This window comes from Bombus flavifrons, unplaced genomic scaffold, assembly GCF_040668555.2.
Source record: "Bombus flavifrons isolate JBK064 unplaced genomic scaffold, iyBomFlav1_principal scaffold0053, whole genome shotgun sequence".
Lineage (NCBI taxonomy): Eukaryota > Metazoa > Arthropoda > Insecta > Hymenoptera > Apidae > Bombus > Bombus flavifrons.
This window is the reverse complement of record NW_027184798.1, coordinates 143,787-215,875: the sequence shown is the minus strand read 5'-3', so window position 1 is coordinate 215,875 and position 72,089 is coordinate 143,787. Positions and strand designations below refer to the sequence as shown.

The following is a 72,089-nucleotide window of genomic DNA, read 5'->3' as shown; positions in this document are numbered from 1 at the left end:
TTATCCACAGTCCTTCTTGACACGCTTCACCCAGTGCAATGTATTCTGCCTCAGTTGATGATAATGCAACACATGATTGTTTGCGGCACGTCCAGCTTATACATCCTCCATATAGTAGGTAAACGTAGCCGCTGTGAGATTTTCTTTCAACGCTGTATCCAGCCCAATCAGCATCAGCGTATCCTTCGATTGATTCGTTGTTGAAATCTCCACCGAGCTTTAATTTGAGATCCTTAGTACCCATCAAGTATCGCACGATCCTCTTAGCTTCTGTCCAGTCGGATTGTGTCGGATTCTTATTAAACTGACTAAGTATCGTGACACTAGCCGATATATCGGGTCGTGTAATAGTTGCTATGTACAGCAAAGCTCCGATAAGTTGCTGATACTGCTCCATTTTTTCCATTGGTTCGTCGCCACATCTAGCTTTCATATAACCCGGGTCCAGTGGTATTTTAGAAAACCGCGCGTCATAAAGTCCTACATTAAATGCAATCTTTTCTATGTAGCTTGACTGATAAATATAGTAAATACCTTCATTTCTCTCTACTTGGACCCCTAAGTAATGGTGTAAAGCCCCTAGATCTGTTATCGGGAAACGATTCTTGAGACTCTTGGCTATTTCTTCTATCTTCTCATTTGTTTTCGCCGCAATGAGGATGTCGTCTACGTACACAATGAGGTAAATTGAGTCTTCGCCTACCATTAAAGTGTACAGACACGGATCCACCTCGCTTTGATTAAAATCACGTTCGACTAATGTCTCGTGTAGCTGCTCATTCCACACTCGAGCAGCTTGTTTGAGGCCATATATACTTTTATTCAGTTTACATGCATACCTGCGGTCTTCGATCTCGTATCCTTCAGGTTGACCCATGTAAACTGTTTCCTTCAGATGACCGTTTAAAAAAGCTGTCTTCGCGTCATAATGCTTAACCATGAGGTGTTTCTTACCTGCTATTGTCAGTAGGATTCTGAATGTAGTGTGCCTTACCACTGGCGCGAACACCTCGTCGTAATCTTTACCGAATTTTTGTGAAAAACCCTTTGCGACGAGTCTTGCCTTATATTTCACAATTTTGCCCTCGGTGTTTCTCTTTATCTTGTAGACCCATTTACATCCGATAACCTTTCGCTCTTTAGGCGGAATCACAAGGTCCCAAGTCTTGTTATTTTTAAGTGAATCCATTTCCTCGTCCATTGCCTTTATCCACAGTTCTGCATCTGGTCTTGATAATGCATCCTTTCGATCCTTTGGCTCTTCTAGGCTAACTGCCATGTTTAGTGCTCCCATGTACCTGTCGGGAGGAATTCCTTTATTTAATCCTTTTGATCGCCTTGGCTCTGAACCTTGAATATCTTCACTCGCTGTTTTATTTTCCTTGTCTTTGCCTTCGGATTCATCTTTGGGTCCTTTTTCTTCAACAATTTCCTTATTGTTACTTCCTGTTTTATCCACTGTACCTTCAGTAACAGTTTGTTCTTCAATGATAATTTCTTCAGTCCCGGGTTCCTTATGAGTCTCAAGAAAGATCACATTACGACTTATCTTCACTTTATCCGTAGCTGTATCAAGTAGCCTATATGCCTTTGACTCTTCCGAATATCCGACAAACCTTAACTTTTCTGCTTTTTCGTCTAATTTTCTTCGACACTCTTGAGGTATATGTGCATATGCCATAGTACAAAAAGAACGAAGATTTTTGACGTCAGGTAGTTTAGAATACCATAATTCGTACGGCGTCTTACCTGTGTGTTTTGTGGGTAGGACATTTTGCAGGTAGTTGGCTGTGTGTATTGCTTCACCCCAATACTTCTTGTCCATGTCGGCGTCGATAAGCATACATTTAGCCATTTCTATTAGTGAGCGATTCTTTCTTTCAGCGACTCCATTTTGCTGCGGTGAGTATCCTGCTGTATATTGAATCCTTATACCTTCACTTTGCAAATAATTCCTCAGGTCGTTGTTGACGTATTCCCTTCCTCGATCCGATCTTATTGCTTTAGGTGTCTTATTTAATTGATTTTTCATCGATTGCACAAATTCTTTAATATATCTCGTGGTTTCGTGTTTTGTTTCCATCAGATATATTTTTGTGAATCTACTGAAATCATCGATTACAGTTAAAGCATATCTTTTCTTACCTGGAGTTGCAGTCTGCATTGGGCCACAAACATCTGTATGTATGAGATCCAGTATACTACTCGTCCTTGTCGTTGATTCTTTAGGGAAAGGTTTTTTCGTCATTTTTCCTTTTATACAGCACTCGCAAATTTCTCTTATTCCGCAGTCCTTTATCTTTATCCCGGTTGCAAGTCCGTTTTCTAATTGCTTTATCGCATCTATGTTTCTATGCCCAAAACGCTTATGCCAGGTATGTTGACAATTTGCATTGTGTTCCTTTTCTTTAATTGCACATGCGCTTTCGATGGTCGGCAGTAGGTATAAGTTGCTTGAGGCTTTGGCGAATACTTCTACTACTCCATCTTTTACAATACGACAACCGTCATTCTCGAAACTTACTTTATAGCCGTCACTCGTTAGTTTTTTTACCGAGAGTAAGTTCGAGCTTAGTCCAGGTATGTACAACACATTGTCAACATGCATGTCTATTACCTTACCGTTACTTGGGTGCCTTATGATACCTGATCCTTTGCCTTTTATTTGAACTGCCTTATCTTCGTCTGCTAGAAGTACAAGACCCTTTTCATCTGGATTGAAACTGCTGAAAAAATTTCTGTCTGCCGTCATGTGGCTCGTAGCCCCTGAGTCAATAATCCATACATCTGTACGCTTTCTATCTTTATTACTCATTCCAAGGCAAAGTTCCTGGGAAATTTTCTCAGATGCCTTATGTTCTGTACTCACGAAAGCTTGCTGGTCTTCATCAGATGTATATTCCATCACCTTATTCGCTTTATTTTTCTTTGCTTTCCATGCGGCGTATTTACGACAATCCTTCTTCATGTGCCCGGGTTTCTCGCAATAGAAACATTTCGTCTTACTGTTACTACCATCACTTACTTTCATTACCGTTTCGTTTCGGTCTGTTGTCCATCCTGAACCTCTGCGCCGTTTATATTCGTCGATGAGCTTTCCTTTGACGAATTCCATGGTGAGATCTGATTCCGGTCTACTTTCCAGACTGCTAATTAGAGGATTGTATGACTCTGGTAGACTACGTAGAATCATTGCTACCGATATCTCGTCACCCAAAGGTTTTCCTAATGCTGTTAGCCGATCGAACATGTTCAACATTTCCGTTAAGTGTTCTTCCAAATTTCCGCCTTCAGCTAAGTTCATTCGACATATATCCTTGAGCAGAAATACTTTATTTGATAATGATGCTTTCTGATGATAGTTCTTTAGGGCCTCCCATGCTTGCTTCGCCGATTTTGCTCCCCGAATGTGAATAAGCTGACTATCCTCGACAAGTAACCCTATTGTCGCGCGAGCCTGATCGTCCTTCTCTAGCCAATTTTGATCCATCTTTTCGGGCGCTGGAGTTGGATCTCTGATCACTGTCCAAACTTTATCTTTAATTAATAACAATTCGAGTTTATCTCTCCACGTCTCGTAATTGCTGCCGTTAAGTCTTTGTATTTCGAAACGTGCACTACCCGTCATTGTTAATTTGCTATAGCCCGCTCTTATACGCTTATACTTTACACTTATACTTTACTTTAAGACTGTATGTTAATTGTTTAATATTTACTTTAATCAGGAACTTATTTCAACACTAGCACATTGGGTCTGGGCCCATAACCTGTTAGAATTTAATCTTGAAATTAAGATTAATAAACTGTGTGGAAGACACAATGTGTGTATTGAAACAATACTTTATGATTTTTATTAAACAAAGTTACAAGTAAAATACAAGTAAGCGTTATGAATGTTGACAGTTGGCTAGTTGTTCACAGACTGGCTTGCTTAGTGACCCATGGCCCTTAAAAAGGTTTAGAACTCCACTCTGTATGCAGTAATGAGTGTGACCTGTGTGAGTGTCTGTGTGGCGTCACATGTGCTACAGAACCTTCTAGTAGCTTCTCGACGTGCCCATCGAGAATGTTCCATCCGTATCCTTAAGCTTCTTCCGCCAAATTCTCGAAAGAGCATGCACGTGCTAGCCGCCATGGTGCATCTCACGAACGCGCACTAGTGGGGATAGCGTTGGACAACGAAAGGAAGAATCCATACGATCAACCACCTTATCTGCATGCGATTGATATCGTTGTATTCCAACATATTCTTTACTCATTTATTATTTTAAATTACTTATTTGTTTGTTTATTTATCTATTTATTTAGTTATTATTATTATTATTATTTATTATTTTTTTTATATTTATGCCTTATTTATTAATTCTTTGTTGGGTACTTATTTATTTATTTATTCTTTTGAGTACGCGACAATTTTATTCTTTGATTTATTTATTTATTACTGCTCATTATTTATTATATATTTTTTGTTATTTATCTATATTGTGGCGTCTTGGGCGCGCATCGTCGGGTCTTTAGCAGAATGCAGGCGTTAGACAGGTGAATTTTAGATTGCACAATATTCCTGTATTATATTATCATTTCATTGGCTTATTGTTGACGACTTGGCGATGTACATGGACTTTCGATTATTATGTTTATCGCAGATGAAAGGACATCGGAGCCTTCCCTATGGATCTTCGGGAAAATCCCTTAACACCGTAATCGAGAATCTATCATAGGCGTAATTAAACAATTGTCGTTTTTCGATCCGATTGTATTTGTACGAGATTTGTGATAATGACCTTGGGCTCGAGGCGACAGCCAGTCGCCGAACGTAGCCGCGGTCATGAGATGAACGCTTTGTCTATCAAAGGTATGAAGTAATTCTATACCTCTCCTTAAAGGAAATATTTCTGGTGACAGGCAACAGTAAACATTCCAACGGTCTGTCCCGTGTCTCGTCACACGCAGACACTATTCTTCGAGTAAGATGATTGCCAGATGTCGATGAGTCTCCGCAGTACATATTCAGCTATCCTGAGGGCCCGTTATGAATCTTAAGATTTAGTTGGCTAAAGTCCTCCTGACAGACAAACAATCTTTGTCCCAGCTACGGGAAGATAGGAGAGACCTATTTTTCAACGAACGGCGTCTCCCACGAGCAACATTCCCCCGAGGGCGGCTAGCATCTTTTTCTAACCACGGATATGGAGTTTGACCAATTAGCAGCAACGCCATTTTCCCGCACCTTCTAAACGAAGGCTATCCTCGACGAATCCAAGAATCTCGTACCTTAGACACACCCCATCATAGTTTTTCTGTGCAGCATCATCGCGACGGAATGTCATTCTCTCGTGAGGTCGTATTAGCGAATTACTTAGCGTCTGCACGTTCGGTGGATATTCCACGTTTTAACAAAGAGTCCGACTTATATTTTGTGAGCATGTTCATCCATAATCCCGTTGACCGCGGATTCGTTATCGAACCTAGGATCATGGTCATTAGTTTCTCGAGTATCGAATTACCACGGTTACTTGTCCAATTCTATAATAGTCGCATTTGCACTAGTCAATGTCTTCTCTATTGTATATCGACAATGTGTAATCCAAACGAAGATTCGTATCACGCCCCTAACCCTAATTCTAATGGAAACCCGATATATATGTATGAAAATACATGAACACGCGGGCGAACTGACCAGCTCTCTCACCCGGAAGCGGAACTCGCAGTCAACCGTGACGAGCAGCTCATATATATGCCTCGATTCTCAGTCAAGCCGTTAGTCGTGCTCGCAGAACAGTAGAAGCAACATGGAGATTTCTAGATCTCTATTACGCGTCGTTGGTCTGTTCGTGCCAAGCAAGGTAGATACCATTTCCGAACTACCACTGGAGATTTCGCACCTGATACTTCGAAAATTGGATCCCCAGACCCTGCAAAGCGCCGCGCTTGTCTCGCGCAAATGGTTGAACGTATGTAGATCGGACAAGTGTCTACGGCGGAGAGCAAGACGTCACATGCGGCATACGAGAAAGCGAGTCAGGAAAGAGTTTCTCGGACCAGCAGCCACGAAAGCTGCCAACCAAGAATCAAGAAGTAGAGTACGTGGTGGATGGAACCTAAGACGCGAAGTAAGCTTATCCGCTGCTCGTACGGCGGTCGCCGTTGGAAGGATACGTGGTCCTCCGAAAATTTCCAAGCTAAATCGTCCCATCGATGTTGGATCACACAAATGTATTAGATTCTAATTGATAGTATGTACCTTAATTTGACTGCTTGCTCTTGCGAGAACGTGAAACGGTCTTGTCCGGCGAAAACGATTCAGAACTGCAGCGTAAATCTTGAAATAAAATGGTTCCATTGAGACGGCAATTTGTTTCAGATGCGCCAATATTCTGACGAAATGTCGACAATGTATCTTACATTGACGCTGTGTCGCGCAATGCGTTACATTCTATTGAGATATGTGTAAATTGCTGTGCTGGACTTGGTTAAATGCGTAGTAGAGATACTTGTATGTGAGTGTCGATGTTTGGAGGTATGTGTGTGTGCTGCGTCCCGAAAAGCAGATGACTGGAAACTAGTCAGTCGGTTCAGAGTCGGTTAAGAGTCGGGTATGGAAGAAAGTATGAATCGATGAATGTATTAGGAATCGTCCATGGAATAAATATATTACTATTTTAATATGAATCGTTAGTGTAAATTTAGTGTTCCTATAACATTATCTCGGCTCCAAAGATCCAGAACTTTCAACACATTCGTTCCGTTAAAGTGGAATACTACATGTATCGTAACAGGAGCATTATTGAATATTTATTTTAACGTATCACCGCTGCTATTGGAGATTGGACGCTGATTAGACGTGAGATGTACTTCCCATTTGCTGCCAGATACAGCGCAAATCAGCCGGTTCGCACTATGTCAACTCTGGGCCCTGTCGAATACATTATAATTGCAGTTCTGCATACTCCGGCTTCAATTTCCATTTGGACGTATCTACGCATGCTATTGGTGATATATCTACAATTCGACTCGCGTTATAATCCACAATTTCTGCCAAATACGGCACAAATCGGCCCGTTTTTGCTATGTCAACTCTGGGCCCCGTCAATTCCATCCCAACTGCAGATTTGCAAATTAAGCATTAAATATTCTATTAAACGTATCTCCGCTGCTACTGGTGGTATCACGACAATTCGATGCGCATTATACTCCACATTTGCTGTCAAATACAGCGGACCAGCACCAGTTTACATTATGTCAACTCGGGTCGAGTTCAAATCCAATGTTATTGCAGTACTGCATATTCAGGATCGAAAATTCCATTGAACGTTTCTACACTGCCATTGGTGCTATCTCGACAACGCCATGTGTGTTATACTCCACATTTGCTGCCAAAGACAGCGCACATCAACCGGGTTGCGCAATGTCAACTCTGTACTTGGGATACATATGTATTTGGGTGTTTGCGATATTTAGGCTTCAGTATGCAATTAATCGTATCTCCTCTGATATTGGTGGTATGTCGTAAATTCGATGCGCGCTGTACTCCTCATTCGCAGCAAAATACAGCGCCAATCAGCCGGTTTTTGCAATGTCAACCCTGGTCCCTGCCAAAACATTTGTAATTGCAGTTTTGCATATTTAGGCTTCAGTATTCAATTAAACGTATCTCCGCTGATATTGGTGGCATGTCAACAATTCGATGCGCATTATACTCCTCATTTGCTGCCCAATACAGCGGACCTGCTCCTGTTTACATTATGTCAACTCGGGTCGCGGCAAGTAAAATGTTATTCCAGTTCTGCATATTCAGGATTCAATATTCTATTGAAAGTATCTCAGTTTCTGTTCCAGATATCTCGACAATTCGATGCGCGTTATACTCCACATTTGCTGCCAAATACAGCTCGTATCAGCCGGTATTCGCAATGCCATCTCTGGACCCTGCCAAATCGTTTGTAATTGCAGTTTAGCATATTTAGGCTTCAGTATTCAATTAAACGTATCTCCGCTACTATCAGAGGTATATCGACAATTCGATGTGCGTTATACTCCACATTTGCTGCCAAATACAGCGTACATCAGCCCGTCCTACATAAGTGAACTCTGTGGCCTGTTTAATCCAGCGTATTTGCAACTTTGCAGATTCAGTCTTAAATATTCAATTGAACGTATCAGGGTTTCTATTACACATATCTTGACCATTCGATGCGCGTCATGCTCCACATTTGCTGCCAAATGAAGCGCACATCAGTCCGTTTACCCTAAGTCAACTCTGTGTCCTGTCAAACCGGGGTATTTGCCCTATTGGAGATTCTGCCTGAAATATTCAGTTGCACGTATCTCCATTCCCATTGGAGATATGTCGAAAATTCGATGCCCGTCATACTCCACATTTCCTGCCAAATACAACATACTTCACTTGGTTTACGCTATTTCAATTCTGGGCCCTGTTATATCCAGCTTAATTGCAGTTTAGCAGATTCTGTCTTAAGTATTCAATTAAACGTATCTCCGTTTCCATTGGAGATATGTAGAAATTTCGATGCGCGCTCTACTCCACACTTGCTGCCCAATACAGCGCACCTGCTCCTGTTCACATTATGTCAACGCTGGTCCTTGTCAAATCCCTTGTAATTACAGCTTTGCATATTCAGGTTTAAGTATTCAATTGAACGTATCTCCGCTGCTATTGGTGATATGTCCGCAATTCGATGCGCGTTGTACCCCACATTTGCTGCTAAATACAGCGCACATAGTTCGGTTTGCGGTATGTCAACTGTGGGACCTGTCATATACAGCGTTATTGCAGTTATGAGATTCTGCCTGAAATATTCAATTGAACGCATCTCAGTTTCTATGCCAGATACCTCGACAATTCAACGCACGTTATACTCCTTATTTGCTGCCAAATGCAGAGCACAGCTGCCCGTTTTCCCCAAGTCAATTCTGTGTCCTGTCAAATCCAGCGTAATATCAATTTTGCATATTTATGCTTAAGTATTCAATTAAATGTATCTCCGTTGCTATTGGTGGTATGTCGGCAATTCGATGCGCGTTATTCTAAACATTTCCTGCCTAACACCCGCGCACGCACTCCTGTGTTCGTTATGTCACCCCTGGACGGGGAGAAATAAACCGAAGTTGCCGTTTTGCAATATTTAGGCTTAAGTATTCAATTAGACGTACCTCCGCTGCTATTGTTGATATGTCGATAATTCGGTTCGCGTTATACCCAACATTTCCTGCCAAATACAGTGCACATCAACAGGTTTGCGCAGTGTCAACTGTGTATCCTGCCAAATCCAGTGTACTTCCAGTTTTACATATTTAGGATGCAGCATTCAATTAAAGGTATATCCGCTGCTGCTGGTGGTATGACGACAATTCGGTGCGCGTTGTACTCCTCATTCATTGCCAAATACAGAGCCCTTCGGCCGGTTTACGTTATGTCAACTCTGTGTCCTGACAAATCCTTGGTAATTGCAGTTTAGCACATATAGGCTTCAGTATTCAATTAAACGTATCTCCGCTCCTATTGGTGGTATGTCGACAATTCGATGCTCGTGATACTCCTCACTTGCTGCCAAATGCAGCGCACGTGCTCCTGTTTACGCTATGTCAACTATGTTCAATGTCAAATCCAATGATATTACAGATCTGCCTATTCAGGCTTGAATATTCATTTGAATGTATCTCGGCTGCTATTGCTGATATCACGGCAATTCGATGCGCATTCTACTCCAAATTTGCTCCCAAATACAGCGCGGATCAGCCGGTTTTCGCTATGTCAACCCTGTTCCGTGCCAAATCCTTTGTATTTCCAGGTTTGCATATTTATGCTTATGTATTCAATAAAATGTATCTCCGGTGCTATTGGAGATATGTCGACAATTCGGAGCGCGTTACATGCCACATTTGCTGCCAAATACGGCGCTCATCAACCGGTTATGTTAAATACAACAACATGTTAAATACATTGTAATTACTGTTTTCAGCCTGTTCAGATTCTGCCTGAAGTATTCGATTGAACGTATCTCAGTTTCCATTCCAGATATCTCGACAATTCGATGCGCGTTATGCTCCACATTTCTTGCAAAAAACAGCGCACCTGCTCCTCTTTACATTATGTCAACTCGAGACCAGGACAAATGCAATCTTATTGCAGTACTGCATATTCAGCATTCAATATTCAATTAAACGCACCTCAGCTGCTATTGGTGGTATGTCGACAACTTGGTGCGCGTTATACTGCTCATTCGCTACAAAATATCGCGCCCTTCAGCCGGTTTGTGCTGTGTCAACTCTGTGCTCTGCGAAATCCAGCGCAATTGCAATTATGCAGATTCTACAATAAATATTCAATTGATCCTATCTCCGTACCTATTCGAGATATGTCGTCAATTCGAAGCGCTTTATACCTCAAATTTGCTGCAATAAAACAGCGTGCATCAGCTCATTCACGCTATGTCAAATCTGGGCCCTATCAAATAGCGCGTTATTGCAATTTTGCAGATACTGCCTGAAATATTCAATTGAACGTATCTCCGTTCCCAATGTAGATCTGACGACAATTAGATGCCCGTTATACTCAACATTTGCTGCCCAATACAGCGCACCTACTCCCGTTTACATTATATCAACTCGGGTCGGGGTCAAATCCAATGTTTTTGCAGTACTGCATATTCAGGCTTCAATATTCAGTTGAACGTATCTCCGCTGCTATTGGTGATATGTCGACAATTCGATGCGCGTTATATTCCACATTTGCAGCCAAATATAGCGCACATCAGCCGGTATTCTCTATGTCAACTCCAGGCCCTGACAACTCCAGCGACATTATATACATCACAATACTATATTATATGTCGGAGATGAAAGAACATCGGGATTTTCCGGCTGGAATGTTGGGAAAACCCCCAATACCCTAGTCCAGACATTTACTATAGCTACACTTAAGTAATAAAAGTAAGAAATAGTTCTAATGTTTCAATCTGGCCTTTATGACGATGGGTTCGGGCTCGAAGTGACATAGCGGGTCACTAGACTTAGCCACGGTCACGGGAGGGCGTGTACCTGACAAAGTTATGGAATGATTATATGGCCCTCATTAAGAACAAAGATTGACCCGAGAAGTGGGGACAGGAGTGTATAAGAGCGGTTTCATTTTGATCGAGAGCTAGAGAAGTAGAGAGTTAGTTAGTCATTGTACGAATTACTGATTGAGTTACTCGAATCGTGTATTACGTTGATACACGTCCTCCCGTGGACAGTGGATTCGTTATCGGACCTGAATCCGTGGTTACTATCATCTCGACCATCCTATCGCGCTATAACTCATAGCCCCTTGTAGTGTCCACATTTGTACCAATAAACCTTAGCTACATCCGTTATGATAATGTGAGTAAATGTTCATCGAACGCCCATAATTCTAATCCTTCTCCGACATATTGGTGCCATATCGACAATTCGATGAGCGTTATACTCCTCATTTGCTGCCAAATACAGCGCATCTGCTCCTGTTTGCATTATGCCAACTCGAGTCGAGATCAAGTCCAATTATTACAGTACTGCGTATTCAGAATTCAATTTTCCATTGAACTATTTTCCAATTGTCGAGATATCTGGAATAAAAACTGAGATACGGTCAGTTGAATACATAAGCCTAAATGTACAAAACTGCAATTACAAAGGTTTTGGCAGGGACCTGGGTTGACATAGCAAAAACCGGCTGATACGCGCTGTATTTGGCAACAAATGTGGAGTAGAAAGCGGATCAGATTGTCGACATATCTCCAATGGAAACGGAGATGGAAACGTTCAATAGAATATTGAAGCCTGAATATGCAGAACTGCAATAACATTGGATTTGACGACAGCTCGAGTTGATATAATATAGACAGGTGCAGCTTCATTTGGCAGCATATGTGGAGTATCACGCTCATCGAATTGTCGACATGTCAGCAATAGCAGCCGAGATACATTCAAATGAATATTCAAGCCCGAATACGCAGAACTGCAAGGGCATTGGATCTGTCCTCGTCACGAGTTCACATAATGTAAACAGGAATGGTTGATCTGTATTTAGCAGCAAATGTGTAGTATAACGCGCATTGAATTGTCGACATACCACCAATAGCAGCGGAGATACGTTTCATTGAATACTGAAGCCTACATATGCTAAACTGCAATTACCATTTACTTGGCAGGAACCAGGGTTGACATTGCGCAAACCGGTTCATGTGCGCTGTATTTGGTAGCAAATGTGGAGTATAACGCGCATAGAATCGTCGAGATTTCTGGAATACAAACTGAGATACATTCAATTGAATATTTCAGACAGAATCTCCATAAGTGCAATTACGCAGTTTTTGACAGGACCCAGAGTTTGCATAGCGCAAACTGAACGATGGGCGCTGTATTTGGCAGCAAATTTGGGGTTTAACGCGCATCGAATTGTCGAGATATCACATATACCAGTGTAGACACTTTCAACTGAGTATTGAATCCTGAATATGTTGTACTGCAATAACATTGGACTTGAACTCGACCCGAGTTGACAAAATGTAAACAGGAGCGGGTGCACTGTATTTCGAGCAAATGTGGAGTATAACGCGCATCAATCTGCCGACATATCTGCCATGGAAACGGAGAAACGTTCAATTGAATATTTAAGACAGAATCTGCAAAATTGCAATTACAATGAGCTTGGCGGTGGCCTGTGGTGACACAGTGCCAACCGGCTGATGGGTCCTGCATCCAGGAGCAAGGTGGTGTATAACGCGTATCGAGTGATCGACATATCAACAGTAGCAGCGGAGATATGTTCAATTGAATATTGATGTCCGTATATGCAGAACTGTAATAACATTGGACTCGGCCTCGACCAGAGTTAACATAGTGTAAACAGGAGTACGTGCGCTGTACTAGGCGGCAAGTGTGGACTGTATCGTGCATCGAATTTTCGACATATTACCAATAGCAACAGAGATACGTTCAATTGAATATTTAAGACAGTATCTTCTATACAGTAACTACGCTGGATATGTCATGGCCCGAAGCTGACATAGAATTGCCGGCTGATGTGCACTGTATGAGGCAGGAAATGTGGGGTATAACGCGCATCGAATTTTCGACATGTCTCCAATGAAAACAGAGATATCGTCAATTGAATATTTCCTGCAGAATCTCCAAAACGGCAGTAACGCTGGATTTGACAGGACACACAGAAGACATTGCGCATACCAGTTGATGTGCGCTGTATTTGGCAGCAAATGTGGAGCAGAACGCGCATCGAATTGTCGAGATATCACCAATAGCAGTGTAGAAACGTTCAATGGAATGTTGAATCTTGAATATTCAATATTGCAACAACATTGTATTCGACCTCGACCCGAGTTGACATAATGTGAACAGGAACAGATGCGCTTTATTTGGCAGCAAATGTGGAGCAGAACGCGCATCGAATTGTCGAGATATCTGTAATAGAAACAAAGACGCGATCAATTGAATATTTCAGGCAGAATCTCAAAAACTGCAATAAAGCACGATTTCACAGGGCACAGAGTTGACAAAGGGCCACCCGGCTGACGTGCCCTGTATTTGGCAATAAATGTGCAGTATACAGCGCATCAATTGTCGATATATTAACTTCTTTATTTTTGAATTCTTTCCCTACATCACTATGAATTTATTTAATCTTATCATTGAATTGATTCTCAACTTCTAGGCAAAAAGTTTTTAATCTTTCGATTACTTCTGACTTATGTCGTAAGAAGTAAATCTTTGTGAATTTTGAAAAATCATCCTTAAAGGTAAAAAAATACAGTTTCTTGCCTAATGACTCGACTTCCATAGGTCCACATACATCCGTATAAATAATTTCGCGAGGTTTAGTCGCACGATTGATTTTCTCATGAAAACTCGATCTATGCTGTTTCACGTACGCGCAACCTTCACAGAAAAAGCTACTATCCTCCACGACTTTCATATTCGAATTTTCTAAAAACTCTTTAACATGTCCGATGTTTTGATGACATAGCCGTTCGTGCCATAACTACAATGTGTCCGCGTTTGACTCTGCTTTATTGATAAAATTACAAACTGACGGTATGATAACTCGCATATCTATTTTATACAAATTTCCGATAACAGAAACTTTTGCTATTATTTTCTGGTTTTGTAAAAACATACAATTGGTCCCTTCCTATAAACCACAGAAATCTATGCCTCTTCTCGCAACAGATCTAATGGAAAATAGGTTTCTTTTCGTACCTGGTACGTACAGAACATCGTTCATTGTACATGTCACCCATTTGCCGTCCACAAAAGTCTCTACTTTGATTTTTCCTTTGCCGCACGCATCCATGAACGTACCATCGCCGATCTCTATCTGCACAGTGTTATCGAATTCTTCGAAGACGCTGATCCATTCCCGTTGTCCTGTCATGTGATCCGTAGCTCCTGAGTCGATTATCCAAACATCAGGGTTTGCCGCTTGTATCACTGAGGTGCTTCCTAATAGACCAATTCCGCTGTGATCACGATTTTGATTTCTAGGTTCCTGGTTGTTTCTACTGTTGCTTCTTTTATTATTTTTAAAACAATTTTTACTGGTGTGGCCTTTCCTTTTGAATATAAAGCATCTAAAGCAATCCTTCTTTAGATGGCCAACTTTTCCACAATTGAAACAGCTTGGTTCTTGTTTCTCGTATTCACATTTGCTTGACTGTATCTGCTGTTCCCTTTTATAATTGTTACCCTTTGTTACCAGCGCCACCGATGTTTCCTGGTCGTCTTTCTTCCATTTGGTTTCTTCGGTCATCAGCCTGGTACTAAGCCTGTCTAGGGTCTTCTTCCCTTCTTCCACCGAATCCCACGCACTGTGAAAATGGTCAAATTTGTTTGGTAACGCCGATAAAATGCGTGTTATCAGCATTTTCTCGCCAATTTCACTCCCAAGGGCTTTCATCTTCGCCGCTATCAATTCCAACTTACTCTGTACTCTTACTCTGTCATATACTGTATTCAAATTTTTCCACATTTCATGTGCTGTTGTGCAACATAAAAGAAGATCCAACGGTTTCTTTCCTACTGAAGTCACGACTAATTTTCTCGCTAACCGATCTGCCTTCAAAAATCTTTCACGATCGATTTCTTCCTCCGCGCTGTTACCTGGATGACAGAGATTCCCTCCACACACGTTGATCAGGTCGTGATCTTCGTCCAAAAGTGTACTCATAACAAAACGCCACTGCAGCCAGTTTTCTTCGCCGCGTAACATACCGATCTTCGCAATTGCTGATTCCATTTTAGAACTATCCCTTGCTTTACTAAGCACAACTCTTTAACAATTTATTCACTTCACGTTGCTGCCTTGCAATTTACAGCTCTGGGACCATAACCTGTTGAGGTTATTTGATGTGTAATCAGAGGAAACTCGTGGATAAATTGTCACGCAGAAAATATATTTAAATATAAGTGTAATTATATGTAAGAATACAATTTGAGCTGGTCCAGATCCGCACGCTAGCTGTGTTACCCAATAACTGAAAACCCCGAAACCAACGTCGCCTGTCTACTGTTTACGGTCTGACTTCGTCGCAGTCTTTTGTCTACGCGCTGTCAATGGCTACTACGTTCGGCGACCAATTGTCGCCTCGAACCCAATCTTGATATCACAAATCTCGAACAATTACAGCTATGATAAAGTCCAGGCTAGACTACTAGAAGATGTTCCCAAAATTTCCAAGGAACGGCTTCGGCTTTCCTTTCATCTCCGATATATATATATATATATATATATATATGTCGGGGTGAGATAGGAATTTTGGGCGCGTGACAATTCTTCACGTGAGTTATCCATTGTTTAACACAACTAAGATTATATTTTTCACGCATACACAAGTCTATTACAAAGATTAACAAATAATAAGTCTAGTGAATAATAAACTTAACAAGTAATGAAGTTAGTGGAAAATAAATTGAACGAATAATAAATTAAACAAATAATAAAGTTAGTGGATAATAAGTTGAATGGTTAGTAAGTCTAACAAATAATAAAGCTAATGAATAATACGTTTAACGGATAGTAAGTTCAATGAATAATATGATTTACAAACAATAAGTTAATAATCGTTATAAACAATAATTTTGAGTTCAAACGAATCCACGATCAACGGGATGACTCCTTACTAAGCGTAGACTGATCTTAAGCACAGAAACACGACGTGTCACTCTCCAAAGCAGTCACAAGACGAATGCCAGTCTCGTGGAGATTTTTCTCCCTGTACGATTGCATTTTGTTTTCTATACCCGTTTGGAAGCATCGAGAAGGTTCCAAACGCCGTTGCTAGGCACACTCGTTGGAAGCATCGAGAAAGTTCCAAACGCCGTTGCTAGGCAGTTTCTGCCTGGAGTTTTGATTACTAATACAATGTATGTCCCATTGCATCGGCAACTCCGAGGCAACATCACACGTGGCTAGGCCCGCTCTCGAGGTCGCATGCCGCCACAACCACATTTCTCGGAGAACACATACAACCACTCCAGACCTCCGTTAGATAAAACATCCATCCCGTGACCGTGGCTACGTTCGGCGACCAATTGTCGCCTCGAACCCAATCTTGGTATCACAAATCTGGAACAATTACAGCTATGATAAAATCCAGGCTAGACTACTAGAAGATGTTCCCAAAATTTCCAAGGAACGGCTTCGGCTTCCCTTTCATCTCCGACATATATATATATATATATATATATATATATATATATATAGAACAATATATATATATGTCGGAGATGAAAGGACATCGGAGTCCTCCCTTTGGAACCCCGGGAAAATCCCTTAACACCGTAATCTAGATTCTATCATAGGCGTAATTAAACAATTGTCGTCTTTCGATCCGATTGTATTTGTTCAAGATTTGTGATAATGAGCTTGGGCTCGAGGCGATAGCCAGTCGCCGAACGTAGCCGCGGTCACGGGATGAACGCTTTGCCTAACAAAGGTATGAAGTAATTCTATTGCTCTCCTTAAAAGAAATATCTCTGGCGACATGCGACAGTAAACATTCCAACGGTCTCTGTCCCGTGGCCACACGCAGTCCCTATTCTTCGAGTAAGATGATTGCCAGATGTCGATGTGTCTCCACAGTACGTGATCAGCTAGCCCGAGGGCCGTTATAAACACTAAGATCTAGTTACCTAAAGCCCTTCAAACAGATAAACAGTCTTTGTCCCAACTACGGGAAGATAGGGGAGATCTATTTCTTTCAACGAACGGCGTCTCCCACTAGCAACTTTCCTTCGAGGGCGGCTGGCATCTTTTCTAACCACCGATATGGAGATTGACCAATTAGCAGCAACGTTAATTTCCCTTACTTTCTGAACGAGGACTATCCTCGACGAATCCGATGATCTCGTGTCCTTAGACACACCCCATCATAATTTTCCTCTGCAGCATCGTCGCGACGAAAAGTCATTCTCTCGCGAGATCGTATTAGCGACTCACTTAGCGTCTGTACGCTCGGTGGGTATTCACCGTTTTAACCAAAGAGTCCGACTTAGATTTTGTGGGCACGTTCATCCATCACCCCGTCGACCGCGGATTCGTTATTGAACCTAGGATCATAGATCATTAGTTTCTCGAGTGTCTAATTGCCACGGTTGCTTGTCCAATTCCATAATAATCGTATCTGCACTAGTCAATGTCTTCTCTATTGCTTATCGACAATGCGTAAACCAAACGACGATTCGTTTCACGCCCCTAATCCTAATTCCAATGTGTACCCGACATCAGAAGTGGGATAAGTGCCGGTTATAACAGTGCAAGAGCTTACGACCATCGTGCGCGAGTTAATTCTGTCGCTAGTGCAAAAATCGAGTGTGGAACCTAACAATTTTTCGCCGCCGCGTTTTAACCCTGAAACCGCGGGCTTCGACTTCGCTGCATGATGTGCAGCTGCCAATTTGATTGTGGAGGAAAATCCTTACAAAGCAGTGCCCTGAATATAATTTCAATAACGAACGTCGAATCGACTTCTACGTAGTGGGAGCACCAACTGGTGGATCAAGTCATCCGGGTGAGTCGTTCCCATTTTACCCCGATTTCGGAGCCGAGTTCTCACTAATTAAAGAATCCGTAGTCTTGAGATTTTCTGGCAAAAGAACGATTGATACAGTAGTAATGCGAGGAATAAGAAATATTTGTACTAAACGCACATCTCAAATCTTGTCCGTTGCAGGTGTTAATGGTTAGAGATAAGTTTTTCATGTCCTCGCTGATAGTTATTTAAAAAAATATGATATCGCGATTGCTCGTTCATTTCAAGCCAAGGTTTGACGCAATATTACACAAACTAGTCTCGCTATGTATAAAACAAAAATAATTGATGCCTGTAATAAAACCGCTGAAAACGAGATCGATGTTAATGAAGTTGACAATGAGGTACATGGTAGCGATAAAAGTCGATTAATCTTTCTTTTCGAAAATTCAAAGATTCATTCATTACGGGTTTCCTACGTACTCGCGTAAATGTACGTCGCGTACGTGAAGACGAACGATGGTTCAGATAGATGATTAGTAGATTTTCAAGAACTAAATAAAAAAATACGGACGCGGATCGGTATCCTTTACTCCTTATTGCGGATCCAGTCGCGAGATAGCAAATTCGAGATATTTTACTAGTCCGACATGGCCAGCGGATTTCGCCAAATCCCTATTCATCCTAATTCTAGAAAATATACAGCACCGGACGATTTGGACAATAAGTTGTTGTTTTCTTCAAGTTCTTTTGTGCCTTTGTTCTGTCCACTCGATGTCCTTTTATTTTCATGATCGTTCTTCCGGGCGGCGATATTGCGCTGACTCCGTTAAAACAAGGATTTTTGCATTTTTTTAGACAGCCCTAATAATTTTGCAACTAATACCTTTCTAAATATTCTAATTTCTTCCTTGCTGCAATTTTAAAACCGTCCAGGCGTTTGCCACAGAGGTCCCCGGAAGTAGTCGTACCAAGCCTTCGGTACCATTTGATCCCTTTTCTAAGAAGGCATAAGAAACTATTTGTTCGGAATGATTTATGCCGCACTTTTCTTCGTTGTATTCGACGACGGCTGACGGTTTTCATGTTGCGAGCGAACGAAGTGAGAGATCGTGCTTGAGATTCCTTTGGAAACACGTATGGCAGCCAACGTGCCATTCGTACATTGTTGTTTATTTGGATGATGTTCTAATTGTTGCCTACTCCATAGATCGAGCTCTAAAAAGACCATACACCGTATTAAATACCCTCGTAAATGCCAGGTTTTCATCTAATTCTTCTAAATGCTCTTTCCTAAACATATCGGTACTCTATTTGGGACATGTAATTCATAACGGAGAAGTCCGCCCCAACCCGGGTGGAATGCAAACCTTGAGTTCTTTACCTGAACCAACGACCGCCACACAGCATAGACAGTTCATAGGTTTAGTTTCTGACTTCCGAAAATTCGTCTCTAAGCCTTCACAGATAAACACGAAAAAAAGGAGGCGAAAGGCAATTTCCGTCCTGACTGATGCTTTGGCGTTAACGATATTTGACCCCAATTATCCGATAGGATTACATACTGACGCTAGTTTGGATGTATATGGGGTTACTTTAACGCATAAGGTTGAAGCTAAAAACAGGGTAGTGAAATATTACAGAAAAGAAACTAACCCTGCGGAATCTAGGTATTATTCATATGGACTAGAGACGTTAGCAATCGTTATACGCTGTTAAACATTTTCGCCACTATTTACATGATCGAGAATTTCTTGTCGTTACTGATTGTGATTCCTTGAAGCCACCTAGAAATGGTGTGAAACTAAATGACAGTGTTCACAGGTGGTGGGCTTGCTTACAAACTTTTACTTTTGACATTATGTATCAAGAAGGTAAACGCGAGGCCCACGTAGATTTCTTCTCGCGGAACCCCGTAGACTTGGATCACCGTACGATCAACAAAGTCGTAGAGAAGGAAATCAATCCGACCGAAATCTCCGAAGATTGGCTATCAGCGGGATAACGTTGCGACCCCCAAATTTCTGAGATCGTCAATAAATTACAAAACGAGGAGCTCACGTAAAATATCGCGAATACGTATGAATTACGGTCAGGTACCCTTCATCGTAAGATACAGAGAAAAGGCAGAACTCCCTGCTTGCCCATTGTCCCAAGAGGTTTTAGGTGGTCCGTTATTAACCATGTGCACCAGTCCATTATGCACTTAGATTAGGATAAAACGCTTGAGAAACTGTGCGAGTATTACTGGTTCGAAGGAATGACGAAAATATGTTCGTAAATTCGTAGAGAACCGTCATGCTTGTCAAGTTTCGAAGGCAAGTTCAGGTAAAATACAAGCTGAATTACGTCCTATACCTAAGACCAGCATACCCTGGCATACAGTTCACGTGGACATAGCGGGCAAACTAAGCGGTAAAAGTGATTCGAAAGAATATGTCATTGTTTTGGTCGACGTTTTTACTAAATTCGTATATCTGCATCATACTCGTAAAATAGATTCCTTTAGTATCGTTAAAACACTTCAGTATACTATATTTTTATTCGGGAGTTCTCGCTGGATAATAGCGGACCAGGGAAGATCTTTTAAGGGCAAAGAATTTTAAGACTTTTGTCAAGATAGACACATTAAACTCCACTTAATGGTAACCGGTGCTAGTAGAGCTAATGGACAGGTAGAGCGTATTATGGGTACGCTAAAAAAAATATGTTCACACCAATAGAAACGACCGGGCGGTCTTGGCAAGACGCGATCGGGGAAACACAACTGGCTTTAAATTGTACACCCAACCGCGTGACTAAGTCGAGCCCATTGGAACTAATAATCGGTAAAACAGCGAGACCCCACAGCTTGCCCGTACCCGACAACATCAAAGAAAGAGAAGTAGATATCTCCCATGTAAGACAACAGGCGATACAGAACATGGAGACTTGCGCTAGCTATGATAAAGACAGGTTCGACAAAACGAAAGCCAAGGTAGTTGGGTTTAACCTTGGTGATTTTGTATTACGCAAAAACGAGGAAAGAAACCAAACGAAGCTAGACCTGAAATTCAGGGGTCCATTCAGGATAGCAGAGATTTTGGAAGGAGATAGGTATACCTTAGAAACTTTAGACGGTAAAAGATCATATAAGGACAGACATGACAGACTGAGAAAAACGCCAGACAGCAGCGTTCCTGCTGAGTTAGACGTCTACATGATGACAACGACGGTGATAATAACGATGCAAGTTCACGGACCTCAGAGGATCATTAATACCACGTTGCGGCTGTGCATCAAGTGTGGTGCTCTGCGCCTTCGTAATATGTCCAGTGGGACATTCTGCGCCTTCGTAATATGTCCAGTGGGACATTCTGCGCCTTTGTAATACGTCCAGTGGGACATTCTGCGCCTTTGTAATACGTCCAGTGGGACATTCTGCGCCTTCGTAATATGTCCAGTGGGACACTCTGCGTCTTCCTAATACGTCCAGTGGGACACTCTGCGCCTTCGTAATACGCCCAACGTAGTAACACGATCCAACAATCTGAGACGCGACGACACTTAGCTTAAACCGGACAGCAATGCGGTGTACCACCTCCTACACCATTACAACCTATAAACTTACCACCTCCAAACATTCCTCCTCCTAATATATTATCGAGAATGACACAAATGCCACCAAGCGTAATATCGATTCCGGCTACGCAGACAATCGTGGTCAGTGTACCGAATGCATCAAACGTGCCAAATGTTCCAAACGTCCCACAGCCAAATGTAATACCATCTGTGATGATGTCCGCTCCACCACCAGTTCACAATGTTGCCTCGAATATGAATTCAATTCCAGCGCCCAATCTTAATATTCCACCTCCGAATGTACCACCCCCTTCCTTAATTCCAAACGCCAGACCGCCACTTTCTTTAATGTCGACCAGTTACCCTCTTCCTAATCAAGTCGCTCAGGTACCTATGGGGCCACCTAATGTACAAGTGCCACCACCAGTGAGGCCATTGACTGATCTACAAGCCTCTGAACAGCTAGGTACGATATGTCGATTATTTTCATTTATTTCTTCGTTTCGGTGTATCGCCGGATGTTTATATTTACGAAGAACAAGTTATTTCTTGTAAAATGGATTACTTGTTCGCGCAGTCCAGAATATGTAAGTGTGCGTGTGTATGCGTATGCGCGAGCGCGATACGCCGAATACAAGACGCGTGGGCGAATACGAAACTTGCAAAAAGCAAATTCGTGCTGATCATTCGTGTAGACGAATACGTGTTCTACACTACAGAAACAAAAACAAAATCCAGAGTTTTTAGCGTTGTTACGCATGTCTGACAAAGGCTTCTAAGTGTGTCCCCTAGAGGCTGAGCAGCTGGCACGCATAGTCACTGACTGTGGGGATGAAATCGAATAAGAAGCACGAGAGAAGAATGCCCAAGATCCTAAATTATGGTAACTACTGTCCTCTCTGGTCCCCCATCTATAGTGTCTTTATACGTGTAGCGTTTGCACATATCACATTTTCTTTATTTCTTTTTTGTACAACATTGCTCTATTTCAAGCACTAGATACAGCATCTAGGTGTAATGTATTACGATGCTTGCTTTGTCTGTATCACTTCTCCATTCTCTACTTCCTTTTTAATCAAATAGCGAAATCTTATCGATAATATTTGATAATAACGATACGTGAAATTGTAATTAAAATTTGACCAATAAGTTTTCTAATCATACATATATCGTGCGTCCAAAACGTGAATGTCTATCTTCATTTCTTATTTACAATTATTTATAATTACTATTTTATCCTCTGTAAAACAACATACGTTAGAGTATGTTCCCCTAATTAGTTTATAAAATATTTCTTTTATAAAACAAAGACAATACCTAAATTCTTCAATGTAATTGACGAATCAAAGGCGTGACATATTGGACGAACATACGAATATACGAGCTGTTTTCTTATAAAACACTTGTTATCTTCTATTCTTTCTTCTTATTCTTTTTTTTTCTTTTATTTTTTTCCCTCTTTATTGTGTTTCTTTTAATCTAAAGGAATTTAATTTAGGAGACTATGTTACTCGTCAGAAGTTTTAAGTTTTGTTTTAATCAAGGTTTCTGCACCAAAAGCAAAGTGCAGCCTATATGCAGTACAGGGGATTGGCAAAATTTCGCATCGAAAAATCCGTTAAGGAAAATAAAAACACCGGCGCGGAACTCTATTGTCCGGAAGAAGCTCTCAGCGATAATGACGATAGCGATCAAGGTCCTACCTCTAACAAGCATGTTTCACCACAAGGTATATATAATGTATATTTATTTTTGCATCGTGTCATCATCTACCATTATTGATTATAATTATTTGTACATTAAACAGAAAAGAAACGAGAGAGAGAGCGATAACAATTCTACAGATCGATCAAAGGAAGACAACAAGGAAGAACGTAAACGAAAAAGACGTAGCCGATGGGGTGATCCAGATAATAAGGTGCCTGTAGCAGAAATGAACACGTTAACCAGCCATAATAAACAGCAAAGTAGCAGTGGCTTTTCACAGCCAGGTATCGCGATTCCTGGACAAATTGGACAACCGGCTGTTATAATTCCATCACCAAAAGTGCAACGCACGGAAACAAAGAACCCTATGTTAACTAAAATATCAAGGAACGATCCAGCCTTGATACAATATGCACGACAAACTTTGGGGACGTTAGATCTCACTGAAGAGCAAAGGAAAAAAGCCGAAGATCATTACAAGGTGACAAGATTGTTTATTTAAAAATTGTTTTATTTCAAGCGTTCATTTAAGATTTAAGATTAAGATCGAGCTTAGTACTTTGTTAATTCAACTATGTGTAATTTCTGCCAACTCACTCACCGTTTATTTTAACCTTCATTCAGATAAATCTTCTCTACCAAAACTTATTAAGAAAAAGAGAAGAAGTAAGACGTTTAGAAGCACAGGGTAAGCACAAATACGAATACGACAGTGACGAAGAGACGGAAGGTGGTACTTGGGAACACAAACTCAAATCTGCCGAAATGGAGGCTACTCAAATGTGGGCTGAAGAATTGACGGCCCAAGCAGAAGGAAAGCATCATATTGGTGATATCTTGCCACCGGATGAACTTAAAAAATTTATGGAACAATATAACGCAGTTAATCAGGGGAAGGAACCTGACCTTAGCGATTACAAGGAGTACAAACTAAAAGAAGATAACATCGGTACGCAGCCTGCCTTTCTTTGCGCGTCCATATATTTACATATATTAAAATATATATGTATCTTTTTGTCAGTAAGTTATGTTTGACAACCAAATTAACGAAGTTTGCAATTCTTTAGGATTTCACATGCTACAAAAACTTGGTTGGAGCGAAGGACAAGGATTAGGTAGCGAAGGCAATGGTCGCATCGAACCTATTAATAAGTAAGTAGTTCCTGACTGATTGTACTTATTATATTCGCGTTAATTTCACATATAAACATATAATACATGTGAATTATTTTTATGATAGAAGTTTACCGTATTATTGAATTTCCTTAGCATTTTATTTGATCTATCTGTGACCATTTCCTACTTCATTTATTAATACCAATATCTTCGATGTTGTACCGACATTTCTCATTTTTCTATAGAGCAACCAATAGATTCGACAGTGCTGGTTTAGGTTCCGAAAGACCGGATGGTGTATCCAGGGACGACGATGAATTCGATGCCTACAGAAAGAGAATGATGCTTGCCTACAGATTTAGGCCTAATCCTTTGGTAATTTTGTCAAACATCTAAAAAATTTCGCAATACCAAAGTTATGTTTCATATACTTAACCACTAATCAAATGTTTATTTTTCTTCCTTTTATTTTTAGAACAATCCTCGAAGACCTTATTATTGAGAAGAAGGTGACATTAGTAGATCGTATTCGAGGTATTATATATCGTGATGTTCCATTTAGTTGGGAGATAAATTGTCATTATTTTGTATATTTGACATACTATACTGAACGTACAGATTACAGTTACAGTTATAGTGACATAATAAATGAAATCCCAATCTTGTTTCTATTTCTATAGATGTTTACTCTGTTTTTCTTATTGTATGTATGTACGATTATGAATGCTCATTAGAATTATTAAATGAAATATGAACTGTGAATGTTTTGTTACATATATTATTTGTACGTAGGTTTCATATTTGATGCACCGTGCGATATGTATTAGATTGTAATAGCATCGATTAAGTACAGAGTAGACGTAACATAATTATATGGGACTTCGTGTCTCACAAATTCCAACTGAATACCAACTTCAAAAAAATTAGAGTATTTCCTATTACATTGGACAAGCGTGCTTAAGCGCTTCTACATTGATCGATCTGATTGATACATTGCCCTAACATAGGGAATATATCACGCCTCACAGGTCACATGGTCCCCCAAACATGGGACACGTAAAAACAGCGACAGGTATCAGCTCTATCCTGTATTCAGTCCGTGACAAAGCATTCCGGTTAATTTGTGTCGATAAGTGAAACAATTTTACCGATCTACATACATACATATATGACGATACCTATGTATACTTGAATTTATAATGTACTCTTCCCTTTCCCCTCTGCTTTCTTCCTCTCTTCATTTTTATACTACGATCTACCTCATTGCCAGTCTGTCGGTTTACTAATTTTCTTGTACATCTTCTTTCCGATCGTATCTTGTTACTTTTTCCTTTATCGCATTTACCGAATTACTGTATTGCATTCTTTTTTTCGATTTTGATTAGATTCGTTATTTAATCTTTTCCATTTCTTCATTCTCGTCGTTGTCGTTGGAATTTTAATGCATATTTCACATCGATGCGCCCTGATAATCATGGAATGCACATTTCACAGTAATACCGAGTATGCCTGTTCTCGTTTCTTGATCAACAATTGTATCGACGTCTCGATCAAGGTGAAAAGTCTGACACGTTCTCTTAGAATGTAAGATCATGACATTCTCGAAATATTTCACACAAGTTCTCTTAGATTCGGAAAATAATGTTTTGATTTGTTTGTAATTTCACACGAAGAGTATAGATACGAGATAGAAGCTCAGCTATAAATAACTGACGACATTTATCTTATTTAAAAGCAATTTTCACCTTTGAATTAGCTCACCTTAATAATAGTTATTTCCTTAATCTTCATTTTACGTTTAAGTTATGTAATTTTAATCCTCGTTCCAACTGCGCTCTGACACATTTTAATTAAAAGATAAATAATGATTTATAAAAAGATGATTTATAATCATTACGAAGAAAATGAAAGTTATCAATACGTTAGATGCAAATATATTAAATATTAGATAGATATCGATGCGATATAGATATGTATTTACAAATTAATATATCATACGCAGGTAATGTTCGGTTTATTCCTGTTTATTTTTCAATCAACTGTAATCGATATTGTCAGAAAGTCAAAAGTAGGAGTAAAATGGCTGTTGGAACTGTTGAAAGTTTGGAAGCATGAAGAACGGCAGCAGTAAGAATTAAAACAGTATTTATGGTGTATGTAGTAGTAGCATAGAATGACGGAATATCTCGTACTATAGATGCACTCAAATAAGCGAAGGGGCAAGACAATGATGGGGACTGACAGTCGTATTCGCGTATGGTCACATACATGTATGTCTTCGTTTTATAAGTGACGTCATCTTGTTCCTGCGATAGGAACTTCTCCTGGTGACGCTGGCCACGACATCAGTCAAGAAGGGGTAGAGTGGTAGGTAGGGTGAGAAAGAGAAGGGCAACGCAAAGGAAGGGGAAGAAGAAGTTGCAACGAAACGGAACAGTACGAATTCAAACGGATCGAACCGTTTCAGATCGGATCATAGCCTTACAGAGGGAAAGGACGGAAAAAGACCACAGAATGGTCGGTAGATCAGTGGGGAGAGGTACAAGCACTCTTTCAAAGCGGACACGTATGTACGTGAAAGTAACTCTTACTATTTAGCGGCGATCGGGAACTTGTTGGTGCTTTATGGTGTCGGCAGTCTGATTGTTTGTATCGAATTTAAAATACGGTGCGCATAATTGCGTATTACTGTTGTATATTTTGCTCGTTATTTCAGGAGACGTACGAACAATAAAGTGAAAAACATTAGAATAAGGAAGGGTGATGCACAACCGTATATGACATAGAGTTTATCTATGTTTCAATTTATATCGAACTTATATATCTAGGAAGAAGAGAAGAACGGATAGATCATCGAACTTGGAAGAAAACGGAACAGGTGTCATACACAACATTCAGTGCGAAGTGCGCGTAATCATCGAGATTCAAAAGAATTAAATAATGGTTCTGATTTTGTCTGTGGAACAGTTGCGCACAAATAAATACAACAAATTGATACGGTCTTTTGTCTTTCTTTTTTAAGTCGTTTCTAAGAGACTATACTAATTACTCATTTACCGTGTGTGTGTGAGTGTGTCTTCATCAAGGGAAAGTCAATGTTCGCAATGACAACGGTCGTATATATTTCGATCAAGGCGAACGAATATTAAAAGTAGAGCGAAACCAACAGAACAAGTAATGATTTTGCTACAAAGAGAAAAATGAGAAAAATATAGGATTCGCTTAAGTTCATCATCTCCTCTTATCCTTGGTGCGTATACGGTGATCAAAGTGTTATATCGAAGAGGATCGGGATAAACTCCGCTGTGATCACCTTGAACATTCGTTATGATAACGAATTGTTATGAAACAATTTAAAATTGGTAATGGCGAAAGAAAGATCTTTTCCTGTTTGTTGCAACTTGTAATAGTCGTGTTTTCTTTGCCGAGTGTTTCGTGATTTGTGCTTCGATCAAATTGGTTTTGTTCCAGTCGAAAAGAACATTTACATTCTCGCGTATATATCTTCACTTAGAAACATTATCGTTGGTGAATTTACTTATTGCTTTGTACATATATATAAGCGTTGAGAATGAATGGATGTTCGGCTTAAAAAGAAGAAGAAGAAGAACTTGCATGCGAACAACTAACCGAACATTAAGTGATCTTCGTCGGGAGTGCCGTGGGTACGTGAATTTTTAAAATCGCGTATTTTTCTTCGTTCCGTTCTTTATTTCTGCCGTTCTCTCTTTCTTTTTCTTCTGTTCCTTCTTCTTCTTCTTCTGCTTCTTCTATTTCTTTTCTTCTTCTTTTCTTTCTCCTTTCCCTTTTATACTTCCTCGCCATTGACATTGCCGTTAAATATACATTCACTCCCATATCTTTCATATTCCTTTCATTCTCTGCGATTGTTCGATCATGAGAGAAGCTGTAGTACTTGTCACATGTTTATTGGGTATCGTGTTTGCTGGAAGTCCTAGACTACCCAGGTCCTCTGCCGATGAACGTAATACCCGTAACGTTAGTAACAATGGAGGCAACATCACTGGAAACACGATACCGATACCCAGCCGCAATTCCCAACGAAATAGGTAAGTTGGCATAAAAAACAATAAAGTATATTAATTAACATTGTTTTTTTTTTGTAAAGATCGGAAGTTGAGAACAGAGTAAAATGACAGGCATTGTATCACTTAAGTTCATTCGATAGATTGATCGATGATAAATATTCGAGAAGACTAATTTCTTCTTCTTGTTTAATTTTGTGAATAGCATATAGTGTATAACATATATGTGTGTGTGTACATATTCACTTAATCGTAGTTGACCAACGGACAGTCTGTCCGTACAGCTTTCCTGTGTTTCCTGCGCGGTGAAAAGTTAAAAAATCGAATAATTCTTCTGGAATTTGTTATTCTGAAACAAGTACAATTTAATTGTGATTTGCTCGTTTGCGTAGCAAATTTGTACCACTTAATATTAGGAAAATGAAAATGAGTTATTTGTTTTGAACGAATGTGGTAATAAAAGTAACGCCGATTCAAATAAAATTGGTTTAAGTTTAATGCTTTGATCCGATGACTTTAATCGTAAGAAATTGAACCAAGAATTTCCGTTATTGTACTGAAACAGGTTTATACTCGCCTTTTTCTTTCGCTTTCTCTTTCCATCCTCTCAATTCGTGCAGCGTGTAGCAGCATACATCTACAATCTGCAGTATATAGCTATAAATCCCTCGTCGTCGTGTTGTCTCGCCTTGTGTTGTCGTTCTATTGGGGTTCATGCTAGACTTTCCCTTATGTAATTTCGCAGAACAACGCGAAAGGTGTTTGATTCTTAATAATAGTAGCGGAATTGCTAAAGAATATTTTGTCACTTATGTAATAGAATTTTATGAATTTTATCGGATCGTTGATTGTAAACCTTGCTTTCTTTCTAGAAATTACATACTGGTTGCCTTCTCATCTCGCTTTCCACTTACGTGTCTATTACATATTAGCCAAACTATCTTTTCTTTCATTTATTTACCATTTCATTTATCGCTAAGAACTTGTCAACAATAACGAGTCTGTTAATTCTTGTATTTGATACACCTTCTTCTAACGACACTGCACAAACCACAACTAATAATTAATTAATCGTCTAATTAAACTGGTAGGCAGAAGCTACACCGAGATTATCTCGGTTGTCTAGAAAATTGTTTTGTTTTAGCATCTACAACGTTTTATTTTTCAAAAGCAAATCTTTAATCTTGATTAACTCGAATAAGTCGATCAGTTCGGTTTTTGTGTAGATCAAATAACTTTTGGCGCGTAAGATCAATACAATTTCGACAATCAGACTCAAATTGCATAATATAATACGATATTTAAAATAGTATGAACAGTCAACGAGAAAAACTCAACATCTCCCTTCGCGCGCGCATCATTCTCTTTTTCATGCGTAAGATTTACATGTGTATGTGTGTACGAGTATAAGATAACAAATACGAAAAACCATATATTCTCTCTAATGTATGTGGTAACGTATTAGCTGGCATATACACTAGTGTTTTCCTTCTAGTCTATTTGAATTAATATTTTTTCAGGAACAAATTGATAGTAAAAATATTTTTGCATATTATATAAAGCGACTTTGAAACAATTTTCCCTTGATGCTTTATAAAAGAAATACCGATTAAACGAAAAACACAACCTTTTTTCACATATCGTTTTATACCTTGAACGCTATTTGTTGGACATGAAAAAGTTTCAGTAGAACTTTGTGAGTTAATAAAATAATCTGTAAAATGAGACTCGTTGCGTCACGATAATCCCAATTTTTATATTGTAAATTAGTAAAATGTGCGAAAAAGTACATTTTTCATAATCGATTTGTCAACTTCACACGGAAACGGGACATTTTTAGTTTGCGATAAAGAAATATGGACTTATTTCGGAATCGGTTTATTAAATCCGAGCTTGTATGTTATCTTGTTGACACCTATATTTTGATATGCAAGCGTAAAAAAATTTTTATAATTATTTATAGAGAAGCTCACCCTACCAATTTCGACGATTCTCAAATATGTGGTAGAAATCAACATTTTGAAAAACTTTAATATATATATTACTCCAGCTCGACTTTGTTTTCAGAGATATTTGTAAAAAAGCTGTCTTGTACCCCGTTGTCCATCCGTAGTGGCATATGTGTCAGTGTATTTTCTGTTTATGAACAAGAGTCTTGGGTGAGTTTAAAGGTTCCATGCACAATTGCGTATTCGAGGTTGCAAGAAAAATACCTGTCATGTCATAACTTATGACTCAAATAATTGATATTATTTTACAAAATATTTTATGTAAGTGTTGCCGACCTCCTCGTGGTGACTGGTTTTTAAAGAAGCTAAGCTCAATACATTAATGATATTCATCTTTAATTGAATTGTAAGACAGACAGACATTTCTTAGAACCTCCCATGTGCAGTTGGGCCACGGAGCTGTATCCCGGTCTCGGCCCACCTTCGTTCGTATACATCATATGGTATACACAATAAACAGAGAATAAGCGTCAGGTTTCGGTCAGGTCACTCTATCTGGTCGCTGGAAACTAATACGAGCGCATACACTGCCACGAACGTACAATTATTACAGGCAGTACTACTCACGGTAATGGTATCGATAGTTTTTTTGCTCGCAATATCTTGGAAACTATGGCCGACAGACTCTTGCATGTATAGGAAAAAATTGTTCAAAATGTTGAGTCTTTACAAGAAAATTAAACGTATTCAAAAATCACTTAAATCTAGTTTTCTAGAACTGTAAGTTTCTAACAGTTTCACTGTAAACATTTTATTTGTAAGCCTGCATCGCACTGTCTTCATGATTATCCATCTTAAGCGATCGATACCAATCGGGAAGTAGATATATCAATGTCAGACTCTACCAAAAATAAACATAATATGTAAATAGATTGCAACGCGAAAAGAGACGAGAGACAAATTCATTACAAGTTTGATGATATGTACGTTTATGTACTATATGTACGTTTACGCTTACTTACCTTTACGCATAACAACTTTATCGATATTAGTTCTTAATAAATATTGCTTCTGTTGCCTAAGAATAACACGAAGGTTGTAGACCGACGTAGTAGGAAATTCGTAAATGTCAGGATACATGGACGGAGGGGGGGGGGGGTATACATATGTCGGGTTAATCGGGTTTGTTGGGTTGGTGCTGGTTCTTGGGGCGCCTTGTGTTTCTTCATTAGGACTAGCCATTATAGTTGTTCAAAGGTTTATATTTACAGTAATATGTACAGGAGTTGATTAAACAAGGTTTAACTGTATAACGTAAAGTCACTCTTAAATAAACAATGTTCTCGGGTTTAACGAATCCACGGTCAACGGGACAACTTTTTGAACATTTAGTTATAAGCTATTCTTGAAATGACGTTAGCTATGACGTTCGGTATCTTTTAGACTAATCGTTTGACGTTGTGTATCAACTCTCCAAGGTGATCATACAAATAAAAGACTGACACGATCACATTTGTCAATTGCATATTGATCAGGGTTATCAACAAAATTCCAGGCACCGTTACTAGGCTCGCGTAGAGCCGTTATTGCTCCCGCCTCGGGACTTGTTTGTTAATACAACGTGTGTCCCTCAACATTAGTACTTTTACGTTCATCCCGAGACCGTGGCTACGTTCGGTGACCGGCAGTGTCACCTCAACCTCAAGTCCACTGTTATAATACTATATTGAACAGCTTAAACAAACAGTTTAACCGAAAGTATTGGGAATCTTCCCAAAATTCCAAAAGAAAGGCCCGCCATCCCTACATCTCCGACACATATATGTATACACGTGTTACATCTACTACCATTAGTCGTTCCGCTAGAATCATCATGGTATTCGTCTCGTAATTTGTTACCTTTCTCTTTCAATCTTACGGAAGATATCAGTTGTGGAATGTCGTCCGTTGTAAGCGCTCGTTGTAATTCCGCTTCCACCTTTCAATAGTCGTTGTTAGTTTTTATTCGTTGGTTTCGCTGCGGAGTACTTTTACACTAGAGTAATTTCGATAATATTCATGCCCATTTTCGTTATAAGCTGGTTAAAAATGTGGATCAAGTAAAACAATTATACAGTTATAGCTTAATAAATTAAATTAAAACATGCGTTCTATCATGTATGTTTATATTGTAACCTTTCTTTCTCTCTTTTTTTTTTTGCAACGTCATGGACCTTATATGATACAATTGTATTTGAAAGAATAGCGACATTTTCTGTTTTCTATGAATCGAAGGACCGATATCTATAATAATTACGCTTATGATATCAATTATTCTTATTGAGACTTATTTAAGAGGAGCATTCGTGAAAGAACAAGGTCTTATTATTATTTAAGGTAACATTACATAACGATGTCGGCATAATAATTGAAACAACAGAAATATCAGCGATTAAAATTACGCGATACGTTTGAGATGATAGAATTTTATAATAGACAACTTCATTTACATATAGATAAAGTATAAAATATTAATCTGACAATTTGATAATTAGAAGGAAAGTAAAGAGAACGATTTTTTTTGGCTTAGGAACACGAGACCTGTTTATTATTATAATTTGTATAATCATACGTACATACTATACTTGTAGATGAATCGGCAATAGCTGCAACGAAGTAGAAATTAATACAATAAAATTACGTTTTAAATTTCATTCTTCAGTTAGAATCGTTCAAGTATATGTGAAGAAATCAGTCAGAAGTAAATCTCGTCAGCACCAAATACATACTTGTATAAATATTTGTTTCTCATTCAGCCAATCGTAACTACGACAGTAGACATAGTCGATCATCGATCGCATTTAAGCAATACTAACCTCAGCTGCCTATACAGTTGATCGAATTGTGAACCATTTTTCAATCAGTCGACGATACGTCGAGCATGTCGCACTGCAGCAGCAGTATCGTCGTGTTTGTAAAGGTCTCTCGATCAAAAATTTTACATAAAGTTTATCTAACAACTGGGTTTGATGGATGTGACCTTTGAGGATACTTTGTTTTATCGCTCCTCGATGAATCTGGCATTAATGATTGTAATATCGTAATTCTAAAGAATTAAAAGAGATAACTCAACTTTTTATATTGTAAAAATAAAATAACTTTGCCCGAAAGAAGCTGATAAGTATCATAAAGTATTTTTATTATCGGAAAGGGTAAAGTAAACATAAGATAACTTCACAAACTTTTCTATTATATATTCTATTATATATTCTATTATTCATTCTATTATATATTCTTATGATCATGAAAGGTTTCGTCTCATCATATCAAATCAGTTAAATAGGATTTAAAAAGTATTCCTTACTAATAATTCTTATTAATCACTTGTCATTAATTTTTTTAATTCATTTTTACGTAGGAATAATCTCATTATAGCACGTAGGACTATCAAACTTGCAACGAGCGGGCGTTTCAATTACAAGGCTACAGGGTCTCGGCCGATTGCTCTTATGTGCAATGTGTAATTTTAATAATAATTGTAGATGTTCATCAATTTGAAGAAAAAAAGGAACAAAATTTCGATTTATCCGTATTTTAAGCACAGGTGTACAACGTCAACGTAAACTGTAATTTACATGAAAATATTTAGAAGATTTAGAATATTAGCGAAAAAGTAACAGATTCTAATATATTATTTAAACAATTCACTATTTCAGTCGCCAAGAATATGTTAGCGTCCATCCGGAGTATTCATCCACCAGTGAACTGGTGTAAATACTCTCCGTTTTTCGTTGTTCACTTTCACTGTGGAGGAATCATCTATCCAGCGATCCTGCAACGCGAAACAGTACAAGTTTGGCTTTATCTATGCGAGAGCCATAAACTCGCATACATACGTATAGGTAATATCATCTTGCCCGGTACACAAAGCTGCCAGCAACCTAACCGATACCAAGATAAAAGGTAGCAAAGGTATTTTTACGAATATGTACATATCTCGAAAGCTACAGCCGAGCAGGGCCCCAAACATACGTAGGAAAAAGTTGTTCAAAATCATGATCCTGACAATAATATATTTGAAAATCATTGAAACTGGTAAACGTAGATCTCCTCGTTGGAATAATTAATAATTAGGACATTTTCCTACTCTCCTTACAAGGTATATTTATCGTATCTGTATATTTAGTAAAAGCGAGTGAGCAAATATTTGCGAGTCATTTTCTTTCTGTATATATTTTACTATAATTCTACATTCTATAATCATTGCATGTTACATACTATATTTATATATAATTATTATTATAAATTACATTTTTATTCGACGAATAAAGCCAGAGTAAACCAGAGAATACACACACGAATACGAATACGAATATCGCGTGTGCGTTACGAAAAGAGAATAAATAATAAAATTTACGAAAATATGTTGTAATTCTTAATAATGTATATGTATGTTAATTATTTAAGTATGTTGATTATCGTTCAGTAGTCGTGTACATGTGGTAAAAGTAATGACAACAATGCCGTTATATTTTACATTACATACAATTACATACAAATTCTACAAATTTAGGCATTACACTATAAAGTTTACAGATTTGTAAGATTCGAAAGGACCGTAATAACCATGGAGAGTACGACTGTTGACCTACCTATGGATTGCGTAAAATTACAGTTTACATCGTAACGAGAGAAAGGATACATCTGTGCAAGTTGTTTCAGATTCAGCTTTATCTTAGATCCGATACTATTTTATATAAGATAGAGCAACATTTTCCTCATTTATAGCAATGATGTATCGATTATCAATATCGTTTAATTTATTTAAAGAAGATGAATTAATTTTGTAGCTTTTTATAATAACTAATATTAATCAAATTTGATAATTTGTTCATATTTTGAAATTTCTATTAATTGTTGAGATAGTTAAGATGTAACGAATCAATGGATGAACATTCTTACTTTTGCATTACTCCAGTGAAATGAAAATTTCTTAATTGAAATTAAAACGAATTTCATTCTTTGATCGTAATACTTTTCGGTACTTTTTTTTCAGAGAGCAATACCTCTTTAACGTTTTCGAGGTTATAGTTTCGACTTTGGAATCAAAATTAAAGCGCATTGAAAATTTGGACAAAGCGGTGGAACACTTGATGAGAAGAGTGGAAGCTTTGGATTCACGCGTGAATGATAATATCGATAAAACCGATGCAGTTATTACAAAGCTACGAACATTAGATCTAAAACTTTTCAATTCTCATCAAATTGAATTTTCTTCAACTGAATCTGCATACTCGATAAAAAGGAGCGATGATAAAAACGACAGTGAAATCAGAAGCGGTACGTATGTATGTATGTACATAAAATGCTAATACGTAAAAACAGAAATTCGTTAACAGACGTATCTATAGAAGAAGAAAAGAAAAAAGAAAAAATATTGGACTGATCGACTCGGTTAGAACAAACATGGATCGCAACTACAAATTGTCGTTTGAATTGTATTACATTTACAGCCGGTTTTCTTTTATCTATATCGTTTACTTAACAATTGTATTTACGTGTAGTTTATAGGTACCTACCTATATATACCTATTGTATAGGTATATACCTACATATGTACAAACGTATACAAGCCTGCTTTCCCTGTATTTCCCCCCTCCCCTTTTTTCGTTCTCTTTGTCTCTTTTCCATACTTTTATCTTTTTACTGATGCTTCTTCTTCTTTTCTTTCTACGGTTGCCATTCGCTGTTCAAGTTTATCGTATAAATTGGCATTTATTTGGCAAAACAGGTCCGAAATTACAAGCAATCCATCAGAAGCGAGAAAATCCATCATCATCCGATTTCACTCTTGGTGAAAAATTATTGTCACTTGATCAAAAGGTATCGGATATAGATAATAAATTGATCGATTTGAAACATCAATTGGATAATAACTTGTTACAAAATGACGACATAAATGCCGAAGCCAGCGAAAAAAAGCCAGTCAATGTATGAGCGTAATCGAAATCACTAAAGCGATGAGTAATGAAGTAATAAATCACATTACGATCGGGATAAAAAATTTAAGGCAAGCGACAAACAATATGGACAGAAAGTTACAGTTTCACGTAAACTTGGCTTCCGATCGTTTGGGAACTATTTACAACATGACGAGTGACGTGCACGATGCGATATTAGTGAGAGGAAGTACGAACGGTCGACCGGCGTTCAACGTTACAACAACAACAACGACAACTACCGAGCCGCCACCACCAAGGCAGAGTAAAATCGATCGACTCGTCGAACAAATATATCCAATTGTTGACTGTATCGGAGAAAATGGATGAAGTCTGGAACGTCGTGGTAAGCTGAGAAGATGTGGCTAAATTGTTAATTTCACTGTTTACCTGCCGTGTTAATCACGTTGTATGACCGCATGCACAATTTTACATGTCCACTTGACGGCATTCCATATAGATAGGTATTATACTTTTTTCGACAGGTTGGCACGAAAAGTTCCGTGGACGATCTCTTGCCAAAATCCGATGAATTACTTACACAAACGCAAAGACAAGAAAGAGCGATCAGTGAAATTCATGCGGATTTAAGATCGAAAACGAATAAGATTATCGAAAATTTAGAAGGAGTGGAGAATAGACTTCGAAAGCAGGAGGACGATGTAGCTAGCCTTGCTCAGCGTCCAATACCTGCGGAATTGCTGCTAGATCCCACGATCGATCGCCTTGTCGAATACGACTCCAATAGGTTAGTTTTCCTTCTTTGATACTTTATTCGCTTGCTTTTATTATCATACATCATGTTACGAAATAATATAGAAACCAAAGGCATTTACGACGTTGTCAGTTCCATTCCATTTTTCGAGAAATAATCTTTTCTCTCTAATAATAACAGACAATGTACATACGTATTTCTATCTTTATCTGTTTGCTTTGTTCCGTTCGATGAAAAGAAATCTTTCGTTTCGTGTAATGTGAAAGAATCGTATTTCGAATTGATTGCATCTGTTGTTAGTAAATATTCCAATATATTATTATACATAGGTATATGATGCGTGAAAGAACGATGTAAAAGAATATTAGTAAATAAATAAATAAATAAATATGTAGAAAGTGTAGCGACAATATACTACGTTCAACTAACGAAACACCATTATTACATTGCTATGTAATTAATTATTATGTTTCATGTAGAACGAATTTCTTTCGATTCACAGATACGTTGAACTCTCTGATGACATTGCAGTTGAAACAACCGTTTCACCGGTCAATCCGACTACCATTGTTTCGTCTGTGTCGATGTCCATGTCTTCCTCGACCTCGTCGAACGCCGTATCGATCAATAATTTCATTAATTCAAGCAAATAGCTGGTTTCCACTAATTTCTCCAACTCGACAGCCAATCCTTCAATAGGCCCCCCATTATCACCGAGTTCGCAGCGATCATCGTCTAAAAATCGTGGTGTTATATTTCCAAGTGTCAAAAACAAACCAAGTACAGCAAATTCCACCTTTACCACCGATGCATTCCTTAATTACAAAGATGTTAAGGTAATAAACAACAAAAACATTCTCAACCCGTACCAATTAACGTCACTGGTAATCGGCACCGTTCAAACGAATTAGAAACAGTTTTTATATAGTATTTTATATTTTTCTCATTTCTTCTTTGGTTTTTAACCGACCAAAGTGGAATAATCGATATACCGCATGACTTTTATGCAAACATACTTTTTTCTTTCTTCCTCTCTCTTTTCTATAGTTTAGTTACCTTGTAAGACCCTGTAAGCGAATAAGCGAACGAACGCGATGAAACGGAAGAAGGTGAGAGAGTAAACGTAACAACAACGCTGCTGTATTTCTATGTGAAGAATGTGTAGACAAGGGGAGGCCCAATTACTACGGAAAAGGAGGGATTGTGTAGGGAGGGGGAAGGGGGAAGGGGTTGGAGAGAGAAAGAAGGAATCTTAAACATATGCATTTTATCGTGCATATACAGTATAGTTAAATCACTTATAGAATACACGACATGCCTACGTATATGCCCACCTTCGTTCACGTACATATCGTATGTGCTATAACACAAAGAAATGTTCAGATATGAAAAATTTATTACGTAATACATCGATTAACATTCTGAATGTTTCGTTTAAACGGTCATTTTGAAGTTGCTCGTAATTACTCGTCTCGTCAAACCGTAAATAACACACAAAGTCACTATAATGTACACATGTGCATCACGTACAACCATCAACTTTGAAACGTTCGAATATGGCTCGTAAAAAGTCCCTGTCGGTGAAATTTTTATTAATCCTTCCTTTATGGGAATTTTGAAAACCTATACCATATTTCTAGAAGAAATAAAAAGAAAGAAAGAGAAAAGTAGTTTTTACAATACGATTGTATAATTGAAACATTAAATATGTATAACAATATTGTAGAAAGAGAGAAAACTACTAATCTATGTACGTAATATGTAACAGAGTGAAAAATCTACGCAAGAAAAAGAAAGCGTTATTCCATATTATCAATGCTTACAAACACGATAATACATGTACATATTGTTTAACGTTACAGGACTATTCATGTGTTGATTTGTTAAATGCTGGCATGAGAGATAGCGGTGTCTATTATCTTCAAATTCGTGGAACAACCTATTGGTTTCTCAAGGTTTATTGCGAGCAGGATATCGCCGAAGGAGGTTGGACGGTAAAACAGAGATTCGTCCAAATACTATAATATGTATATACGCGTGTGCATCATGCATCGAGATAAAACTAGTGTGATAGAACGGGTTTTTTTTTCCCAAAAAGTATATTTCGCAATGTAGAATCAATGTAGAATCAATATAGAATCGATAGCTTATACTCTTAGGTCGTTACAGAAAAAGAATAACTGTGCGTACAATAAACAGCCGCGTTCGTTGGTAAAAGATATTTAATCTTCCTACTTCTTTTATCTCATAATTCGAAAAAGAATTTCCACTTTTTCCTAGGTTATTTAAAGAAGAGACGATTTCGGCGAGCCAAGAGAAAATTTCAATCGTGATTGGGCTGATTATAAAAAAGGTTTTGGTGATCCTGCTCGAGAGTTTTGGCTTGGCAACGAAAACATATACATGTTAACTAACAACGAAGATTACATGCTTCGGGTGGAACTCGAAGATTTCGAAGGTAACAAAAGGTAAGAAATATCAAAATTACAATTGCAACTGATTTTGGATGCGAAGTTCGGACGTTTTAATGTCTGTGTAGAATAGATCGGAGAGGATTTCAAAGACGATTTTCTCTGTACATTTAAGATATAGAACGTTTCGGAACATCCGTATATCCGTGCGCATACAAAAATTATATATGTATGTAGTTTCGTTTAGGTACGCACAGTACTCTCACTTCAAAATCTATTCAGAAGGAGAATATTATAAATTGGAGATTGACGGTTACGACGGAAATGCCGGTGACTCATTAAACGATCCATGGTACGGTTCGAACAATAGTCCGTTTTCCACGTACAACAGGTAACACGTTATTTCTTCATTTGATAGAATGCATGAAATGACAATTTCGGTTATGTGAAAGCATAGAGCAAAAAACATTGAAGAACGGATAATATCGGATAGATTAATCGTAATAAGAGTCAACTATTCGTTCGAGACGATATTTCATTTCACACAGGGACAACGATAGGTCATCGTTGAACTGCGCTTCCATGCTAAAAGGCGGATGGTGGTGGAAATCGTGCGGACGAGGATTAAACGGTCTTTATTTGAACGATCCTCAGGATTTAACCGCTCGACAAGGTATGATTGCTTACAAAATAATGTCGTCACGTACAACCAGCTATTCATGTTTCGTATTATCCGTTTAATGACAAAAGACAATTCTTCCTTTCTGTTATTTAATAGAAGGTATCGCATGGTTCCGTTGGAGAGGTTGGGATTATACTTTGAAACGTGCCACGATGATGATTAAACCAAAAGGACCAACAACAGCAATGATATAGACGATTATAACGATACAACAACAACAACAACAACAACAACAATAACAATAATAACAATAATAACAATAATAACAATAATAACAATAATAACAATAATAACAATAATAACAATAATAACAATAATAACAATAATAACAATAATAACAATAATAACAATAATTAATGAGCACTCGGCTCCGGAATCGAAGTAAAACGGAAACGACTCACCCAGATGACTCAAACTACCAACTGGCGGCTTCATCCCACAGAAGTCGACTCGGGGTTTGTTCTTGGGGCTGGTTTGCTTCAAGTGTAAGGCGGAGGGCCATATCGCACCAGATTGTCCGCAACAACAAGACAGAAAATCCAGCCCCAAGAACAAACCCCGAGTCGACTTCTGTGGGATGAAGCCGCCAATTGGTAGTTTGAGTCATCTGGGTGAGTCGTTTCCGTTTTACTTCGATTCCGGAGCCGAGTGCTCATTAATTAAAGAATCCGTAGCCTCGAAATTTTCCGCTAAGAGAATGACTGATGTAATAGTAATGCAAGGAATCGGGAATACCTGCGTTAAAAGTACGTCCCAGATTTTGTCCGTCGTACGTATTAACGATTTTACATTGGAGATAGCTTTTCACGTCCTTGACGATAGTCATTTAAAGTACGATATTATGATTGGTCGCGAGATAGTAAGCCAAGACGGACAATACGAGTACCTAACCATGCCGTTCGGATTGAAAAACGCACCTTCCGTTTTTCAGAGGGCCATTCTCAATGCCTTAGGCGACCTTGCGTATTCATATGTTGTTGTTTACTTGGATGACGTTCTAATTATTGCCGACTCGATAGATCAAGCCCTAGAAAGATTGAACACCGTATTGGATACCCTCGCAAAAGCAGGATTCTCTTTCAACTTTTCAAAATGTTCTTTTCTAACGACCTCGGTACTTTATTTGGGGTATGTAATCCGTGACGGAGAAGTTCGCCCCAACCCGGGTAAAATACACGCCCTGAGCTCTTTACCTGCGCCAACGACCGTCACACAGCTCAGACAATTCATAGATCTAGCCTCTTACATCCGAAAATTCGTCCCTAAATTCTCACAGATAATGAAACCCTTTTACGCGCTTACTTCCGGTAACAAAAGCATAGCTTGGACGGATAAACATGAAAAAATAAGGCAAAAGGTAATTTCTGTCCTGACCGAAGCACCGGTGTTAATGATATTCGACCCCAACTACCCGATAGAACTACATACCGACGCTAGTTCTGAAGGATATGGGGCTATTTTGATGCATAAGGTCGAAGGTCAAAATAGAGTAGTAGAATATTACAGTAAAAAGACTAGCCCCGCGGAATCTAGATACCATTCCTATGAACTGGAGACGTTGGCGGTTGTAAACGCCGTCAAACTTTTCCGCCATTACCTACACGGTCGAGAATTCATCGTTGTCACTGATTGCAATTCCCTGAAGGCATCCAGTAATAAGGTACATTTAAGCGACAGGGTTTACAGGTGGTGGGCCTACCTGCAAACTTTCACCTTCGACATTATGTATCGGGAAGGCAGACGAATGGCTCACGCCGATTTCTTTTCGTGGAACCCCGTAGACTCGGATCACCGTACGATCGACAAAATCGCCGAAAAGGAAATCAATCTGGCCGAAATCTCCGACGATTATCTCTTAGCGGAGCAACGTCGCGACCCCCAAATCTCCGAAATCGTTGATAAGTTGCGGAACGACGAGCTTGCGGACGACATCGCGAACACCTACGAACTACGATCCGGCACCCTGTACCTTAAAATACAAAGAAGAGGCAGAACTCTCTGCTTGCCCATTGTCCCAAGAGGCTTTAGGTGGTCAGTGATCAGCCATGTACACCAGTCAATCATGCTCTTAGGATGGGATAAAACGCTCGAGAAACTGTACGAGTATTACTGGTTCGAAGGAATGGCGAAATACATTCGCAAATTCGTTGAGAACTGTCATGCTTGTCGAGTTTCTAAATCTAGTTCAGGCAAAATACAAGCCGAACTACACCCCATACCTAAGACCAGCATACCTTGGCACAGGGTTCACATGGATATCACGGGCAAACTAAGCGGTAAAAACGACGCGAAGGAATATGTCATTGTGTTGGTCGACGCCTTCAGCAAGTTTGTATACTTGCACCACACCCGTAAGATAGACTCCCTTAATACCATTAAAGCACTCATGTCCGCTATATTCTTATTCGGCAGCCCCTGTCGGATAATAGGGAAGATGTTTTACGGGCAAAGAATTTCAAGACTTTTGCAGAGACAAACATATTAAACTCCACTTAATAGCAACCGGTGCTAGCAGGGCCAATGGACAGGTAGAGCGTATCATGGGTACGCTAAAAAATACGTTCACAACAATAGAAACGACCGGACGGTCCTGGCAAGACGCGATCGGGGAAACACAACTGGCTTTAAATTGTACCCTCAACCGCGTGACTAAGTCGAGCCCATTGGAACTGTTAATCGGTAAAACAGCGAGACCCTACGGCTTGTCCGTACCCGACAACATCGAAGAAAGAGAAGTAGATATCTCCCATGTAAAACGACAGGCGATAAAAAGTATAGAAGCAAGTGCCAAATACGATAAGCATAGGTTCGACAAAAATAAGGCTCAAGTAGTTAGGTTTAACCTTGGTGATTTTGTATTACGTAAAAACGAGGAAAGAAACCAAACGAAGCTAGATCCGAAATTCAGGGGTCCGTTCAGGATAGCAGAGATTTTGGAAGGAGATAGGTACACCTTAGACACCTTAGACGGCAAAAGATCATATAAGGACAGACATGACAGACTGAGGAAGATGCCAGACAGCAGCGTTCCTGCTGAGTTAGACGTCTACGATGATGACAACGACGGTGATAATAACGATGCAAGTTCACGGACCTCAGAGGATCATTAATACCACGTTGTGGTCGTGCACCCGTCCAGTGGGACACTCTGTGTCTTCGTAATACGTAAAGTGGGACACTCTGCGCCTTCGTAATACGTCCAGTGGGACACTCTGCGCCTTCGTAATACGCCCAACGTAACACGATCCAACAAACTGAGATTCACCCGTGTACGAAATCGAAAATGATCTGTCGTGTCGTTACGATCTGACTGATAACTCACAGAATGCAACTAGCACTTTGGATACAAATTATAACGCCACTAATTTTAGTTCTCTTTCATTTCCTTGCTTGTCAAACCTCTGAACAGAATCTCGTTGTCGAAATGGACCCTCGACTTAATTGGAACATTTAATTGAATGGTAAATAATATCAGTTACGTCGAGTCTAATGTTAAAAAAAAAAAAAGAAAAAATTGCAGTATTTTAGTTACACACGAGGACGTGTGATAGTCAGGATGGCCGTGTCGGAGATGAAAGGACATCGGAGCCTTCCCTTTGGAACCCCGGGAAAATCCCTTAGCACCGTAATCTAGATTCTATCATAGGCGTAATTAAACAATTGTCGTCTTTCGATCTGATTGTATTTGTTCAAGATTTGTGATAATGAGCTTGGGCTCGAGGCAATAGCTAGTCGCGGAACGTAGCCGCGGTCACGGGATGAACGCTTTGCCTAACAAAGGTATAAAGTAATTCTATAGCTCTCCTTAAAAGATGATTGCCAGATGTCGATGCTTCTCCGCAGTACACTTTCAGCTAGCCTGAGGGCCCGTTATAAATCTTAAGATTTAGCTAACTAAAGTCCTTCAAACAAACAGTCTTTGGCTCAATTATGAGAAGATAGAGGAGACCTATTTTTCAACGAACGACGTCTCCCACTTGCAACTTTCCCTGGAGGGCGGCTAGCATCTTTTTCTAATCACCAATTTGGAGATTGACCAATTAGCAGCAACGTCAATTTCCCTTACTTTCTGAACGAAGACTATCCTCGACGAATCCGATGACCTCGTGTCCTTAGACACACCCCATTATAGTTTTCCTCTGCAGCATCATCGCGACGAAAAGTCATTCTCTCGTGTGATCGTATTAGCGACTTACTTAGCGTCTGTACGCTCGGTGGATATTCCACGTTTTAACAAAGAGTCCGACTTAGATTTTGCGAGCACGTTCATCCATAATCCCGTTGACCGCGGATTCGTTATCGAACCTAGGATCATGGTCATTAGTTTCTCGAGTATCTAATTACCACGGTTACTTGTCCAATTCTATAATAGTCGCATATGCACTAGTCAATGTCTTCTCTATTGCATAACGACAATGTATAATTCCAATGGGGATTCGTTTCACGCCCCTAACTCTGATTCTAATCTAAACCCGACATACATATATTTGATCAATTTTCTTATTTACACAGACGTTGAACGACGTGTATCCGTAACGATTTATCAACGTTGGTGGTAAATTGCGCGAGACGAAGGAAGCAATACGTTGTCATATTTTTGACGGTTTTCATTTAGCTTAAATAACGTTCATTTATCGTACAGCTGTAAAAAGCAGAAATTTGAAACGCTTGCACAATTCAAAAACTTGACAATTTTCTATTGGAAATAATTGTTGGTTTATAAGAGGTGAAATTTGAAAAAATACTTTTTTATGTGGCAACTGTGACGACAACTATAAAGACTAAAAAAGTAAAAAATAAAATATATGGATTAAACAATTTTTTTTAAAATAATTTTTATTAGAAAATTCACTACAGAGAAGAAACTAATTCCCTTAGTTAGGTATCATTATGCAATTGAATGTAATAATAAGATACAGGGAAAGGCTGTACATGTTAAGCTGTAATTACACAATAGGGTATTGTTCGATTTCTGCACTTTATTTATTTCATTTTGTATTTTTAATTTTATTGCCAAAAATAAAAACATCAAAAGCTCGCGGATTAGTTCAATTCCAAGATTTTCAGATTTAAATAGTACGATGCATTTTTAAACTCGATTCGATGCAGTTTTTATTTATCTACAGAAGAGTATACAAGTACTTGATTTGAAAAATGATTACTGTAAAGTATATCTTAAATTTAACTTATTTTTTATTCTATTTGGCTTTATTTTTGTTTTTTATTCTTTTTTTTATTTTATTTTCCTTTCTTTATTCTTTTTTTTTTTATTTTGCACTTTACAATTTGTCCAGCTGAACATTGAATTTAATATTGTATGTCTTGTGTGAATGGGAAGGAAGGATAAGAGAGAGTTAACAAGTTTTTAATCTTTCAGTAGCTTTTATTCACTAAGAGTCCTGACTAAGAATATACAATGCAGTACAAATATATACAGAAATATACAAATATCCACATAAAACTGTACATACAATCATACATACAAAACCATACATAAAAAACCATACATACAAAACCATACATACAAAACCATACATACAAAACCATACATACAAAACCATACATTCAAAACTATACATACAAAACTATACATACAAAACTATTCATACAAAACTATACATACATTGATTATTATACATAGGAAAAATAGAGTGACAAGAGTATCGATTATTGGGGATCGAGGTATCCCAACTCCAGCCAGTATGCTGCCATATCTCTTGCGGTTTCTCCCGGCTCTCGGTCCAGCAGCAACCTTGCAGTTATTGCTTCTCCCGGAGAAGGATCGATGTTGACTAGGCTCCCTGTCCGTCGCAACATGGTGAATTGGGCCACTCGATGTCTCTTCGCTTGGATCGGTTGTTCTCGTACACCTGGCAGGACGATTTTTCTAGCCCACGGTGCCATTTTTGCCAAATTCCGTGGCAGCAGCCGTATTGAACTGAGACATTGCTCGCTTTCTAACCCCCAATCGATTAGAAACACGATGTAGCCAGTCATGGTCCGTTGTAAAAGGATGGCTCTTTCCCAAGCGCTAGCTTCCTTAAAATCTACTAGCACGGCGACTAGCATGCCTGCTCTTAAACTTTTCGCCTTCGGCAAGTACTCCATGGGATGTTCCATCATCTCCAAATTGAGTGTTTTGGTTATCTTCGGACATCCAACCAAACGAACCCACATGGTGGTAAGTGATTCGACTCGAACTACCCGGACAGGAACTCCTTCTCGGAACCGATCGTTTGTGCGTTGTAAAATCTCCATGTTTTACAAATCTTCGAAAAAATTTCGAATTTTAATGTTCGACTATACTGAGCTGCCTAGTTGACGTGTCTAGCACGGATGATGCTCTGGCTCCGCCGGGAATCGGACCCCCTTTATATACCTGCAGCGCCGACCCTGAAGACTTACTCGGTCACCGCTTGAACTAAACGCACTTTTTCGTTTGTCTTGTTTCACACTTTTCTTGTCCTCGCAATATTTTATAACAATGTTGACAGTATATACAGGCAGAATATATAGTATATTTTTGATACACAAGTGTCAGATATCAATTATTGTTTTCCGTTAAAATAAATATACCATAATTAGATGCTCTTTTTAACATTCCGATCCGCATTCTTACAATATTTTAGAATTTTTAACCTGAAAATGTCGCTGGAAAATAGAAAACGAACAATTTGAAAAGCACTAGCATCTTGAATGTGAAAATTATGACGTGGGTGTATGCGCTTTGCCCTGCTTTAAAATATATAACACTCAATTGTATTATTCATTATTAAGGTAAATTATTAAAGTTCAAGTGTATGCATCATACCCTTAAGAAATGGTAAACCGATTCTTTGCAAGTTTTCTTCAAAGAGATACGCGATACGACTTGTTGGATTGAAGGGTTTCTTTTCTTCTTTCGTTTCTCCTCCTTTTTTTCTATTTGCTCCTTTGTTTCTCTTTGGTCGTCACTAGTTTTCGTTTTAGTGGCGAAGAGAAATAGTTGGAACGAATTTGATTTGCGGAGTTTAAACTCGGCTCTTCGCTGATATCCGATTCGTAGTTTGGTGATTGACAATTATTGGAGTGGTGAACAACGCGTTGTATTTCATGTATTTTATGGAAGACTGCTTTTTAAATTCAATATATACGAAATTCCCATAACCTCTCGTATCGAATAGATGGAATTTTATATATAGTTCAATTTTCTTACTTGTATAAATACGAAAGTTTTTATTTTGGTACTTTATCTTCTCTGGATTATGAATTAGTCCGAAACTCTTTCCGACAACTTCCTCTCGCGAAATAAAAAATCCTTGCTATAGAAAATCGTAGAAAATAAATTTTCTATATTAATCCTCCTTCGTTATCAATTAAAATTTCGTTATTGATTAAAAATTATTATTTTATTAAATTCCTTAAAAAATCGGTGTTACTTCGGGCGTCCCTCTACCTAGACCAAGCCATACACCGCGGGCCAGACGGAAACCAAATGTCCACTCGTCCTTACTGCGTACCCTCAATATTCTCAAGCACCCTCCATAAATCCAAAGAATTTCCTAGTCGAGGTCCTTCAGACCGAACAAATATCCTATATCTAAATCGCCTTCTAAAGAGTATTGTCTACTACGGCTTGACACGGGAAAGTTGATTTTTCTCACGTATGAGGTCTCCCACTTGCGACTTTATCTCGAGGGCGGTTAGCATCCTTCCTCACCCACCACCATAGCAAATAACCAATTAACAACGAAGCCTATTTCCCTCACTCTCTTAGCCAAAATCGTCACCGACAAATCCGATGGTCCCGTGCGCTAGACACATCCATCCTTAGCTATCCTCCGCCACAGCATCATCACCGAACTTCACTGATCTTCCATCTTTCATGCAGTCAACACCCTTTGACCGGGTTTACACCCGTAGATCAGGCACTTACTTATCTTATACATACGCACCAGCGCAACTATCTTCTTTACAAAGTTGCTGGAATAAACTGCGATTTATAACTAATTATATCAGTGTCATATTCAATTAAACCACCTATATTATCCTAATCGAAATAGGGGATCGATTATTTCGTGGCGTCGATTATCTAATCGTAACGGCAATTTACGACTCCCGTTGGCGTGCTTCCTCGCGATCGCGTCTCTCCGCGAGTGATCGAACACGATCAGAAGTGCGGAATCAGTCGAGGCAAACAATTAGTGATTATAGAAGACGTTTCAGTTGTGGCAGTGCGGATCATTTAAATGCTAAGTGTCCGGGGAAAGAAAAAGGTGCTAAGTGCTTTAAATGCTTATTTTTGGCAGCAATACTCAGCATTAATCTAATTGCGTTAAACCGAGCAACGGGACTAAAGGTTTTCTTATAATCTATGCCTTCTTTCTGTGAACACCCTTTTATTAAAAGTCGCGTTTTCTATCGTTCCGAGTTGTCCGAATTTATCTTTACCTTCCTTAAGGTTGGTTGGTTAAAACCAACCTATTACTAACTACCTTCTGATCTTTTGGTTTTCCTACAAGAATCCACGTCTTATTTTCATGGTGCGATTTCATTTCATCATTCATAGCCGTTTTCCATAACTCGTTCTTTTCGGATCTCATCGCTTCGTTAAAATCCACCGCTACGTACGTTACTGGGCTACCATGAAAGTCGGTTCGTTTGATCTTACCTCTATCTCTCAATTGTCTCACATTCTCGCTAGTTCCATGAGGTTGTCTTTTCTGTCCTATATTTTTGTCCCCATATTTCGAGAAAATATTTATCATTTATATTACATTGATGTACATTTGCATCATTGGGAAACGACAGAATATCGCTAGATTTTACTCGTACAGTAGGTACAGTCGTGTAATTATCATTAATCATTAATTTTCCGTGAGTAATCCACGAAGAGATATTACTTCATCTCATAACCATTTTTAGCAAGAATTATCGACACACTAATGAAGATTGAATTGCCACTCGGCGTCCATTGAATATTTATAAAATCACATAAATTAGCGCAATTACAATAGCTTCTCAGAGAAAAATTGTTCTTTCTGTTAATCACCAATAATAGAGAAACATTTTTCATTGTCTGTAAAGAAAACGCGGTGCATTAAAATTTATCACGGTCGATAAAGATAGCAATACGTTGTCATATTTTTGACGGTTTTCATTTAGCTTAAATAACGTTCATTTATCGTACAGCTGTAAAAAGCAGAAATTTGAAACGCTTGCACAATTCAAAAACTTGACAATTTTCTATTGGACATAATTGTTGGTTTATAAGAGGTGAAATTTGAAAAAATACTTTTTTATGTGGCAACTGTGACGACAACTATAAAGACTAAAAAAGTAAAAAATAAAATATACGGATTAAACAATTTTTTTTAAAATAATTTTTATTAGAAAATTCACTACAGGGAAGAAACTAATTCTCTTAATTAGGTATCATTATGCAATTGAATGTAATAATAAGATACAGGGAAAGGCTGTACATGTTAAGCTGTAATTACACAATAGGGTATTGTTCGATTTCTGCACTTTATTTATTTCATTTTGTATTTTTAATTTTATTGCCAAAAATAAAAACATCAAAAGCTCGCGGATTAGTTCAATTCCAAGATTTTCAGATTTAAATAGTACGATGCATTTCTAAACGCGATTCGATGCAGTTTTTATTTATCTACAGAAGAGTATACAAGTACTTGATTTGAAAAATGATTACTGCAAAGTATATCTTAAATTTAACTTATTTTTTATTCTATTTTGCTTTATTTTTGTTTTTTATTCTTTTTTTATTTTATTTTCCTTTCCTTATTCTTTTTTTTTTATTTTGCACTTTACAATTTGTCCAGCTGAACAATGAATTTAATATTGTATGTCTTGTGTGAATGGGAAGGAAGGATAAGAGAGAGTTAACAAGTTTTTAATCTTTCAGTAGTTTTTATTCACTAAGAGTCCTGACTAAGTATATACAATGCAGTACAAATATATACAGAAATATACAAATATCTACATAAAACTGTACATACAATCATACATACAAAACCATACATAAAAAACCACACATATAAAACCATACATACAAAACCATACATACAAAACTATACATACAAAACTATACATACAAAACTATTCATACAAAACTATTCATACAAAACTATACATACATTGATTATTATACATAGGAAAAATAGAGTGACAAGAGTATCGATTATTGGGGATCGAGGTATCCCAACTCCAGCCAGTATGCTGCCATATCTCTTGCGGTTTCTCCCGGCTCTCGGTCCAGCAGCAACCTTGCAGTTATTGCTTCTCCCGGAGAAGGATCGATGTTGACTAGGCTCCCTGTCCGTCGCAACATGGTGAATTGGGCCACTCGATGTCTCTTCGCTTGGATCGGTTGTTCTCGTACACCTGGCAGGACGATTTTTCTAGCCCACGGTGCCATTTTTGCCAAATTCCGTGGCAGCAGCCGTATTGAACTGAGACATTGCTCGCTTTCTAACCCCCAATCGATTAGAAACACGATGTAGCCAGTCATGGTCCGTTGTAAAAGGATGGCTCTTTCCCAAGCGCTAGCTTCCTTAAAATCTACTAGCACGGCGACTAGCATGCCTGCTCTTAAACTTTTCGCCTTCGGCAAGTACTCCATGGGATGTTCCATCATCTCCAAATTGAGTGTTTTGGTTATCTTCGGACATCCAACCAAACGAACCCACATGGTGGTAAGTGATTCGACTCGAACTACCCGGACAGGAACTCCTTCTCGGAACCGATCGTTTGTGCGTTGTAAAATCTCCATGTTTTACAAATCTTCGAAAAAATTTGGAATTTTAATGTTCGACTATACTGAGCTGCCTAGTTGACGTGTCTAGCACGGATGATGCTCTGGCTCCGCCGGGAATCGGACCCCCTTTATATACCTGCAGCGCCGACCCTGAAGACTTACTCGGTCACCGCTTGAACTAAACGCACTTTTTCGTTTGTCTTGTTTCACACTTTTCTTGTCCTCGCAATATTTTATAACAATGTTGACAGTATATACAGGCAGAATATATAGTATATTTTTGATACACAAGTGTCAGATATCAATTATTGTTTTCCGTTAAAATAAATATACCATAATTAGATGCTCTTTTTAACATTCCGATCCGCATGCTTACAATATTTTAGAATTTTTAACCTGAAAATGTCGCTGGAAAATAGAAAACGAACAATTTGAAAAGTACTAGCATCTTGAATGTGAAAATTATGACGTGGGTGTATGCGCTTTGCCCTGCTTTAGAATATATAACAATCAATTGTATTATTCATTATTAAGGTAAATTATTAAAGTTCAAGTGTATGCATCATACCCTTAAGAAACGGTAAACCGATTCTTTGCAAGTTTTCTTCAAAGAGATACGCGATACGACTTGTTGGATTGAAGGGTTTCTTTTCTTCTTTCGTTTCTCCTCCTTTTTTTCTATTTGCTCCTTTGTTTCTCTTTGGTCGTCACTAGTTTTCGTTTTAGTGGCGAAGAGAAATAGTTGGAACGAATTTGATTTGCGGAGTTTAAAATCGGCTCTTCGCTGATATCCGATTCGTAGTTTGGTGATTGACAATTATTGGAGTGGTGAACAACGCGTTGTATTTCATGTATTTTATGGAAGACTGCTTTTTAAATTCAATATATACGAAATTCCCATAACCTCTCGTATCGAATAGATGGAATTTTATATATAGTTCAATTTTCTTACTTGTATAAATACGAAAATTTTTATTTTGGTACTTTATCTTCTCTGGATTATGAATTAGTCCGAAACTCTTTCCGACAACTTCCTCTCGCGAAATAAAAAATCCTTGCTATAGAAAATCGTAGAAAATAAATTTTCTATATTAATCCTCCTTCGTTATCAATTAAAATTTCGTTATTGATTAAAAATTATTATTTTATTAAATTCCTTAAAAAATCGGTGTTACTTCGGGCGTCCCTCTACCTAGACCAAGCCATACACCGCGGGCCAGACGGAAACCAAATGTCCACTCGTCCTTACTGCGTACCCTCAATATTCTCAAGCACCCTCCATAAATCCAAAGAATTTCCTAGTCGAGGTCCTTCAGACCGAACAAATATCCTATATCTAAATCGCCTTCTAAAGAGTATTGTCTACTACGGCTTGACACGGGAAAGTTGATTTTTCTCACGTATGAGGTCTCCCACTTGCGACTTTATCTCGAGGGCGGTTAGCATCCTTCCTCACCCACCACCATAGCAAATAACCAATTAACAACGAAGCCTATTTCCCTCACTCTCTTAGCCAAAATCGTCACCGACAAATCCGATGGTCCCGTGCGCTAGACACATCCATCCTTAGCTATCCTCCGCCACAGCATCATCACCGAACTTCACTGATCTTCCATCTTTCATGCAGTCAACACCCTTTGACCGGGTTTACACCCGTAGATCAGGCACTTACTTATCTTATACATACGCACCAGCGCAACTATCTTCTTTACAAAGTTGCTGGAATAAACTGCGATTTATAACTAATTATATCAGTGTCATATTCAATTAAACCACCTATATTATCCTAATCGAAATAGGGGATCGATTATTTCGTGGCGTCGATTATCTAATCGTAACGGCAATTTACGACTCCCGTTGGCGTGCTTCCTCGCGATCGCGTCTCTCCGCGAGTGATCGAACACGATCAGAAGTGCGGAATCAGTCGAGGCAAACAATTAGTGATTATAGAAGACGTTTCAGTTGTGGCAGTGCGGATCATTTAAATGCTAAGTGTCCGGGGAAAGAAAAAGGTGCTAAGTGCTTTAAATGCTTATTTTTGGCTGCAATACTCAGCATTAATCTAATTGCGTTAAACCGAGCAACGGGACTAAAGGTTTTCTTATAATCTATGCCTTCTTTCTGTGAACACCCTTTTATTAAAAGTCGCGTTTTCTATCGTTCCGAGTTGTCCGAATTTATCTTTACCTTCCTTAAGGTTGGTTGGTTAAAACCAACCTATTACTAACTACCTTCTGATCTTTTGGTTTTCCTACAAGAATCCACGTCTTATTTTCATGGTGCGATTTCATTTCATCATTCATAGCCGTTTTCCATAACTCGTTCTTTTCGGATCTCATCGCTTCGTTAAAATCCACCGCTACGTACGTTACTGGGCTACCATGAAAGTCGGTTCGTTTGATCTTACCTCTATCTCTCAATTGTCTCACATTCTCGCTAGTTCCATGAGGTTGTCTTTTCTGTCCTATATTTTTGTCCCCATATTTCGAGAAAATATTTATCATTTATATTACATTGATGTACATTTGCATCATTGGGAAACGACAGAATATCGCTAGATTTTACTCGTACAGTAGGTACAGTCGTGTAATTATCATTAATCATTAATTTTCCGTGAGTAATCCACGAAGAGATATTACTTCATCTCATAACCATTTTTAGCAAGAATTATCGACACACTAATGAAGATTGAATTGCCACTCGGCGTCCATTGAATATTTATAAAATCACATAAATTAGCGCAATTACAATAGCTTCTCAGAGAAAAATTGTTCTTTCTGTTAATCACCAATAATAGAGAAACATTTTTCATTGTCTGTAAAGAAAACGCGGTGCATTAAAATTTATCACGGTCGATAAAGATAGCAATACGTTGTCATATTTTTGACGGTTTTCATTTAGCTTAAATAACGTTCATTTATCGTACAGCTGTAAAAAGCAGAAATTTGAAACGCTTGCACAATTCAAAAACTTGACAATTTTCTATTGGACATAATTGTTGGTTTATAAGAGGTGAAATTTGAAAAAATACTTTTTTATGTGGCAACTGTGACGACAACTATAAAGACTAAAAAAGTAAAAAATAAAATATACGGATTAAACAATTTTTTTTAAAATAATTTTTATTAGAAAATTCACTACAGGGAAGAAACTAATTCTCTTAATTAGGTATCATTATGCAATTGAATGTAATAATAAGATACAGGGAAAGGCTGTACATGTTAAGCTGTAATTACACAATAGGGTATTGTTCGATTTCTGCACTTTATTTATTTCATTTTGTATTTTTAATTTTATTGCCAAAAATAAAAACATCAAAAGCTCGCGGATTAGTTCAATTCCAAGATTTTCAGATTTAAATAGTACGATGCATTTCTAAACGCGATTCGATGCAGTTTTTATTTATCTACAGAAGAGTATACAAGTACTTGATTTGAAAAATGATTACTGCAAAGTATATCTTAAATTTAACTTATTTTTTATTCTATTTTGCTTTATTTTTGTTTTTTATTCTTTTTTTATTTTATTTTCCTTTCCTTATTCTTTTTTTTTTATTTTGCACTTTACAATTTGTCCAGCTGAACAATGAATTTAATATTGTATGTCTTGTGTGAATGGGAAGGAAGGATAAGAGAGAGTTAACAAGTTTTTAATCTTTCAGTAGTTTTTATTCACTAAGAGTCCTGACTAAGTATATACAATGCAGTACAAATATATACAGAAATATACAAATATCTACATAAAACTGTACATACAATCATACATACAAAACCATACATAAAAAACCATACATACAAAACCATACATACAAAACCATACATACAAAACTATACATACAAAACTATACATACAAAACTATTCATACAAAACTATACATACATTGATTATTATACATAGGAAAAATAGAGTGACAAGAGTATCGATTATTGGGGATCGAGGTATCCCAACTCCAGCCAGTATGCTGCCATATCTCTTGCGGTTTCTCCCGGCTCTCGGTCCAGCAGCAACCTTGCGGTTATTGCTTCTCCCGGAGAAGGATCGATGTTGACTAGGCTCCCTGTCCGTCGCAACATGGTGAATTGGGCCACTCGATGTCTCTTCGCTTGGATCGGTTGTTCTCGTACACCTGGCAGGACGATTTTTCTAGCCCACGGTGCCATTTTTGCCAAATTCCGTGGCAGCAGCCGTATTGAACTGAGACATTGCTCGCTTTCTAACCCCCAATCGATTAGAAACACGATGTAGCCAGTCATGGTCCGTTGTAAAAGGATGGCTCTTTCCCAAGCGCTAGCTTCCTTAAAATCTACTAGCACGGCGACTAGCATGCCTGCTCTTAAACATTTCGCCTTCGGCAAGTACTCCATGGGATGTTCCATCATCTCCAAATTGAGTGTTTTGGTTATCTTCGGACATCCAACCAAACGAACCCACATGGTGGTAAGTGACTCGACTCGAACTACAGGACAGGAACTCCTTCTCGGAACCGATCGTTTGTGCGTTGTAAAATCTCCATGTTTTACAAATCTTCGAAAAAATTTCGAATTTTAATGTTCGACTATACTGAGCTGCCTAGTTGACGTGTCTAGCACGGGTGATGCTCTGGCTCCGCCGGGAATCGGACCCACTTTATATACCTGCAGCGCCGACCCTGAAGACTTACTCGGTCACCGCTTGAACTAAACGCACTTTTTCGTTTGTCTTGTTTCACACTTTTCTTGTCGTCGCAATATTTTATAACAATGTTGACAGTATATACAGGCAGAATATATAGTATATTTTTGATACACAAGTGTCAGATATCAATTATTGTTTTCCGTTAAAATAAATATACCATAATTAGATGCTCTTTTTAACATTCCGATCCGCATTCTTACAATATTTTAGAATTTTTAACCTGAAAATGTCGCTGGAAAATAGAAAACGAACAATTTGAAAAGCACTAGCATCTTGAATGTGAAAATTATGACGTGGGTGTATGCGCTTTGCCCTGCTTTAAAATATATAACACTCAATTGTATTATTCATTATTAAGGTAAATTATTAAAGTTCAAGTGTATGCATCATACCCTTAAGAAACGGTAAACCGATTCTTTGCAAGTTTTCTTCAAAGAGATACGCGATACGACTTGTTGGATTGAAGGGTTTCTTTTCTTCTTTCGTTTCTCCTCCTTTTTTTCTATTTGCTCCTTTGTTTCTCTTTGGTCGTCACTAGTTTTCGTTTTAGTGGCGAAGAGAAATAGTTGGAACGAATTTGATTTGCGGAGTTTAAACTCGGCTCTTCGCTGATATCCGATTCGTAGTTTGGTGATTGACAATTATTGGAGTGGTGAACAATGCGTTGTATTTCATGTATTTTATGGAAGACTGCTTTTTAAATTCAATATATACGAAATTCCCATAACCTCTCGTATCGAATAGATGGAATTTTATATATAGTTCAATTTTCTTACTTGTATAAATACGAAAGTTTTTATTTTGGTACTTTATATTCTCTGGATTATGAATTAGTCCGAAACTGTTTCCGACAACTTCCTCTCGCGAAATAAAAAATCCTTGCTATAGAAAATCGTAGAAAATAAATTTTCTATATTAATCCTCTTTCGTTATCAATTAAAGTTTCGTTATTGATTAAAAGTTATTATTTTATTAAATTCCTTAAAAAATCGGTGTTACTTCGGGCGTCCCTCTACCCAGACCAGGCCATACACCGCGGGCCAGACGGAAACCAAATGTCCACTCACCCGTACTGCGTACCCTCAATAGTCTTAAGGACCCGTCATCAATCCCAGCAATCTGCTAGCTAAGGTCCTTCAGACCGAACCAATGTCCTTTTTTTTATCACTTTTTAACGACTATTGTCTACTACAGCTTAACAAGGGAAAGTTAGTTTTTCTCACGTACGATGCTTCCTACTAGTAACTTTCTATTGAGGGCGGCTAAGACCTTGCTAATCCATCAATCTTCGTTTATCCAATCAGATGCAATGTATACTGCCCTCACTTTCCTGACCAAAATATCATAAACAAATCCGATGGTCCTGTGCGCTAGACACACCCATCGCTAGCTTTCCTCCGACACAGCATCGTAACCCAACGTTACTCCTCCTACACCGCTAGAAAAGTCAACTACTTCTCCTGCGACATCATGAGGGTCAAGTCAACTTACTTCTTTTACATACTACAACTTCGAAGTCTAACGTCTAAATCTAACGTCTATTAAGTATCCTCTAATGCTACGTCCACTAGCATACCAAATTCAACTATAAAAGACTTGCTCCATTGTGCATATCTATCTTATCTTCGTGCGACAAGTTGTTATCTACGATTTATACCTACTCAACAGTGTAACTTAAGTGTTGGAAATATATATTTCATACCTCTGTGAATCACAGTGTTATACTAACTGAATCACCCCTACTATTTTAACCGAAATCATAGTTCGTAGTATCCATTGCTTCTTTTACTGTTTTATTAAACAGTAGTTCTCGAGAAACAAAGCCTCAAACGAAAAATTTTTATTCTATTTTTTCGACTGTTCTTTGGCGTAGAATGAGCCCCTTTCCGCTTGAACCACCAGTTACCAACCACCCTGTATATAGATATATCTTATACTATTCTTATTGCATGAACATTTTTCTCCAGGTTACGTTCCTTCGTCTCGCGCAATTTACCACCAACGTTGATACATCGTTACGGATACACGTCGTTCAACGTCTGTGTAAATAAGAAAATTTATCAAATATATGTATGTCGGGTTTCGATTAGAATCAGAGTTAGGGGCGTGAAACGAATCTCCATTTGAATTATACATTGTCGTTATGCAATAGAGAAGACATTGACTAGTGCATATGCGACTATCATAGAATTGGACAAGCAACCGTGGTAATTAGATACTCGAGAAACTAATGACAATGATCCTAGGTTCAACAACGAATCCGCGGTCAACGGAATCATAGACGTACGTGCTCACAAAATCTAAGTCGGACTCTTTGTTAATAAAACGCGTAATATTCACTGGTCGTAAGGCGTTACTCTTTTCGTCGATGAGATCGGAAGAAAGAATGAATTTCCGTTCCTGTGATGCCACAGAGGAAAACTATGGTGGCTTGTGTCCAAGGACAAGAGATCATTGAATTCATCGAGAATAGCCTTCGTTCAGAAAGTAAGGGAAATTGACGTTGCTGCTAATTGGTCAATCTCCATATCGGTGGTTAGAAAAAGATGCTAGCCGCCCTCGAGGGAAAGTTGCTAGTGGGAGACGCCGTTCGTTCAAAGAATAGGTCTCCCCTATCTTCCCGTAGTTGGGATAAAGACTGTCTGTCTGAAGGACTATAGTTAACCAAATCTTATGATTTATAACGGGCCCTCAAGCTAGCTGAACATGTACTGCGGAGATGCATCGACATTTGGCAATCATCTTACTCGAAGAATAGGGTCTGCAAATGGCGAGACACGGGACAGAGACCGTTGGAATGTTTACTGTCGCGTGCCGCCCCAAATATTTCTTTTAAGGAGAGCTATAGAATTACTCTATACCTTTGCTAGACAAAGCGTTCATCCATTGAGCGCGGCTACGTTGGCGACTGACTGTCGTCTCGAGCCCAAACTCACTATCACTGTTAAGGTAAAGAGAGGATTCGGAAATACAAATAGTTTTCTTTATTTCGCACACAACAGCTATACAGTATGTTACACTCTGAAGATCTCGATAGCCCTCTTGCACACACGCCTGTTGTCAACCGACTCTCCCAAATACTTCTAACAGCTTCTAACGGTCCTTTGTCTCAACTCAGACCAGGACGCCCTCTAACGCTTACACACACATTCACATGTGCAGTGTAAATGTATCATCTCCCTAATACGCCTCCTTACATTTATACCGTACACTTAATTGCATTTACGTGCTTGTCGAATTAATTAACAGAAAACTTAACACATATTGCTTTATTTACATTTCTCTTATTTTACATTCATTCATGACCTAAACCTTTCGAATTTCTCCTTACACAATGCCTTCGAGAAAATATCCGCAGTAGTTTCGTCTGTACTTACTTTAATTATATTTATCTTATTTTCCTTTAACCATTAGTGAACGTAGTGGTAATGGACTTTAATGTGTTTAGAATTTTTTGTGAAATTTTCGTACTTTGCTATACTTATCGCTGCTGAGTTATCCTCATAAATTTTTACAGGGTTATCGTCTGGATTTACATTGAAATCCTTCATAATTTCTCTACTAGACATTAATTCACTCACCGCTTCCGATAGGGCTATATACTCTGCATATGTGGAGGCTTTTGTCACACACCTTTGTTTTTTAGACTTCCAACTGATTACATTTCCATACAATCTAGTTACATATCCAGAAGTAGATTTCCTATCTATATGATCTCCTACCCAATCAGCGTCCACATAACAGTCTATCGCTTCACATTTTTCATTCCTTTTATAACGTAGCCTTAAATCTCTACTCCGGTACAAATATTTCAATATTCACAAGGCATATTTAAAATGTGTTTCGTTACAACAATCTTGAAATCTACTTAGATAACTTACACTATAACTTATATCGGGTCTAGTATTTGTACTAATATACAGCAATGCACCAATTAAGTCCTTGTATCCAGTATCCTCTCTATTTATCTCGGACTTTTCAATTTTTGAGTTTGTCTCCGTAGGTGTACAGTACAATTTGCTGTCTTGTAATTTATATTTCTTTGCTAACGATTCAATGTATTTTGTTTGGCTTAGTGTCATTTCATTTTTGATATAATCATACTCTATATTTATTCCAAGCTATTCTTTTACTTCACCTAAATCTTTCATATCAAATTTATCAGTTAATAACTTCTTTATCTTTTGTATCTCCCTTTTGTTTTTACTACAAATTATGAAATCATCTACATATATTAGCAAATAAACAACATTTTCTCCCTCTCCATGAATATATAGGCACAATTCTACATTATACTTCTTAAAACCTAATCTCGTCACATACCTATCAAAACACTCACACCAATCCCTCGGACTTTCTTTTAACCCATAAATCGCTCTCGATAATTTAAAGCTCTATTCATTCATTCTGATATCATATTCTTTGCAACATCGCTCTCTTTTCTCTTTTATTTGCAATGTCCTATTTTTTTATCTCTTTCCTTTCCTCGCTTCGTTCTACTTTTGTTATATTTTTCGCCCTTCTTCCTCCCAGATACTTCACCTTTCCTGTTTCTATCTTCGTCATTACCCTTCTCCGATTTGCTATTCCTTTTCCTCTTCTTATAATTTTCTTCATTCTTACCATCTTCACCATTTTCACAACAAATCGTCTCCTCGAATATACAAGGGATATCTACTTTACAATAATTTGTGTGAATCACACTGCTGTTTTCTTTTCCTGATCTTTCTTGTTCCTCTTCGCTTTCTGATGGCTTAAGTGGTTTTGGAAGCTTTTTCACAATATATGCTGGTGGCTCGTAATCATCATCTCCATCTGAATATTGTTGTTCTTCTTCATCTTCGTCAGAATCCAATTCAAGTTTGGTTTTATACGTCTGGTTGTAATCCATCTGGTCCCATTCTTTCGCTTGCTTCAATATGTTGTTTTATATGTGTGACATAATCTGCCATATCTCTCTCTCACGTACCCTATCTCTTTCTTTTTCTCTTTCTCTTCCTCTTTCCCTGTCACGGTCTCTATCTCTTTCACGTTCCCTATCTCTTTCTCTTTCTTTTTTACTCATATCACTACATTCGGCACTGTTTACTAAGTGCTCCTTCCCTTTCAATATACTTTTCATTTTATATGTTCCGTCGTCTTTGACCGCTACAGCTGTAAGTTTATTGTGTACAACTATTATTTTCGCAATATTTCCATTTGAAATAACCATATTATTATTATCCGTTAACTTGCCTAAACTAATTAAGTTTGCTGACATTTCCTTCACATAAAAAACTTTACTCATATTTATTTTAGTTCGCTTTCCAGATGCTTCGAAATAGCTTCTAACATTTCCTACTTTTGTTGCCTTTATCGATCTATTATCGCCCAAATATATATTTACCGGTTCTTTAAGGTCGATAGATTTATCAAAGTAATTTGCATTATTAATTATGTGATCGGTACAACCGCTATCTAATAGCCACATTTTCTTTTCTTTTTATTAACGTGGAGGAAATCCGCACGGACACCAGGTCGCTTCTGAGGAAAAGCGACGTGGTAGTGCCGGACTCCAACCGACTAAAACCTCCACGATGACCGTCCCGGCTGCGATCGAAATGGGCCCGGGAACCGGTGTAAGCGATACACCGGGCGCTGAGCTGCGAGCGCCTAAGTTTGCACCCCACCGGGGGACGCGGCAGACCTAGTCCGTCTCACCGAAACGCGTCCACGGTCTCTGCCGAGCCCTCGCCGGTCAGTCCTCTCAGGGTGAGAGTACCGCACCCTCACCCTCTCCACGGCCTCTTTTCGAAGCATGACTTGCTCACAGATGGAGGTCACGGCCCTCCTCCTTCTCTCGCTTACCAACAATGCCTCGAGAATCGTCGGCAGTGAGAGATCCCAACCGATTTCCACGATGAGGTCGTGGCGCGGCCGCGCCCACGCCGGACTGTATTCCAGCTTGTGCTGAGCCGAATCCACGCTCGCATCGCAGTGGTGGCAGCGCGTGGTCGCCTCCTTCCCGATTCGGTGCAGATACTCACCGAAGCAACCGTGTCCGGTGAGCACCCGCGTCACCCTGCAGGTTAGGGGAGGCCCGCCGCCGTCCAACCAAACGTCCCAGTTTGGAAGGACGGCCCCGAGGACCCTTATCCCCGGTGCACCCGCTCTCGTGTCGAGGCTGGCGCGCCATCTGTCGAGCATAGCTCGCCGAGCCCGAACCCTGACGTCGGGGCCCACGTGGGTACTCGCGCCGAGCAGTCCCTGATGCGATGTCCTTCCGCCCCGCACCGGTGGCAGCGCTCCGACCGGTCGGCCGTCGATGTGCAGTCCCGGCGCACGTGACCCGACTCCATGCACCTGAAGCATTGGAGTCGGCGCGCAGGAAGAGGGGAAACCCTCGCCGCAGACCAGCCTATGTTGATCCTACCTCCTGGTCCGGCATCTCTTCCTCTGCTGATTCTCCTGGCCGCTGTCAACGGCGGCTGCCACCTCCTCCGAGGTGACCGAGTCTTCCAATCCGGTCACTCTTATTTCGGCCGTCCTTCGCGGGACGGTTACCTTGGCGGGCAAATCCTTCAGCGTGGCCGCCATCCGCTCGGCCAGTCGCGATGCTTTGCATCCAGCGTCCTGGCCTGGGATTTCGAACAGCAGCGCCCCCGTGATCGCCCTCCTCGGTCTTAACTCCGTGATTTCGAGTTTGGAGTGCATGACTTCTCTCTTCACCACTGACATCGCATCCCTGTACGTGAAGAACGAGCCGTCCCTCACGGTGAGCGATACCGTTGCACACCGTGGGGGTCGGGGAAGGCCGGGCACTTTCTCGCTGTGCGCGTCCCGCCCGCTAGCGTTGCGTTTCTTTCCTGCCCGATAGCTCCGAGTCCATTACCGCTGCCTGCTGCTCGTATGGATTCCCTTCCCGTGCGGGGGCGCACCGGAGGCCGTGCGGCCGCCTCCGCGAATGTCCTTGCCCTCGTTCCGCCGCTTCCGGTCGCCGTCCAGGGCGAAAATGCCCCTATTCGCAATGTCGACGACGGAAGAAATGACGATACCCGTCCCGTGGTTCCTGCGTCCTCGGTCGGCGCATGGACGGTTGGAAGAGGTTGTACCGTGGGCTTCCTGTTCTTTCGCCTCGCTTTTCCTCTTCTTCCTGCTACCACAGTGGTGAATCCTGTCTCGTCGACCGCGAGGTGTCACTCGCCGACCGCAATCGTGCTTGTACGATTCCTGCGGCGATTCCTGCATCCGTAGCCGTGGGAATTGCCCCCCCCCCTGGCATTATTTTTTGCCGACATTTCGTCCACATGCCGATTGATCTTCAGGTCGCTTTCAGAGTGCACTCCTGGGTTGACACTTTTTGACACTCTTTGACACATTTTGACACTTTTGCCGTTAATTTTCATGATCGGTGGTCTCTCCGCGTCCAATTTGCCCTTGACTAGGAGCATCTCCGTCTTTTTCGCCGATAGCGAGAGCTTCTTCTTGACGCACCACGTGGATACGCGGGTAACTACTTCTTGTCCACTCTTCTGTGGTTCTGTCCTTGCATGTCCTGCGACTAGTATCACAATATCATTCGTATACGCGATAGGTTCACATTCTATCGCGCTTGTCGTTCAGTTATCAGTCAGCAGGTCATCGAATACTAGATTCCAGAAACATGGACCCAGTACCGATCCCTGCGGGCATCCTTTCGTAACGGGCTTGCTGACTATTTCATTTTTCCCAGTGATTTGTACTGTTCTATCCGAGAAGTAGCTCCTCGTCAGCCGATAGAGGTTGTTGGGGCAGCCTCTTCTCTTTAGCTCGTACATTACGTTTGGCCACTAGACGTTTTCGAAGGCTCCTGAAATGTCAAGTGCTATGGCAAGGACGTACTTCTTATCACTCATATGTTCGACCTTCTCTCTGAATTTGATTATCGCATCCACTGTTGATCGCCCAGGGCGAAAGCCGTATTGACGATCCGAAGACATCTTATGGAAGATGGTCGCCATCCTTGTATCCATCATCCTTTCCTGCAATTTGCCCACCATAGATAGTAGGCAAATCGGTCTGTAGGACTTAGGACTGCTTCTATCCCGATCTGGTCCTTTAGGGATGGTAATGACGTTCCCCACTTTCCATATTCTCGGGAAGACTCCCCAAGTGAGGCAGCCATTCATGAGCCTGAGGAGTTCTTGGTGGATCCCCCTCCCCCAGGCACGTTGTATAATCTCCGCTTCGATCGAGACGGGGCCAGGACATTTGCCCTTTTTCAGTCGCTTCTTCTTCAGTCGCCAAGTTCTTCGAATCGGAACTCCGGGGTGTCTTCTTCGGTTGGTGGGGTTGTCATACTCCTCCTGATCTCTGTCTGCTCCGGCGTGTCCGTTTCCTCTTGGTCATCGGGTAAGAGTTTACCCGTTTACCCGTGACCGTTCTGTAGGTAATGCCCCAGGGTTCTTTATTACCCTCTTTTGTGACAAACTCTTGCCAGCTCTGGATCCTGGCTCTCGTGATCTTCCTTGTGTATTCTTTTCTAATTTCCCCGTAACGCAGCTTCTCTTCTTCCCTCGTTGCAGGGTCCTTAGCCCCCTGGTACCTTCTTCTTGCTCGGTAGGTGTCTTTCTTTGCTCGTGTGAGCTCGGGCGTCCACCATGGTAACGACCTGTAATGTCATTTCTTCTTGGGAATGGCCGCGTCGCAGGCTCTTATGAGGACAGCCTGCATTTGTTCTGCCATTCTTTCCACGTCTTCAGCTTGCTGGACGGTGGTTCCTCGGAGTGTCTCCCTCTCCTCTATGACGATTCTCTGGAACACCTCCCAGTCGGCTTTTCGTGTGTTATATCGTTTTTCCTGAAGCTGCGGTTCGGTACTTCTTATCCCGAGAACCAGGCACGTCCCCAGAACTCTGTGGTCGCTGGAGGTTCCGTCCTCTTGAACTCTCCATTTTAGCACGAGACGACAAGTGGCAACCGCTAGGGTTTGCTACGAAATCTTTAACACCCGCGCAACAAAAATATAGCGCCTACGACCGCGAACTGCTTGCCATTTACACCGCCATTAAACGCTTCCGACACGCTGTCGAAGGCAGAAAATTCATAATATATTCGGACCATATACCCCTCGTCTATGCATTTCGCCAGAAACTCGAAAAATTTTCGCCTCGACAATTTCGCTACCTTGACTACATAGCTCAGTTCACGACAGATATCCGGTACGTTAAAGGTGTAGAAAATGATGTAGGTGTAGAAAATGTGAAAACGCGGTAGATCATCGAACGTTAGCAGTAGCGCAAGGTAACGACGATGAACTACGCCAAATTCTCAATTCCGATTCTCGCACGCTGCTGCTTGAGAAGATTCGATTCCCTGAAAAAGACACCGAAATATACTGCGACACATCGACCGGAACCTTGCGGCCGTTCGTACTGAAACCGTTACGACATAACGTGTTTCAGTCGTTACACGGACTTTCCCATCCGGGAATACGCGCCACACAAAAACCGGTGAGGACGCGTTTTGTCTGGCCTTCTATAAACAAAGATTGCCGTACGTGGGCGCGGCAATGCATACCGTGCCAACGTAATAAAGTTACCAGGCATGTATCATCACCAGTTGGATCGTTCAGTACTTTAGCAGGCCGATTCGAGCATATACGATATTATCGTAATGCAGTATTCGCAGGGCTTTCGATACTGTCTAACGTGTATTGATCGTTTTTCGCGCTGGCCAGAAGCCGTTCCCATTGCCGACGTGGGAGCGCCAACCGTTGCTGCAGCCCTCTTATCGACTTGGATTTCTCGTTTCGGCGTCCCTTTGAAAATAACAACCGACCAAGGGCGCCAATTAGAATCGCGTCTGTTCGAAGAGTTGTGCCGGTTGCTCGGCGTCACGCACCTACGTACATCGGCCTATCATCCTGCGTCTAATTGGATAGTAAAACGCCTACATAGACAGCTTAAAGCGGCGATCATGTGCCACGACACGAGCAACTGAATCGAAATTCTGCCAATCGTGCTATTAGGCATTAGAACCGCGATAAAGGAGGACCTAAACGCAACGGCAGCCGAAATGATATACGGCACCGGCATTCGTTTGCCGGCGGATTTCTTTCTGCCAACTAAGCAGCGGGCCACCTCGGAATACGCTACCCTACTCAAGAAACAGACGGAGAAAGTCCGACCTCAGCCCGTTACTCAACACGGCGGAATGAAAATATTTATTTTCCGCGAGTTGGTGCCTTCCCCCTATGTATTCTTATGACACGACGCAATTCGAGGCCATTTACAGCCGCCTTACGATGGGCCCTATCGAGTAACGCGAAGAGGCGAGAAAACATATACTATTAATGTCAACAATCGCGATATAACTGTTTCCGTCGACCGGCTAAAGCCAGATTTTGTAGTACCAGAGGATCTCGAAACAAAAACCGCCGAAACTGGTGACATGCTTATTCCAGTGGAACAGACGAACGCCCGCAACGAAAGCGGCGTAAATAGTAATAACGAAAGCAAGGAAGGAAACACTAGTAATAGGAACGTTACGCGGCCTGGGTGAAGAGTCCGTTTTCCCGATTGGCTACAGGCAGGTTTCGGCTAGACATCGTAAATAATCAGACACGGGTTATATCACAAAAAGAAGAACACGGGGACTTTCAAGGGAAATGCAATAAAAACGTTATCACTGGTAGGGGGGTGATGTAGCCGCACATCAGTTACAATTCGATTCAAATCATATTGTTGTTTTGCTTCGGAGTACGAAATTCGTTAGGTTACGTATAATGTAAGAATAAGAAAACTCCGAGCAAAACAACGTCGCCGTTATATGTAACAAGAAAGCAAAACAAATTTGAATATTCCGACTTCTCCCTAGCTACTATAAATAAACGGACGCGATCGCAAACGGATGATAATAAACAACGACCACACGAAGTTACGCACACCGTTTCGAGACTTGTACATTGTACCGACGATTTAAAAAATAATAACGATTTTATCTACTAGTAATCTCGTCATTCAACCTCCTACAGAATAATAAGATTAACGAATAATAAGTTTAACGAATAATAAGATTAACGAATAATAAGTCTCACGTATAATAAGTTTAACGAATAAAATGATTTACGAAGAATCCACGGTCAACGGGATAACTCTTTACTATGCGTAGAATAGACGCTCGGTATAAACTGTTCGAGGTGTCACACTCCAAGGCGATCACACGAATAATAATCTGATGGACATTTTTCTCGCTGTAGAGAAAACACTTTTCTCTGTTGAGAAGGTTCCAATCGCCATTGCTAGGCAGTCTCTGCCTAAAGATTGATATATACTCGTTGGAAGCATCGAGAAAGTTCCAAACGTCGCTGCTAGGCAGTTTCTATCTGGAGTTTGATTGTTAATACAACGTGTGTCCCATTATATTGACGCCTCCAAGATACAATCCCATGTGGCCAGGCCCGTTCTTGAGGCCGTATGCCACCACAACCACATTTCTAGGGAGAATCATACAACCACTCCACACCTCCGTCAGGCAAAACGTTCATCCCGTGACCGTGGCTACGTTCGGCCACCACTTGTCATCTCGTGCCCAATTTCGCTATCACAAATCTCGAGCAATTACAATCAGGTTAAATGACAACAATTGTTTAATTACAGCTATGATAAAATCTAGGCTAATGCATCACAGGACATCCCCAAAATTGCAAAGAAAGGGCTCCGAGTTTCCTCTCATCTCCGACATATATGTATTGAAGAAGTCAACAAATTATTTAAATGGTTAATTATATTTTGCCGTAATGATTTTGTTTAACGACTTCACATATTGTTTATAGAATAGATCAAATTAAAAGTATATAGAAATATAGCTAAAATTAAAAATATTAAAAATGACTAAAGATAAATAACACGGCCTGAACGTGAAATTAAAAATTCATAATGCATTTTAATAATTTTTTACAGTGTGATATCGTTTGATTATAACTACAGTTAGTCATAACTGATAGTGTAACTTGTTAATTAATTTTAGCACCACTAAATTGATGCATCTTATTATATACTGTACTTTCTAAAAGCAGAAAAAGTAGCGTATTTAATTCGGAACAATTCCAAATAAACAACAACTGATAATAACAACAAAAGGAAAAAAGAAAACACGTCTCCAAGGACAAAAAGAAAAAGAAAATGTTAACAATATTCTATAAATTTCTTTCGAGTTTCAAAATTAAATGTTCTTCGCTTTCCATCGTCTCGTTAAACAAACACAGGTGAAACTACCGCTTAATTAGTGCCTCACTTCTGTTTGTTAAATCCACCCCTCGATCATCAGCTGTACAACATACTTAGGACGACCCACAGTAACCCTAAGTAACTGCGACAAAACTAATATTTTCGCTTTACTGCCGTGGCCTTTCATTACTACGAGACGTCAGGTCGATCAATTTCTTCGGGTTATTGTTCACTCAGGCAGAGCTTTTTGACATCCCTTCGAATAAAGTTCATTTCAACTTGCTAGTCACTTCTCGTCATTACCTGTTCTCTCTAAAAATGTATATTCTTCGAGGAAATGTTTTTGGAAATAAATTATATGTCGGAGATGAAACGACATCGGAGCCTTCCCTTTAGAACCTCGAAAATCCCTTAACACCGTAATGTAGATTCTATCATAGGCGTAATTAAACAATTGTCGTCATTCGATCCGATTGTAGCTGTTCGAGATTTGTGATAATGAGCTTGTGCTCGAGGCGCCAGCCAGTCGCCGAACGTAGCCGCGGTCACGGGATGAACGTTTTGTCTAACGAAGGTATGGAGTACTAGTGTAGCTCTTCTTAAAAAGAAATAGTTGTAGCGGCACTCGGCAGAAAATATTTCAATGGTTTCTGTCGCGTGGCTCGCCACACGCAGACCCTATTCTCTTAGTAAGATGATTACCAGATGTCGATGCATCTCCACAGTACATGTGCAGCTAGCCTGACGTTTCGCTATAAATCTTAGGATTTAGTTAACTAAAGTCCTTCAAACTAACAAACAGTCTTTGTCCCAACTACGGGAAGATAGGGGAAATCTATTTTTCTCACGAACGACGCTTCCCGCCAGTTTGTTAAGATATATCCTTTATGAGATCTGCTGGGTGTTTCCTTTTTAGTCTTCTTTCTATGCTTGTGTTTATCGTTTCCGCTGCCAGCCAGTTTGGGTGCGTTGCTATTCCTTCTCTGTACCTTCTTGCGCATCTGCTAATCTCTTCCTTGACCGTTGGTATTCCAAGGTCTTTCCGTATGTCCTCGTTTCTAACGTACCATGGGGTGTTTACTATTGTTCTAAGAATTTTTGCTTGGATTGTCTCTATTTTGGTTATGTGGCTCATTGCCGCTGTTCCCCATAGTGGTATTCCGTACGTCCAGATTGGTTTTATGATCGTATTGTAAATTTTTAATTTGTTTTCTATGCTTAGTTTGGAATTTCGACTTGTTAACCAGTGCATTTGTCTCCTTGCTGCCTGTATTTTGTATATTATTGATTTAATATGCTGTTTCCATGTGAATCGTGTATCTAGGTGGAGTCCTAGGTATTTGACTTGCCTTGTTTGTGTTATGTACGTGCCGTTAAGTATAATGTTTGGTGGTATCTGTTTTCGCGGTGTGAATGTAATGTGGTTGCATTTGTCGGGGTTTGCTATAATTTGTTTATCTTGAAGCCACTTTTCTATTTTTGTGATATGTTCTTGTAGTGTTGTGACTGCTTTTATCGGGTTGGTGTGCCTGACTAGTACAGCTGTGTCATCCGCAAATGTCAGTATTTTGCTATTCTTAGTTGTTGGTATGTTGGCCGTGTATAGTGTGTATATAATTGGTCCTAAGACGCTTCCTTTCGGAACCCCTACCTTGATGTCTTTAACATCAGAGTATGTGTCTTTAATTTTTACTACGATGGTTCTGCTGCTTAGGTAAGATTTATTTAAATTTTATATCTGCTCCGGGAATTGTTTTCTGATTGATTGAAGTAGTCTTTCGTGGTTTATTTTGTCAAATGCTTTCTCGATGTCCATAAAGAGGGCTGTGCAGTATTGTTTGTTTTCTAATGCTAGTATTATTTCATTTGTGAGTCTGTGCATTTGCTCTATCGTGGAGAGTTTGTTTCCGAAAATGGTTATGAGATGAAGTAATATCTCTTCGTGGATTACTCACGGTAAATTAATGATTAATGATAATTACACGACTGTATCTACTGCACGAGTAAAATCTAGCGATATTCTGCCGTTTCCCAATGATGCAAATGTACATCAATGTAATATAAATGATAAATATTTTCTCGAAATATGAGGATAAAAATAAAGGAAAAAAAAACAACATCATGGATTTCTGTAATAACCATAATGGCGCCAAAGTGATTATCTCGTTTAAATTCGTTTGTTACATAGAAAAAGAGAGCGCTGTATTATTGTAGTATCGTGGACAAAAGGCCTAAAAGATATCGGGCAAAATATAAACAATGTCGCGAGAGCCGAGGCGTCGGTCCTTCAGTTGAATAGATTCGTAGAAAAGGCCTACGTGACCCTGGCAACGAGTGTCTGCGCAACACGTGCGTGGTGGCCCTAAGAAAAGACAAAGGGATGCTAGAACAGTCAGTGTCGATGGAGAAGTCAGGGAGTGCGAGTTGCCTTGTCGAGGTAGTGTTGCTAGCGTCTTCGTGGGAACGTGGTGCACGTGAGAGAGAGAGAGAAAGAGAGAGAGAGAAAGAGAGAGAGAGAGAGAGAGAGAGAGAGCGTTGGATCCGTTATGACGAGAGTTGCGTGTTAACCATTGAGTTGTCTAGATTATAGCACGTTATTGTGATTAGTTTACGTTAAACAACCCCCGTTCTTCTGTTTAATCAACATCTGTATAATCCATTTATTGTAAATAAATCATCATCATCATTAATTATCGAGAATAATTATAATGTTATTTTCCCGATATTACATTCTACTTCTAATACTCGATATACTTTCGCGTATTGCGCGCAGTCTGTGCGTATTTACATCTTCTAACAATAACGATAATAATATCGAGCGAAGCCGACACTACAGGTAGTTCGTATTGTTCACGTTCGCGCTTCGTTCCGAACAATCTCTTCTCCGGGGAATTACGGCACGGAGAAATGCAACGTCGTGATTGGACGGTCAGCTTGAAGCATCACGGTCGCGGCGGTGGGGTATAGAGCGCGCTCGACCAGATAAAGAGTAGAGCATCTGCATGAGGAGGACAGAGCTGTCTCGGTACTGTGCTATTTTCATCGGCGCGCTACTGCTGGCTCAGATTCGATTCGACCGTCTTGACGTGAACATCCGAGTTGTCCGTGAGTTCGCAGGGACTCCCGGTTCTCTTATATCGTCGTCTACGACTATCCACCAAACATCCAGTTAATAAATCCAATAGTTATTCGCTTTGTCGCTGGTTGACCACGTTGGCCAACCTCTTACGCGTAAATCTTAAAATCTCAAGATCAGTTAAGTGTTTGTAAGCCATGTACATATACGTGTGTGTTTGTATATACATATTGTAATACATATCTCGCGAAGTTAGTGGAAGTTCTTCAAACGTATTGTATTCGCTGGAGTGAGAGAGAGAAAGGCGTGTTTTTACGACCTGTTCTTGCTACGGAATTATTGCGAGGTGAAATCGTGTACAACACGTAGTGTGCATTACACAATGTGTATAAGATGTGACAACCGGCGTGTGTACCGGCACAAGACTGAGATACAGCTGCTCACCGTGAGCAGGCTTGTCGTGTCGTCAGATGACATTAAGGTACGTTTCTCTTGGTTACACTTTTTCTTCCGTTTTCCGATGCTAGAAATGTCATGTGGTCTGATATGTCCATCGGATTATGTATAGTCGATAAAGGAAGAGCGAGTGTTCGTATGAAAATAAGATCCTATGACTTTACAGTGGAAACGTATTTCGCTTTTTTTCTATTTATATTAGGAAAACGTAATACGCTAAAATCTGAAGGGCAATTCTGCCGAAAGTACATGCATCTGTCGTTTAGCTAAACGTATCGTTAAAACGTATTTTTCGTCGCTGCAAGTGAAGCGTAAAGGAAAAACACTATTTGATTAACCATTCGTTTCCTGGAACTTTTCAGTTCAAACAGAAGTTTCCCGAGAACTCGACTTTCCTTATTTATCAATTAATTAGTTAATAACTTCTCGAAATACGCCTCTTGTACTAACTAAATCGTAGAGGAAGAAAACGAGGTACTTGATAATTTTCTGCTTCCAATATTCCCGTTCCAGCATAAGTTACTTGAAAGCTCGATTTTTCTCAAATTGAATCACGCTTTTACGTAGTAAATGATGTACACATTCGATGGCTCATTCACGGCTCGTAATCTGCAAACAGGTCGCACGCATCCCTTGGCATTGCGAGCTCTCATTCGCGTAAGAGAACTTCAAAAGTTCGCGCCGTTTAACTTCTTAAACGACCAAGTCAGAATTGTTATAGGAAATGATCATTTTGCTCTTGTCAC

At 39.5% G+C, this 72,089-nt stretch overlaps 2 pseudogenes; both read left to right on the top strand.

Moving 5' to 3' along the window:
* Nucleotides 1-19,391: 19,391 nt before the first annotated feature.
* On the top strand, nucleotides 19,392-25,084 carry LOC138189464 (SURP and G-patch domain-containing protein 1-like; annotated as a pseudogene).
* Nucleotides 25,085-27,734: 2,650 nt separating this feature from the next.
* Nucleotides 27,735-40,469, top strand: LOC138189460 (angiopoietin-2-like; annotated as a pseudogene).
* The last annotated feature ends 31,620 nt before the right edge of the window (nucleotides 40,470-72,089 follow it).